Source organism: Urocitellus parryii, chromosome 4 (assembly GCF_045843805.1).
Source record: "Urocitellus parryii isolate mUroPar1 chromosome 4, mUroPar1.hap1, whole genome shotgun sequence".
Lineage (NCBI taxonomy): Eukaryota > Metazoa > Chordata > Mammalia > Rodentia > Sciuridae > Urocitellus > Urocitellus parryii.
This window is the reverse complement of record NC_135534.1, coordinates 48,757-106,169: the sequence shown is the minus strand read 5'-3', so window position 1 is coordinate 106,169 and position 57,413 is coordinate 48,757. Positions and strand designations below refer to the sequence as shown.

Genomic DNA, 57,413 nt, shown 5'->3' with positions numbered 1-57,413 from the left:
GCTCGGGGCGGGGCGGGGCCGGAGCTCCCCGGATGGCGCTCGGGGCGGGGAGGGACTTGAGCTCGCGGGGCCGGAGCTCCCCCGATGGCGCTCGGGACGGGGCGGGGCCGGAGCTCCCCGGATGGCGCTCGGGGCGGGGCGGGGCCGGAGCTCCCCCGATGGCGCTCGGGGCGGGGAGGGACTTGAGCTCGAGGGGCCGGAGCTCCCCCGATGGCGCTCGGGGCGGGGAGGGACTTGAGCTCGCGGGGCCGGAGCTCCCCCGATGGCGCTCGGGACGGGGCGGGGCCGGAGCTCCCCGGATGGCGCTCGGGGCGGGGCGGGGCCGGAGCTCCCCCGATGGTGCTCGGGGCGGGGAGGGACTTGAGCTCGCGGGGCCGGAGCTCCCCCGATGGCGCTCGGGGCGGGGCGGGGCCGGAGCTCCCCGGATGGCGCTCGGGGCGGGGAGGGACTTGAGCTCGCGGGGCCGGAGCTCACCGGATGGCGCTCGGGGCGGGGAGGGACTTGAGCTCGCGGGGCCGGAGCTCCCCCGATGGCGCTCGGGGCGGGGCGGGGCCGGAGCTCCCCCGATGGCGCTCGGGACGGGGCGGGTCTTGAGCTCGTGGGGCCGGAGCTCACCGGATGGCGCTCGGGGCGGGGCGCGGGCGGGGCGGGGCCGGAGCTCCCCCGATGGCGCTCGGGACGGGGCGGGTCTTGAGCTCGCGGGGCCGGAGCTCACCGGATGGCGCTCGGGGCGGGGCGCGGGCGGGGCGGGGCCGGAGCTCCCCCGATGGCGCTCGGGACGGGGCGGGGCCGGAGCTCCCCCGATGGCGGACGGGGCGGGGCGCGGGCACGTGACCTGCGGACGCCGGCGGAAGGAGCATCATGGCGCTGTGGGGCCGACGGTGGCTGGCCGCTCTCAGATGGTGGGGCCCGGGAGGCGGGCGGCCTGGCCCCGCGCCGGCCCCACAGTCCCGCGCCTGGCGGCCGGTGTGTGCCGGGGCGGAGAGCGTCTGTGCTCGCGGCCTGCGGGAGCCAGGCAGGTGCGCCTCCGGAGGCCCCGGGTGGCGCGCAGGGCCCTTCAGTTCCTGAGCGCGTGTCCAGTGGTGCGCTCCGCGGCAGTTCGGCCCTTCTACTGGTCTGTGAAAGTCCATTACGTGGATATTTCATGACTACTTTGATCATTCACGTGTTGAAATAGTGTCTAATCTGTAGCTTTTACAAATGACGCTGTGCCGAATTACTTTGCTTGTACCTTGTTTTTTGGATAAATTCCTAGTATTGGGACTTTAGATCTAAAAGTATATGCATTTAACGTTTTAATGGCCTTCTTTACGTAAGGTCGTGCAGTTAAAACTGCCGTGTAGGTGACTACACCCAGTAACTGCCCTTTTTGGAATGCCACTCAATCCATCCCCGGGCCCTGCACATGCTAGGCAGGCACTCTGATCCTTACATGGGGAATTGAGCTTACATATGGAAAAATCTTAAGGTCCGTAGTTGTTAGGATATAAACTTAGATGCTTTGTAATGGGGGGATATTCAAGTAAATAATGGTAAATTCATCTGATACATATTGAAAGGTTAATAAAGAGATTTTCATCAAGGATAACGTTACTGAGCTCTTGTTCTGTACAGGCCCTGTTCTGGTGCTGGGGATAGAGCAGGTACCAGGACAGACACTTGCTTCTGTAGAGCCAGTTCTTATTACAGAGATTATCTGCAAGACTGGCTGCCATTAAACCAACCTTTGCCACCATTGGTTTTAACACAGAAGCTGTAGGGCTTCCTATGAGAAGCAGACTATTTGCCCAGACTTGCAGTTGGGAATTTCTTTTGCCACTAGATTTTAGATTCTTGGTGAGATGTCTAGAAGGCTCTAGAAGCCAAGACTGTTGTCTCAGGAGGCCTCCAGGGTTTCTGCAGCTGCAGTGCCTCTTGCCCTGACCTTCAGGTGCTGCTACAGGCTCTGTGTCATTTGTATTGCTTTGTTTTCTTGTCTGCTCAGATGTAGAGTCATTTACAAAGTCCTGTGGCCTCATTGAAGCCTGTGACTTGGTTTTCTATGTGTTTTGTGCCCTTCTACTATGAAAGACCATTCCATACTCCCAATCTTGGCTCTTGGCTTCTGGAGGTGACTTAAGAACTTTCCAGAGCTTTGCAGTGAGAACCCTGAGCTGCAGTATACCTTCTGCCTTGCCTGATTGTGTAATTTTAGCTGCTAATCTGAGCTGCCCCCATCTGCAGACATTAAAGATGAACTCTGTGCAGCACCCTGAACCCCTGTCAGGGCATGGATGTTTCTTTCTGGAATAGTCTTTAGAGAGACCAGCTTTTATCCCAATAATATTTTGATGCAAAACCTGAGAATTACTTTAAACTCACTGTATTTTCATCACTTCCCATGTACCTTAAGGTGTGTAGCTCTGTGGAACATGTGCCCCAGAGCCTTCACAAAGAATACTTTTGGCCCTGGCTTGAGTTTCTATGAGGACTTCTTAGCACTGCTTTGATGGCCGCACTCACAAGTGATGCTTTCCTGATTACACAGTGCCTATTAACTGGAAGTTTTTGCTGCCAAATAGTTTTGATTTCTGATTTGTGACTGCTTTCTGTTTTAGCCAGTGGTCATCCATGGTGACAAAGTTGGTTGTTTTGGGGGGACTGAAGTGATGGGCATGACCTTTTTGACGGTGGGAAGGGTAGAGTGTGCTCGTTCTTGCTAGCGTGAAGCTGGTTGTCTTTCTATTCTGCATTTGCTCTCAGTATTACAAGTGGACGAAGGGCCATCTCACTGTCTGTGGGTGCTTCAGGCATCTTTGGAAGTGGAGGCAACAGTGAGAAAGAGAAACTGTCCCTGCAAGACATCGCTGAGCTGATCCGGGTGCGAGCCTGTCAGAAGGTGGTGGTCATGGTGGGGGCTGGCATCAGCACACCCAGCGGCATTCCAGATTTCAGGTACCACGGTAACCCTTGCTGAGGCTTCCCCACTCTCTCCTGGTGGGCTCAGAACCTCTTCCTTCTCACTCTGCAGATCTCCAGGGAGCGGCCTCTATAGCAACCTCCAGCAGTACAACATCCCATACCCCGAAGCCATTTTTGAACTGGAGTTTTTTTTCCACAACCCCAAGCCCTTTTTCACCTTAGCCAAGGAGCTGTACCCTGGAAACTATAGGCCCAATGCCACTCACTACTTTCTCCGATTGCTTCATGACAAGGGACTGCTTCTGCGTCTCTACACACAGAACATCGATGGACTTGAGAGAGGTGAGCCTCTGTCCTCTCCACGTCACATCTGTGCCTGTTTCCAGGTGGGGCTCTGGCTATTGCTAATACCTCATTTTTGGTGCTGTTTTGAGCCAACTAGACCTCTGTTGGGACCTCCCTGTGGGCCTGTCTTCCTGCAGAGTTGTGAGTTTTGGACAGAACTTAAGTTGACATTGTTTTGCTAATCTGGTATGAATATTTCTTTCATTTTTTTCTGTTTTAAGAAATACATGGAGCTGGGCATGGTGGTTAGGTCTGTAATCCCAGCAGTTCAGGAAACTTGAGACAGTATTGCAAATTCAAAGTCAGCTTCAGCAACTTAGTGAGGCCTTAAGCAACTTAGTGAAACTCTGTCTCACTAAGAGTTTCTGTTCTCAGGACTAAAAGGCTCAAGGGTCACTCCAGTTGAACTGGGCTGACTGGGCTGCGCAAAATAACTACACAAGAGACACAAATACCTTTTTCTTTGGGGTTGCTGTGACCGGGGGCAGGGAAAGAAGAAATCTATGGAACATACAGAAATAAAAAGTATAAGACATCCTCTGTCCTCCCACTCAGTTTCCATATCTGACACATGGCCCAGTCCTTGTTTGTCTGTTTCCCCACCTTCTTTCTCACCTCCAGGATGTTTTCAAGCAAATCCATCACATTGTAAATTTAATCTAGAAACAATCTAGAAGTAAATCAATGAGTATCTCTAGAAGATACAGACTGTAAAAAATAACTGGTACTCTCTCGAACCACTAATGGCCCCTCAGTGTTGTCTGGGTCAGGACAGCAGTGATTCACAAGAGGGGACAGGTCAGGCCATGCATCTCAGGGAAGCATCTGGGGGGACCTGGGTTAGGTGTAGTGGGGGCAGCTGCAGGGCAGTCAGTGAGCCAGCAGCAAGGTGCCTGATCCCAAGTGGTGTCTCCTTGCTCAGGAGCTGTTTCATGTGAGATGAAATCTCTGGCTTGGACTCACAGAGGCAGCAACGGCTACACTGTGGAGACTTTGCTACCGAGGGTCAGGAGAGCTGGCCTTGTGGGAAGGTGGGAGCCACCTGGCCATGAGTTTCAGCACTGCAGTTGGGACAGTGATGGGGATGTAGGAAGCCACCTGCAGGTGGAAGATTGAACACCTGAGAAACACTGAGGCAAAAATAAAAAGTTTTATTTAAAGGATAGAAGAGAGAGATGGGAGCTCCTCTGTAGAGAGGGTGTCCTGCCTCTTCTAAAGATTTTAGATTTCCTTTGTTTTCATGCCCCCTTCTCCCATCTTGCTTACCTGATCAAAAGGTGGAGTGATCCAGAGGCAGGTACCAAGCTGCCCAGGGGTACAGGCAGGAAGGGCAACATCCAGTGGGTATTTATTAACTGTGGGAGACCAACCTTACCCGTGACTGAGTCACACTCCCCAGTTGGGTGCTGAGGCACTCAGTTGGCTGGGTGCTGAGGCGCTTAGTTGCAGAAATGTGGCAGAGCTTTCCCTACCCTTCTTGGGTGCGAGGGTCGGTGTCTCTTGCATGGGTGTGTCTTGCCACAGCCCCATGGGTGAAACTCCACTCCGCTCACCTGTTCCTTGCCCTGTTTAGGATAGAATCTTCCATGGAAGTACCTTGTGTGTGTTCCCTTCTCTTTCTGTGCCCTTGGGTGTGGCCTACCCAGGTGTCAGTCAACCTGCTGACAGTGGACATCATGAAGATAGACTCAGCCCCTGAAACCTGACCTCTTGCCTCATTTGAATAGCTTCTCAATAAAAGGGGTCAGCGCATGCTCTTGCGCTCTCTCTTCCTGCAGACCCTTAAGGTCAGAGGAGCCGTCACAGCGACCCCAAAGGAAAAGGTATTTGTGTCTCTTGTGTGGTTATTTTGCGCAGTCCAGTTAGCCCAGTTTAACTAGAGTGACTCCTGAGCCTTTTAGTCCTGAGAACAGAAACCCGGCAATTAACAGCTCCTTGCTGGGAGGAACAGTTCCCTGGAGGCAGGTAACTTTGGCAACAGGTTGGAGGAGGGGAAGTACTCTGGAGGTATTAGCATTTTATTTCCTTTTGAATCAGCCACACCAAATCATTCATTGTCATTGTCTACACTGACTGGCCTTTTGCCTGGGCCTTGATGGCATGAACAGAGAAATTCCTAAGGCATTACTTTTTGTCTATTTTTTCACCAAGCAAATTTCTGGAAATGTATCTATACCCTCATTTTTACTTGATGTCTATAGAATAGGGTGAGTATTGCTAGATATTAGAAACAAACACACATACACACATATATATTAGTTTGTTTGTTTTGTAGAATATCAGGGATACTCTACCATTGAGCTACATCCTCAGTCCCTTTTCTTTTTTATTTTGGGATAAGGTCCTGCTAAATTTTGAGGGTCTTTCTAAGTTCCGAGGCTGGTTTTGAACTTGTGAAACTCCTGCCTCAACATCCTAAGTCATTGGGATCATAGGAATGCACCACTGTGCCCAGCAATATCAGACATAATTTTATCTGAATTTATATCCGATGGATTTTGTTCTGATTTTGTTTTGTTTTGGTATTGGGGATGGAACCCATGACCTTATGCATGCTAGCCCAGTGTTTTACCACTGAGCAATACCCCAGGCCTTTGTACTGATTTTTTTTTTTTTTTTGGTACCAGGGATTGAACTCAGGGTCACTTAATCACTGAACCACGTCCCCAGCCCTTTTTATTGCATTTTATTTAGAGACATGGTCTCACTGAGTACTTAGGGCCTTGCTAAATTGCTGAAGCTGGCTTTGAACTCATAATCCTCCTGACTCAGCCTCCGGAGCCGCTGGGATTACAGGCATGTGCCACTGTGCCCAGTGAAGGCTTTGTTTAAATGTGGCTTGGCCCCAGCTGGGAGCCCCTGTGCCTTACTCTGTTGGTGGAGAATCACTATTGGCAATATAGGGAGGGACACCAGGCTTTCCTGAGGGCTGAGATCCCTTCCAGGATGCTGCCACATCCAAAAGTCAGGGTTCTGACTTGGTACTCATGCCAGCCCAAGGCTGCAATGCTTGCTTTGGTTGGATTTCAGTGTCTGGCATCCCCACTTCGAAGCTAGTTGAAGCTCATGGGACCTTTGCTTCGGCCACCTGCACAGTCTGCCGAAGATCCTGCGCTGGGGAGGACTTCTGGGTGAGTTGTTCCACTGATAGTCTCTCTCTTCTGCAATTCGTGGGAGTGGAGGTGACCTGGAAAAGTGGTATAATAGCATGAAAATATTTTTTCTTTCTTTTTCTCTTTTTTTGGTACCAGGGATTTAGCCCAAGGGTGCTTAGTGAGAGGTCTCACTAAGATGCTTAGGGACTCGCTCATTTGCTGAGGCTGGCTTTGAATTTGTGATCTTTCTGCCTCAGCCTCCCAAGTCATTGGGATTACAGGTGTGCTCCACTTCACTTGCCCTTTTCTTTACTTTTAATTTAGAAAAATAATACATGCTTATAAACAACTAAGACAGCACAGAATGAATCTCCTTTCAACTAGTTCCTACTGCCCACCTTTAACAATTTGGTGTATGTTTTAGTTAACTTTCTTGTTATTGTAACCAAAGGACTTGACAGCAACAACACAGAAGGAAAAGTTTATTTTGGCTTTTGATTTTAAAAAAGTGGGTCCATGGTTGGCTAACTCCATGGCTCTGGGACGAGGTGAGGCAGATCATCATGGTAGAAGAGCATGGTGGAGGAAAACAGCTCAGGACTTAACAACCAGGAAGCAGAAAGGACAATATATAAACCCCTAAGGCATGACTGAAGTGATCTACCTCTTCCAGCCACACCCTACCGGCCTAGTTTACCACCCAGTTAATCCATATTAATGATTTAATCTGCAGATTAGCTCACACTTCTTATAGTAATCTAATCATTTTACCCCTGAGCATTCTTGCATTGTCTCACACATGAGCTTTTGGGGGAAAATCATAACAGTATATAATGTCCTAGGACTTAATTTTATTTTTAAATTTTGAGATAGGGTTTCACCAAGTTGCTTAGGACCTCACTAAATTGCTGGGGCTGGCTTTGAACTTGCCTTCCTCCTGCCTCAGCCTCCTGAATTGCTGGATTACAGACGTGTACCACTGTACCTAACTGTTCTAGGGCTTTAGAGAGATGTGCATACATGAGCACACGTTTTTTGTCAGTGTCTGCAGTTCTGCCTGCTCTTTTTGGTCTTCGTATTAACTGTGGAGTGTTAGGTTTAGCCACTCAACTATTACAGGATATCTTTTGATGTTCGTAATTTTCACTATTGAGCCCGAAGCAACAGTGATACCTGTGTTAGACCTCTTAGGATTCCTTAGAGAATAGGGTAGAGTGGGGAATATGAGCACAGCAGCTCAGCGAAAGTACGAAGTGCAGGTGATCCATGCACTTGAAGAGGCAGCTGTCTGTTACTGGATCTCACCTTGGCAACAGTAAATAGGTAGAAGATAAATCCCATGCTGTGTGAACACTTTCACGTGCTGTCTCGCTCAGGTTCCTGATTTTCACCCAGGAGTGCAACTGCCAAGTGCCATGTGAACTCTGGGTAACTGTTGGAGGACCTGTCATACTCTTCTCCACAGCACCTGGGCTTTTGTGGTATTTGTTGTTTTATTTTGGGTTGTAAGAGTTCTTTTTATGTTCTAGAAACTAGATCCTTATCAGATACATGATTTGCAAGTATATGGGTTGGTTGTCTTTTTCCCTTTCTTGGTAATATCTTACAATATACTAATGTTTTTTTTTTTTTCTTGGCACCAGGGATTGAACCCAAGGGTGCTTAACCACTGAGCCACATCCTCAGCCTTTTTTATTTTTTATTTTGAGACAAGGTCTCACTGAGTTGCTTAGGGTCTCACTAAATTGCTGAGGCTAGTTTTGAACTTGCCATCCTCCTGCCTCAGCCTCCCAAGCTGCTGGGATTAGAGGCATGTGCCACCATGCACAGCTATTCAAATATTCTTAATTTTAGTGAATTCTAGTTTATCTATTTTTCTTTTTTGTGCATGCTTTTGATGTTGTATCTAAAACAAATATTGCTAGTTCCAAGTTCATGAAGTTTTGCCTGCTTTCTGGTTTTTAGCTCTTACATTTAGGTCTTTGATCCATTTTGAGTTAATTTTTATAGAGAGTGTGAGGTGGTTTAGCACCATTTGTTGAAGAGACTGTCTTTCCCCATTGAATGGTTTTCACTCTTGTTGAAAACTAGTTGCCCATAAATGTGTGGATTATTTTTGAATTCTCAATTCTATTCCATTGGTATATTTGTACATCCTTAGGCCAGTACCACACTGTATTGGTTACTGTAACTTTGTGGTAAGTTTTTTTTTTTTTAATATTTTTTTAGTGGTAGATAGACACAATATCTTAATTTTATTTATTTTTATGTGGTGCTGAGGATTGAACTCAATGCCTCATGCTTATGAGACAAGCGCTCTACCACTGAACCACAGCCCCAGCCCAGTGGTAAGTTTTAAAATCAGGAAATGAGAGTCTAGCACATAGTGGAAACTGTAGGTACATGTTTAATCTTTTCATCAACATATCCATTGAATGACTGGTTTCTTCATCAGTTTAGTCTACTAAGTGCCAGACATTGTGTGGGTGCTGTGGATGCAAAAACAAACGGAGTGCCAGGTGTAGGAAGAAGCTCTCGCACAGCTATGGGAAGAGAGTGACTGGGGCCCTCAGGGATGAGTCAGTCTGGATCCCAGAGCCCTTCCTGGCACAGGAGAACTGGAGTGTGGCAGGCCAGGTGTTTTCTTTTTTGTGTGTGTGGGGGGTTACTAGGGATTGAACCCAGAGGTGCTTGATCAATGAGCCACACCCACCAGCCCTTTTTTATTTTTATTTTAAGATGGTCATGCTAAGTTGCTGAGGATGGCCTTGACCTTGCGATCCTCCTGTCTCAGCCTCTTGAGTCGCTGGGATTAAAGCATGTACATTAGCACTGGATAGATACTGAAGAATTTTAAAGCAGGAAAGGGACGTGAAAGGTTCGCATCTTAGCTTATGTGGGCAGCAGGTTGTATTTCTTGGGTCAGGAGCCTACTATGGGGAGGTGGGTGATCTGGGTAGGAGATAGAGAAGCCATGGGTCGAGCAGACACAGTGAACAGAATGAGATAGCTACAGGAGGCAGGGCTGTTTGGAGGTGGAGATGGAGGGGTCTAGGAAGATGTCCTGGGCCCGAGTCCAAGGAGGCGCAGGAAGGAGGTGTGGGTGGAAACCACAGACTGGAGAACCATCATACTGCAGGTAACAGAGACCAGATGAAGCCTTTCTGTAAGAGGGAGAGAAGCTCTGGTAGGTTTTGTAAACTTCAGACTAGCCATAGTGCTGTCAGCATCCCAACCTCCCAACCCCTGCATGTTTCTTTATGGAACCCCAGTGTATATATATATGGTGAGAAAGGCATGGAAGGGGTCCCAGGCCCTCTGGGAGGTGTCCTGGGGGGCCAGTGCAGGAAGCCTGACACCTGCAGGGCTGAGGTATGCCTTGGTCACTTCAGCTCTGACCAGGGTTAAGCATCCTACTGCCTTCCCATTGTGGGGCAGATGTCCACAGAGCACTGTCCAAGGCCTGGGGTCCACCAGGTGTGTTCTTGGCACCAGCTCAGGTGCAGAGCAGGAGTAGACATTCAGCCTGTGAGGGGATTTGTGGATGAAACCAGGTGAGGTCCAGGATTTGTATTTATTTATTTATGTACTTATTTATTTATTGTTTATATGTGACAGCGGAATGCATTACAATTCTTATTACACATATAGAGCACAATTTTTCACAATTTTTGTATACAAAATTCTTGTACACCAATTCTTGTCTTCATACATGTACTTTGGATAATAATGTCCATAACATTCCACCATTATTTTTAACCCTATGCCTCCTGCCTTCCCCTCCCACCCCTCTGCCCTATCTAGAGTTCGTCTGTTCCTCCCATGCTCCCTCTTCTTACCCCACTATGAATCAGCCTTCTTACATCAAGAGAAAGCATTTGGCATCTTTTGGGGGGGGGATTGGCTAGCTTCACTTAGCATTATCTTTTCTAACTCCATCCATTTACCTGCAAATGCCATAATTTTATTCTCTTTTTTCGCTGAGTAATATTCCATTGTGTATATATGCCACATTTTTTTTTTTTCAGGATTTGTTTTTAAGTACTCTGACCACTCCAACATTTTGGAGGATTACATAAAAACTGTTGGTAATTGCTAAAACTGGGCACTTGGGGTCTGTTGCCCTATTCTCAATTTCTGTGCTTGTTTGAAATTTCTTGAGTTTATTCCCTCCTAAAAGGCATCTTCCTTGGTCCTGCCTTCTTTCTGTGTCCCCAGGCCGACGTGATGGCCGACAGGGTGCCCTGCTGCCCAGTCTGCACTGGCATTGTGAAGCCTGATATTGTGTTCTTTGGGGAGCCACTACCCCAGAGGTTCTTGCTACATGTGGTTGATTTCCCCATGGCAGATCTGCTGCTCATCCTAGGCACCTCCCTGGAGGTTTGTGAAGGGGCTTTGGGGGCATGGGCTGGAGGATAGGGAGGAGGTCGGTGCAGAGGGGTCAGCCCAGGGTGCTAAAGGTGATGGGATCCAGCTAATGTTACAGGCCTGGGGAGTAGCTGTGTGAGAGGATGGGGAGAATGGGAAGGCATGTGGTGTGGGGATTCCAAGGGATGGAAGGGGCAGGTGGGGTGTGGCTGGTCAGGGTACAGTGAGGGATGATGCCAGTCCTGAAGACGGCAGAGTGATGGGCACCTGCAGGGTGGGAGGACTGTGGCCTGAGGTGGAGAGGCTCCTGGCTCAGCATGCATCAGGGTTTTGTTGGTTGGGGCAGTTGGGAGTGAGGATGCTGCATTGGATTCTGTATACCTGTGGTGAGGTGCCTGGGAGATGCCTGCTAGACACGTCCAAGAAACTGTCCTCCATCTCAGTTTGAATGATAAGGAATTTCTAAAAGATGTGGAGCAAGAAATGAGACTACGAACCTAAGCTAGTGCCTGACTGGGTTCACCACCAGGGGCTCCCCAGTGGCTAGAGGCCCAGTGTATGCTGTGGGCATCACTGTTGCTGCCTGCTCAACCAGGCCCTGTCCCAGCCCTGTGGACAGTCACAGCATAAATTGAGGAAATTCTGTAGCTTGTTATGTGCAATGGGAAAAATACCAGGTGAGGCAGGAAGGTGGGAGGAGTGGCCTGGTTGCTTGTGAAGGTGTCAACTGAGGGATCTGGCAGGGTTGTGGCACAGGATGATTCCTGTGGCTGCTTTGCTGTGAATTGGCACAGGGGACAGACCCAGCAGAGGCTCTTGCAGGTGGTGATTGGCTGGCACTGGCAGATAGACAGGTAAAGCCATCAGGAGCCCCTGGAGTCTGGATGTGAAGGCAGAAGGCAGGCCAGAATGGGAGTTGTGGGAGAGCCTGGACTCCCACAGGGCTTCAAGGTTATGGCTTGTATTTTTTGGTGGGCAGGCTTGAGGATCCTCAGGAGATGTATGCATGGGGGTGGAGTCTAGCAGAGACTGAGGTAGGAGCTGGGGTTTGGAGTGAATGGACAGGAGAGCCTGAGATGCAAACAGATGTGAGCTGGGATGGAGGATGGACATAGGAAAGCCACTCGGAGGTGCCAAAGACTGGGCTGTGGGAGCCATGGTAGTTGGCAGATGGGCTGAGCCAGCTATAAGGTGTGGACACTGGGGCCACTAGCCATCTTTCTATTTGAAGCCAAATGAAAATAGTTGTGTTTTCTTTTTTTTTTCCTGGTTATAAAAGCACTATCCATACATTATATAGAGGTGTAAAAAGCCAAGTGTCATCTTTAATCCCATCAACAACTGTTAGTGTTTTTTGTTTGTTTGTTTTGTGGTGCCGGGGATTGAACCCAGGGCCTTGTGCTTGCAAGGCAAGCACTCTACCAACTGAGCTATATTTCCATCCCAACTGTGTGTGTTTTGGTCTGTCCTCGTGTGCTGCTGTTCTGTACAGTGCTGTACATCCCGCTCTTTGACTGGCTATGTCCATGCTGGTGTGAGCACGTGGAGCTGTGTGGTAGGTGCTGCAGCTGCCCTGGGAGGGCAAGGTTCCAGCTGAAGCCAGCCTGCCAGTGTGTGCCAGTGTGACCTGGATCCTCCGGCGGAAGGCACAGGCTTTTCCTTGTCTGCTTTGTGAAGAAATATTGATGTGTTGGCTTATGGAGCACTGCTTTGGATCTTCTTGAGCTATGACACAATGTATGGTACATAAACCATATGATCTTTTTCCAGAATCTTAAATATTCTGAATTCTGAAACATATCCATATATAATTTTATAGTGAAAGTGCCTATAGTGAATATCCAAGTGTATACATTTTTACACTCACAGAAATACTTGTAAAGGGTAAATGTTGATGCACATTCAAGACTCAGTTTCCAGGAAGTACCAATACAGTGCCTTAACAGGGTGCAAGGGGCCATATGCACATATCCTCACCAATACTAAAATTTCCTATCTTTAATTTTTTTTCCAGTCTGATCAGTTAAAAGAGGTCTTGCACTTCTGTAATAGTGCAGTTCCTCTATCTCTTGCCCATCTTTCACTGGGTTATAAATTAGCAAAATAAATAAGTTCCTAAATTACATGTTTTTAAATTAGCAAGTAGAAGTATAAATTATCATGTTGTATATATTGCAGTTTGTTTATGATGATGAGTTTAATATTTTTCTACATAGTGGCTTTATGGAGATACCACTGTGATAGCATTTATACAGTCTGTCATTTTCATTTGTCTTATCTTACTTCAGTTACCATTCCTAAAAAGTCCTTTCCCATCCTTACCTATAGACCCTCAATTTTCTTCATGAACTGCTTTTGTTTACATTTAAATCTTTAATTCATTTGAAACCTTCCCAAGTGAAAGGCAAGAATTAAGCATTTCCCTCCTAGATACTAAACCACCCTTGTTAGCATTTATTTATTTATCTATTTTTTATGTTGCTACTCTTGAGATTGAATTCCATTTGAGAACCAGATGCAGAAGCTGGATGGCATGGTTTACGTCTCTCTAGAGTCAGATGGTGAAGACTGAGGAGGGATCGTAACTCAGCTCCAGGCCTCTCCTGCCAGATGAGATTTGCAGGACAGTGTTGCAGCAGGGCGAGTAGAGTGGTGGACAGGTGGAAGGAAGATGCCCACCGCACAGTTGGCAGGAAGGAGGAAGGTGGGGATAGCAAGAGGTGAGGGAGGCCTGGGAGGACAGGATCATCCAGATCAAGCATAGGAGGCTGCTTGAGCTTGATGCATGGTGATCTCTCCTGTCCCTCTAGGTCTCATGGCCATGGTGTGGTGACTTGATGGGCTTGTGGGATGGATACTGTGCTCCTCGTGTTTGGGTTATTTTTCAGGTGGAGCCTTTTGCCAGCTTGTCTGAGGCTGTGGGGAGCTCAGTGCCCCGGCTGCTCATCAACCGGGACTTGGTGGGACCCTTTACTTGGCGACCTTGCCGAAGGGATGTGGCTCAGCTGGGGGATGTGATTCACAGTGTAGAAAGGCTGGTGGAACTTCTGGGCTGGACAGAAGAAATGCAGGACCTTGTCCAGCGGGAGACTGGGAAGGTACAGACCACAATGCTACTGTTGGTCTTATACTGGGCACTAACCTGGGTCCACCACCTCCATTGACAGGAACAAATGATGCCAAGTACATGCTCCTGAGGCCTCAGAGCTAATGGTGGCTAAGGAGGGATGGTAGTTCTGGTCATTCTAGTCTGTTGCCTTTCCTTCCTAAAACAAAGCAGCCATATTCCCCTCTGAGGCTTGGGATGACTGAGATGACCCATGTATAAGGACTTTGAGAAGCTGAAGTTCTCTGCCCTTTCTGTGGGATGGTGCTCAAACTGGGATTTTTAAAATACTTTTTTTAGTTGTCAATGAACCTTTATTTTATTATTATTTTTTTATATACAGTGATGAGAATTGAACCCAGTGCCTCACACATGCTAGGCAGGTGCTCTACCTCTGAGCTACAACCTCAGCCCCACCTGGGATGCTTTTAAGAAGTGGTCCATGGGAGTTGTTATCCGTATAGCCTGCCAAGGATAGACAGCCAGAGTGTTGATGCTTTCTAGATGGTTCCTAGGAAAACCATGTAACTTCTAGAAGAGTCAGTAGCATTTAAAGCCCAGGTTTAAGGTTACAGACAGGTCTGACCCTGCCCAAGGGCAAGCCAAGCACCCTCTTCTTGCCTCCATTGGCAAAAGCCCCAGCCTCTGGTTGCAGTCTGAGACTTGTTAAGGATGAGACTTAGCACTTGCTGTTTCCACACACATTAGACATCATTACCACTATTATTTATGGCCTTTCATTCCAGTTTGGCTCTGAGGGCTGATGTAGGCTGGTGCCATTTCTCATCTCACTATAGATAGGAGTAAAGACCACCAATGTTATAATCATGTTGGCCACACCATTCAAGAAGCAGAGAACTCAGCAAAAAATGTCATTGAGGCAGGTGCTCCTCTGGCCATCTTGCAGGGCAGTGGAGAGCTGGTCATGTCAGCCTGACAGGCTTGTCCTGAAGCCTCTTCCTGGTTTGAGTCCCATTCCCATATAAAAGGAGACTAATAGCCCTTACTGATTTTTGGAAATGGCCCTACAAGACTTAATCTGTGTGATTTCTTGGTTTCATGGAAAGTTATGAAAAATAGGTTATGATTTCCGGGATTTATTTTTTAATTGCTACCCAAGGAATCAGATAGTAATGTTTTTGAGCATGTAAGCGTCAGTACACCTCAACTGGGAACTTTAAAATCCTCAGAACGGGTCTCCTTTTATCTGCCTTGTCCTGTCAAGCTTGCTGGGACCTTGTTTTTTTTTTTGCAGAGAAAAGCTCATTTCATGAAATATTTTGCTTGCTTTCAGCAAGGTGTTCAACCCAGGCTTGAGATGTGCTGGCCTGCCTGGGTATATACACTTAATTGATCTCCTCTCTTCTCTTCTAGCTGGATGGACGGGACAGATAGGAGGGTGATGGTTGCTGCATGCATGAGCAATGGCAACAGGAGAGACTGACACCTCATTTCTAGTGAGACCATATGCTTGCAGACAGCTTGGTAGGTTTACAAAATTTGGCCAAACCAGGACATGTGACCTGCAGACACAGTGGACATCTGAGGCTGCCCTCAGACTGTATTGCACGTAGGGTGGTGTTTATACTCAGTTAACACCCAGTCACACATGGAAAGGAACTGCATGGCCTGTTTGCTGTGTCCAGTTCTTCACCGGTAGAAGCTCTTAATACAAAAAGCTTTCTTCTGATGGTGACCTTCTTGAACTGACAGACAACTGGAATCTCAGACCTGATTTGCTTTTACAGTGCCTAGAGCTTAGCAGCCCTCCCGGGGCCCTGGTGATGTACCGGGTCTTCTAGCATGTTGGTATTTGCAGTAGGGTTATTTTTAATTAGAGAAAGTCTGGAGCATGAAATAAATTTTAGTATTTAAACAATCGCATCTTCCTTTTTTGTTTCCCTCAAAAGAACAGCAGGTGTTGATATGACCATGGAAAATAAACCTTGGGGTATGGGCATCTCCCTCTCTTGGCAGGGGACAGAACTGTTCTCACCTATTCCTGGATTCATCCTGAGGGGATCTCAGCCCCCTCTTCCACCCAGCACCTCTCTCCCTTCTGGAGGCTGTTTCCAGGGCAGTACTTCCTGTCCCTGAGCTGTACCTGCCCTGGGCTGGAGCTGACAGGGTCAGACTTAACTAAACATGTAAGGGGGGTCCCATGACCTTATTCCTTAGTGATGACAAAATATGCATGGTGATCTAGGAAAAGTATTTACTTCTGAAAAGGACAAAGGTGGTTTCTTTGATGGTCCTTTGATATTTTACACATATTCTCTTTCTCTCACACACAGTCTCACCCGAAATACTTCTTTATTCTGTGATGTTTTTGTGGCTCCTAGAAATCTTGAGATTTCAACTTACAGCCTTATGAGGGGCATCTGCCTTCACATAAGTATTTATCATCTAAGTCAGTGGATAGCATTGAGTCAGTTGTCACAACCAGTGAGAGCTCAGATGTGTGGACACTGTATCGGGTGACTGAGCCAGGGCCAAGAAGAAAGTAGAAGAGGCCATAGTGAGGACAGACAGCAGAGCTTACAGCGCTTACCTGGGTGCTCAGTGTTCCTGACACATTTACATGTTCTAGCAGACCGTTTCCCTTGATAAGGCAGCACATGCCCCACACACTAGCTTGTTCAGAATGCCAAGCCCAGACAGCTGCCTTGGTGCTCCCCTGCTGAGCCCCACCTCCCAAGGCATGCTGGCCTGTGTGTCAAGACAGGCCCTATCCTCAGCCACCACCCCTGCATCCTCAGCACTTATCAAAGACATGGTTTCATCTGTGGAAGTCAAGACTGAGTTCCCAGGTTTACAGCAGGACAAGACCACTGAGATCCTAAAGATAAGAAATCAGACCACAGGCAAAGCACTAACAGAGCTTGGGTAGAAAAGTATCTCCATGCTGGAGAGGTGGGTGTGGCTTCCCCAGGCTGAGGCCCTAAGGATGCCTCTGGAAGCAGCACCAGTTCTGAAGGGGAGAAGAGCTGTTTTCCTCAGTCAGGGTCCGAGTCGGGGTCTGAGGAGAGCTGTCCCTCCATGGTCTCACACATGGCATCTTGCAGAGATGTGAGGTGTCCCCGGGGACTCATCCCCATGGGTTGTATGACTCTGTGCCTGTTGGGGAAAGGTGAGTAGGGCTGGGGAAGAGGCCTGGTGTGCTGGAAGGCCGGGGCCACCTGGGTAGAACCCTGTGTTAACTGGGCTCAAATCTCAACTGCTGCCCTGGCTTCAAGACATTGAGCAGTCCCTTACTTTGCTGGCCTCATTTTCATCACCTGTACACAGGCACAATATCAATCTAACCTCAGCTTTGCTCAAGGATTTCCAACATCAGTCACGCAGCCTTTCAGGACCCGAAGCCCTCCTCTGGTCTCACATTGGGATGTGGGTCCATTCTTCTTCCTCCCAAGTGCAGACCCCTCCTCCCAACACACCTGGAGAGCTTGTCAAACATGTTCACCAGCTTCATGGCCTCGTGCTCCTTCTGCTCCTCTGTCATGCCCTCCATAGGATTGGGTGGCTTCTCCTCCACCCTCCCTGTCACAGGGTTGATGCTGCATCCCAGAGGGGGAATGGACCACGTGTTAGTAACTCTCCAGGACAAGAGGGGCTACATGGGTAGGTGGACGCCCACCTTCCTGCTCAGGCCTAGAGTGGCAAGACACAGGTTTACCTGGTGGAGGGAGGGGAGCATGCAACCACAGAAGAAAACACCCTCCAGGAGGAGAAGCTCCTGCCTTGCCCACTCCCGGTGCCCAAGCCCTCCCTGCATGCTCAGGACAACATCCCTTGGGAACAGGTATCAGATTCTGGAGGGTCTTTCCATTCCTCATCCTGTCCCACCAACCACAGGAGTCTAGATGGGTGGGGAGCAGGAATGGAGTCGGGGGTGAAGGGAATCCCAAGTGTGTTGGGGTACACACCTGGCCTTGGCTTCCTTGTACTCATCAGTGTCCGTATCCTCGTCCTCTGAATACTGGCCCTCAGGCCGCCCCCCTGCCATGAGGCCCCTGGCAGCCAAGAGGCCTGCGGCGTTCCCGTAGCCTGTATACTTGATGAATCGGGGCACTGGGGGCCAGGATACAGGTCAGTGGGTGAATATGGCTGGGGTAGGGCAGGCCTGGGGCTCGGGCTTCCCACACTCACCACTCTCAGAACACAGCACAAAGAGGAATTCAGCAGCTACCCTCTTCACATCCGTGTCCAGGTGTGTCATGAGGCGGACAAGCTTGTTCCGCAGTAGCTCCCCAACCTCAGGCCGGGTCCTCACGTCCCGCAGAGGTGGCAGCACCTGGGGAAGCGGCTGGCACTCAGCCTAGGCTTGGAGCAACTTGAAGTCTGTGAGCAGGGTCCCGCCATGTCCCCCCCCCCCACCCCCCAAGCTCTGGCTCCTCTGCCAAGTACCTGGGCCTTCAGGAATTTCCTGACTGGACGGTGCATGCGGGCACACTCTGTCAGCACACTCAGCACAGGAGCCACACTTTCCTTTAGCCTGTGGGTCTGCAGAGGGACCCGTCACTGGGCAGTACTCCATCTGACTTGGGGTGAAGGGTGGCAGCTACACATGCCCTGGCTAGTCCTGGAAGCAGAGGCTTGTGAGTCCCCAAGGGCCAGGAGCTGGTGGTAGGTGTCTGTCAGTTTTGAAAGGGATGGGAATAGGCCCAAACTCAGGAAGTTAGTTGAAAGCTTTATGAGTTGGAGCAAACGACTCAATGCTTTAAGTCTAACTTTACCATCTATAAACCAGGGTTGTAAGCAGAACACAAAGTATTCCAATTTGTCTACACACCACTGGCATCTTGCTCTCAGAAAATGACAGCAAAAAGAAACAACAGAACCTTTACTCTTTGTGCTTCCTGGACAGCGAGTAGGGAGCTCCTATCACTGCCGGCCTCCCTTGTTATCTCCCAGAGCATAACACCAGCAGCTGCAGCAATAAGGACAGGCAGCCACCCTCCTCACTCAGTTCACATGCATGCAAGCATACTCCACCCCAGCAACATGGCTCCCAGAGATCTGGCAATCTTGGTCTGTGGCTTTTTTGCTGGCTTAATGTCTGTAAGCTCTGGTAGGACTAGAGTTCCAGCTGTCTGGATGTCCTGTGGGCTCACCAGGAAGTCCCTGGTGAATCTCCTTAAGAGGGACAGCTATGCTTATGACCAAGGGGGCTGCCCAAGCACAGGGATATGAGGAGGCTGAGGGTCACAAGCAGGGGCTTCTCAAGATTACTAAAGAGGGAACCACAAAGGGACTGCTAGCATCTTGCTAGAACAACAACAAAAAAAACTCGACTCCTTATAGCAGTGGGCAGAAATGAAACCTTGAATGAATAAGGTTGTCCACATGTAGAAACAATGACCACAGCTGTGCAAACAGCCAAGGTCAGAGCCACTGCAGAAGACTGCCCAGCAGGTACCCTGCCTACCTGGTGCAAACGCTTCTCTAGGAAGGTGAGGAGGACACCAATCACATCCATGTTCACTCCCATGAACTCCAAGGAGCCTTCATGCAGCTCTAGGGCGAGGAGGACGTCCAAACACTTGACAGGCAAGTTCCCCAGGAGATTCACTGTGTGGCTGGGGATAGAAGGAGAGAGGCCTTGACAGGGCTAATCCTAAGTGCAGTTACAATCCCTGGAGAGGCCACAGATGTGAGCCATAGTCCGGGAGCCTGAAGAACAGTTCTAGGGATCACAGCCAAGGGTAGGGACTGATCTCAGGAATATGCCCAAGTGTATGGTGGTCCCCAGAGTGGCAATCTGCCCCAACATTTGTGTGCTGAAGTACTGACTGATCTCTGGAAACACAGGCCAATCCAGGCACAGTTCACCAAGAACAGGAGCAAGGGACTATACTGCCCTAATACCATGCCAACCTTGGCCACTGCCCAACACCCTGGCCCTAAATTCATGGCTCTTATCCTACTCACACAACAGAAGCACCTGAGGATCCATGTAAACACAAAGATACCATCCTGCCCATATAGACTCTAAGGTAGGGTCTGGGCTCCCAGGTGGCTCTGGTCCAGTGCCATGGTGGGGGATCGCAATCCAGACATCAGAGCATGTCCCTCCTACCAGGATTGGCCCTGTCCTCACCCGTGGAACTCCTCTGTGCGGTCTCCAGCAGCAGCAACCATCACACAGTGCCGCAGAAGGGTTCCCAGGTACTGGTAAAGGGCAGTGTCTTCCTGACAAAGACAGAAAGTGGCTTCTGTGAGAGAAAGCTCCACTTGTCCCAACTGCTGCACTCCAGGACTACGGCACTAACCATTGTACCTTCTCAGCTGCACACCTGGTCCACACCATGCCTGACACCCAGGAACTTGAAGGTACTGTGGAAGGCAGGTCCACAAAATGTCCCAGCTGAGTTAGCAACCACCCATGGGTTCAGGCCACCACTCACCTCGTCCACTTCCCTCTTGATGGAGTCAAAGGTGATATTAAATAGCACCTTGAGGATCTCCATAGCCCGCTCAGTCTCTTGGGGAGGAAGGAGATCAGGTGGGCTCTCTTTTGGGGTCATCCCCAGTGTCAGTTCCAGTGTGTGGGTCAGCAGGTGCACGCCATGCAGCTCCTGAAACAGCTGCTGGCGCACATCAGTGCGGAGTGCTGTTAGTAGGAAGAGGAGCCTTAAATCAAAGAACTGGACTTCATGTGGGAAGCTCTTCTTACTGTACATCCCCACACGCTCTGCTAGCCGCACCACCAGATGGGCCTCTGCTGCCAGTGTCTGTGCCACTGGACTGCTGAGCACAAGGTTGCAGAGACACTTCAGGGACTCTAGTATGACGTCCATATCTGGGGATTCTGGGACAGACCCCTCAGAGGCAGAGATGCCAGCATAGCAAGCTAGTGCATGTAAGCTCTGGCGACTGGTGAATGGGTCCAGGCAGCTGCGGTCCCGGGACAGGATACGGACAGTCTGTAGCCAGGTGACACGGTGTGAGGGTGGCAACCCCTGCTCCAGGACTGTGACCAACAACTCTGCAAGTCTCTGTGGGCAGGAAGAAGAGCGACTCCACTAGGCCCTCTTCCTGGGCAGCCCATCCCTGCACCGTTTCCCCTTGGGCCGGCACCCACCTTCCTGTCCTCCTGTTGGGCCTCGTCAAAGGTGAAGCTCTGGGAGTGCTGCAGAGAGACCCAGTGAAGTCAGATCCACACGCAGGTAGGGCCTGTGTTTCTAGGGTTGGCCTCCCTGCCTCTAATTCTGAGGCAGCAAACACCACTCTGAACAGACGGCAGGGTCTACACTCGGCGTCCACCCCCACGCCCCTCGGCCACAGCACCCCAGACCGGGCTCCCACTCCTCCGCTGCACGGCCCAGGGTTCCCTTCCGCACCTAGCACTCCCTGCCCACCGCGCCAAGGCCACGGGATCCCTTCCCGGAACGCCCCTCGGCCGCCGCCGGCCGCTCACCTCCCGGTTGTACGTCCGTAGAGCTTCCGTGATCACGTCTTCCTTTCCCGTCTCTAGGGCATCCGCCACCGCCCGGGGCTCCATGGTCCCCAGAACCTGCCCCGCCGAGCGCGGGCCAGGCCGAGGCCAGCAGCCGAACCCGCCGGCCCCACCCTAGCCCGGAAGCTCAGCGTCCGCGCGCGACGGACGCCGGGACCGGCTGCGTGGGGCGGGGCCTGCGGCGGCGCGGCTGAAGGTGGCTGGGCCCCGCCGGTGCGGCCCGAGGCACCGGAGACCGCAAGGTTTGGCCTCCAACGCCACCCGGCCCGGTGACCGCCGACCTAGGTCCGCGCCGCCCCGGAGCCGAACAGCGACCCCTCCTCTGCGCCCCGGGGTCTGGGTGCGAGTGTCCGGACGGAGAGGCCCTCAGACCCCGCACAGCGGGCTGTCGAGCGAGGCGTCGGCGGGACTCGGCCGTCCGGGGCCGCTCCCCGCTCAGACTGGAGTCTGCAGTGCGCCTCCCGCGTCAGAGACGCCCGGGAAGCAGGAGGGCGGGGCCCGTGGGTCCCTGCCGCCGGGGAGCTCGCGTTCCCCAGGGGAAGACGGGGAAACGAACCGGACGGCGTGGGCGCTCAGAGGACTCCGGTTGTTTTAAGAGGGTGTCCGGTGGGCGGCAGAGGGCCCGAGGAAGTGCCAGTTCTGAGGAGCCAGGGCGGCCAGGAAAGGTCGGAGGAAGGCCCAGCCGAGCAGAAGGAGCGGCAGGTGCACCGTGCGATGGCCTCGGCAGGCCGCGAGCCGGTGGGGGCGGGAGGGCGGTCAGGGCGGCACCCAGACACGCTGGAGAAAGGGCCCGGGTTAGGGCGGCTCTGAGCATTAAGTGACACAGCCCACTCACTCTTGGCGAGAGGCCACCGAGCACCTGCTTTGTGCCGGCTCTCGCGAGGGCTGCTTCAAAGGCTCCGACGGCCCCGCATCGGTCCTTCCTTCACTTCTTTCTGCAGTTCTCACCGCTGCGCATTAGGCCGTGTCTTCGGCACCCATCTCCACTCTACAGAGACGGTACCGTGCTCGGGGGCGCCACGCTCGCGCCTGAGTCCCTCTCTCACCCACCTGCTAGAACGGGGGCCCGGGCCGTCCCTCCGTCCAGTTCCTACCTGTGAGCTTCTGGCCGGAAGGACCCCCTGACAGACCTCATCCGAGCACTAACAGCATCAACCCACAGGCGGTCGTGAGAGCGGACGCCCCCCTTCGTCATTTCCGTTCCCACGCGATACCACCCATAAACCGGAAGAGCTTGAGCCAAAGGGGCGTGGCCTGCGAGGGGCGGAGCCGGAAGCCTCTTTAGGTGTCGGAGCCACGTCTTTGGCACGGGTGGTCGTCTTGGGGACTAGCTTCGAGACTGGAGCGGGGCGCCATGGCGGACTGGACTCGAGGTGAGCGCACGAGAGCGGGCCGGGGGCCGAGTCTCTGTCTGCCTCCCTCGGTGGAAGGACTCTGCGCGGGGACTTGGAGGCTGGGCCTTTCAGGCGGCTGGGGGACGGAAGCCGGAGGTGCTTGGTGTCATGTGGGTGAGCTGGAGTCTGGAGGGGTCTTGGCGGGGCCAGTCCTTAGGGGTAGAAGCTGTGGCGGGAAAGGGCCAGGCAAGCTTCCGTGGACTAGGGGCCTAGGGCACCTCCTGTGGTCCCCTCTCAGAGCTCTTATTCTCGTCTCCCAAAGGAGATGGTGATGCCTGGGCTGTTGTGTCAACTAAAGGGAGTAATGAACATGAAGTGCTTGGCCGGGCCATGACAGCCCTTTGTTTGGAGTCTGTACACCCCAGTGATTCCTGGGGCTGCGATTCATGTCGGTTCTTCTTGTCCATTGGACCAGCGGGGATTTGTACTCTGTTTGGGGGAAGGCGGTTCTCACCCTTTTGCATCATCTGGTCCTACTCATCACAGTCAGGTTCCTGCACCCACTGTGCTTTGGGTTTGCAGGAGGCCCTGTGTGGGACGCAAGGTGGGCTCACATCTGCTCACATTTTGGAACTAGGGGCTTCATTCATTTTCTCAGGGGTAAAGGTCCTTCCTGATATTCTGGTCTGGTTACTTGTCATTTCCTCTGAGTGTAGTTTGGAGCTCATCCCTGCAGGGTCTTCCTGTCACCTTTCTGGGCGCTCTTTCTTTCTTTTCTGTGCTTCTACCAGATTTTTCTTTGAGAACCAGTCTGACATTCAAAGATGGCGATATCCATGGAGGCAAGTGTTGCATCTTCCTAGCATTTCTGGGATTAACTCAGGTTCCTACTCAATATCAGCAAAAGACCGTTGGACCAAGTGTGTTGGGGGTGCCTGCCCACCCTTACCTGGGTGTCATGCGGGATGTGTGCTTTTGTGACATGTGCTTAACAGCCAGTCTCACACATACATGGTTCAACTACTGGAACTTGGGTTAGGGTTGGACTTTCTCAGCAGACTAAGTTGTCCTAGTCCCTCAAGTGTCTGATTAGGCCAGCATCAATTATAGTAGAGGGATCAGAGACTACACTCATGAGTGGATACAGATCCTCAGCCTTTCTCTTCTTTCAGCTCAGAACCCTGGTGCTGTGGAGGAGATTCTAGACCGGGAGAACAAGCGGATGGCTGACAGCCTGGCCTCCAAGGTTACCAGACTCAAATCGGTCAGTGGTGGCCCTTTTCCCCTCCACCTGGTGGAAGAGTAGGCCTCAGAGGGTGGATAGATGAGCCCAGAGGGATTTGGGGCAGTCATCCACACTCTTTGTTCCATCTGTCCCTGGCTGTTCCATCTGTCACCTGAGTGAGGCTCAAGGTGATACCTGGACTTTTCCAATCTTTGTTGGTGGTACCTTATCTAGCAGTGTGTGGGCAGAGTTCTGGCTGGTTTTAAGGGAGGGTGAGTGCTACATTCTGTGTCTGCCTTGGCCTGATCCTTCCCTTTGTGTTCTTTGACCAGCTGGCCCTAGACATCGATAGGGATGCAGAAGACCAGAACCGGTATCTGGACGGCATGGTAAGGGTCTACAGTATGCACGAGTCACAGCCAGCTCTGTTTCCACATCGTGTTCTACACAATCTCTGTTCTCCAGTGCTGGTGTGGGTGGGTGGTCAAGGTACCGCCTCTATGTGATCCTGCTGGATCCCCTTCCCCAGGACTCGGATTTCACAAGCATGACTGGTCTGCTCACTGGAAGCATGAAGCGCTTTTCCACGATGGCACGGTCTGGGCGAGACAACCGGAAGCTTCTGTGTGGTATGGCTCTGGGTCTGATCGTGGCCTTCTTCATCCTCTCCTACCTCTTGTCAAGGGCAAGGACGTGAACCAGTGGGAGCCAAGGGCAGCCAGGGTTTTCTTCAACCTGGTATCCTGGGCTCTTCAGGACTTAAATCTACAAAATATTCCTTTGAAATTATCATCACGATCAGGAATCTTCTTCCTTTGTGGTGGGAACTGTGACTGCCTCTGACCTGATGAACTCGTTTTGCCTGGTTCCATTTGTGAAGGGGACCCTTTCCTTGCCTAGGGGAAGCCAAGGCCCAGCCCCCATCCCTCCTCCTGGATGCCAGAGACACCCATTCTGAGCAGAGCAGCTCTGAGTCCTGAATGAGTCTACTCATGGCCAGCCGCTCTTTTCTGAGCCTCCCAGTCCTCAGGGGTCTGATATCTTAAGGCTTTTCTGCCCTGTGTTGGCTATGCCTGGATGAGGCTGTGTCTGTGATCTGAAAAGCCCGAGGCTGACACAGGGAGCGGGTATGACTGAGAACCCCATTTGAGCTGTCTCCTCCAATGAAGGGTCCTAAGCCTGGATATAGGACTTATTTGGGTGGACCAGTGTGGGCCAAGAGCCCTGTTCTAAGGACTTTGCTCTCAAGTTCCTGGATGAGATCAGTTCCCCATGAAGATCAGGGGCTGTGGAGGCAGGAGTGCATCATAACCTTACCAGGAGGCACTGGGCTGGGAGCCTTCTGGGTCACATAGTTGTATGTCTAGGAGCATAAATGACGTCTTCAGGATTTAGGAGCTCCCTAGTGCCTAAGATGTATCCCCTGGAAAATAATCAAGAAACAGGCCAGTGTGGCTTTACAAAGTCAGGCAGTTCCTTGGGGAGGTCTTCCCTGTAAGCATCCTCCTTATAGGGGTGGAGATCACCTGTTGAGAGACCTTGTGCTACTTGTAGTGAGAACTTTACACCTCCACCTGCTCTGCCCCACCTTGCCTCCCACAGCTAGTCGCCCTCCCTCCCATAACTTGCTGTGGGGCTGCTCTGAGCTATCATCTTTGTCCCTGACTCTGTAGACTGCCCTTTCCACCTGTTTCCTTGACCCTCACCACTCACTTGTCCAGCTCTAGGCCAATACAGACTGAATTATGGGGCTGGCCAAGCCAGCAGCTGCTGAGGGTCCTCACCTTTGTCTTCACAAGAAAAGTATCTTTAAGGAATTAGCCCTGCAGCTCAGTGTCCTTTTTTGTCTTCATTCTAGTTTGTCTCCCAGTCATTCCCTCTCTTCCCCAGGACTGTTGGCTCACTGTTCCCCACTAGTGTGCCACATCGTGAGGCCTGTCCATCCAGCCATCTCTGAGCTCCATGTTGACACAGAACAGCTGTAGCCTGTCCTCTCAGTGTCCTGGCCACAGTCCCAGGCACCTATCACTTCCTCCTCCTCTATTTAGCAGGTCCTTTTGTCTACACACCCTCACCACAATCCCCTTTTTTCATCTCCTGGCCCTTCCATTGCACCTGCTGAGCCCCTAAGCCTCTAGAGGGGGAGGATCTGCTGCCTTTTGTTTTTTCTCTTCCAGCATGAAGTCAATTCTCACCGCCTCCTTTCTCTGTGTCTTTGTTAATTCCCTGACACTCTCCCAGCTGGGCTGTTCTGGCTTTTGCTTCCTTCTTGGGCATCTCTTCATAGGCCCTGTCACCCTTGTCACCCTCCACAACTTTGGTTTAGCCCTTGGTTCATCACCAAACATGGTAGCAGTTACCTGTGTTGTGTCGCCAGCTGGTCACTACAGGCACTGTAGAGGGCACATCCATATTCCAACTCTACATCCCCGTCATCCTGGGTCATGCACTGCTGAGGACATGGCTGAACTATGGGAACCACCAGATGCCAGGACACACTTGCCAGGGTCAGAGCCCACTTATCTTGCCTGTGATACTAAGGATTTAGACCTGTATTTCATGATGACCTTCCCCTGGAGAAGTGCTTTTGCTGTCTCTGAGACCCCCGAGTTGGGTTTCTTCCTCAGGTCTTCATCTCTGTCCTCAGCACTCTATCTCCACAGCTCTTACAGTTCTTCCAGTAGTTTTCAGGTCTGTTTTGTAGTTCCTTTCTAGTTTACTTGTTTGCTCCTTGTTCTTCTCCTTGCATTCTATGAATTTTATGAAATGGGATGGCAGCCCTACTGCCACTGGGTCAGGCCAATTTCCTGAAGGGTTCTAACCATGGTCCTCCAGCTCAGCCCTGTGTACCTGGCTCCTGACCCTATGGGTAAGTGGGTTTTGCTGACTTGGTCTCCAATACCAGTATTCCAGAAACAGTCTTGGGGGTCCAATGTGAGGGTTGAGAGCCCAGTATGGGGGCCCAGTGTGAGAACAAGCTGCCAGGCTATGCCACAATTCAAGCACATCTCTACAATAAAAATGTGGAATAAATAGCTTTGTGGAGAAGGAAGCACATATTCTTTGTTGTTGTTATTTCCTGCGGATCCAAGAGAGTCTTCGAGTTTACCCTGGTTCACAGGCTCTCCCTTCCCTGTCTTCTGGGAACCCCTTGTCCTCCTAATTTGCTCCTGCAGGACCACCTGCGGCAGTACAGACATAGACCTACCACTTCCTACACTGTATCCCTTCTCTGTCCAAGATTCTGCCTTTCCAGTAGGGAAGATGTTAGTGTTACCTTTTAAGGGATAAGGGGATGAGCATGAAATGCTTGTAATATGCAGCCTGGCATGGACTCAGCTGAGTGAGGGTCAGCAACTATATTGTGCTTCATGTTGTACAGGTGGTGATATCACAGGTGCATTGGGTAGGGCCACTTGCCCAGCACTGACCTTCCCCAAAGCCCAAGGGAATTCTAGACCTTGCTTCCTGAGGCCTGGCCTCAGGCTGCTGGAAGCCTCTGCAGATCCCTCTCCTGGAACCCAGCTGAGATGCCAGTGATCTGTTCACATTCTCCTCATGTTAGCTGTTAATGCCTAAGATGCCCTGAGACTTAGCATCTTAAAATTGCAATAATAGTCTACATTTCTCACTGCCACTGTGGTCAGAATTTGTGGCATCACGGCATGGCTTTCTCCATTCTGCCATGATAAGGCCTCAGCTGGTAGATATGGGGCTGGGGCTGTATCCCCTGAATGTTCTCTCACATGCTGGGAAGTTAGTGCTGGTGTGAACTGAGGACCTGGTTGGGCTGCTTGCCCTAGATGCTGCATGTGGCATTGAATACATTAAGCTTCCTCTCAAGACCCATGAGGGGTAGTCAGGCAATACCACTTCTGCTGTGCCTTTTTTATAATTCAGGGTAGTCCAGATTCAAAGGTAGGGGCTCAGACCCCACTTCTCAGAGGGAGGGCTGTACTGAGGGAGAAAGCTCATGGGAGGGTAGCACAGGTGTTGGGCAAGGTTTAAGGCTCCTGGGCCTTCCTATTTCCCTGGGAAGACTACTGGTCAGGAAGCCAGATGGGCCCTGTGTGGGCCAGCAATGATAGCCCCTAGTTGCCCCTTTCTGGATGAGCTTGATCCTTCTCCAAGGTAGAACCTTACAAGTGGAATCCGTGATTTATTAAATAATTCAGGCACAGCAGGAAACAAGATTAGCAAATGGGAAGTTAGCATAGAAAAATATCACTGTCGCAACTGTCCAAACAAGCATGCTCTGCCCCACAGGTCCAGGCCAGCCATGGCCCAACTGATGGAGCTTTCAGTTCACTGTCAGCCCTGCAGATCTCTTGTGGGATGTGATATGTACAGGCTGACAGGGGTGGCTGGGGCTATTCCACGTCAACAACCAGGGGTGTCATGTAGTCAGAGTGTTTGATGCCGAAGGTGACAATCGGGGCACAAGGCTTGGTCAGGATCACCTAAGAGAAGAAAGGCTGTGAGGAGGATCCTAAACCCTGACTGGGGCTGGGCTGCTGTTCTTCCTGAACCTGGGGCCAAGATGGCCAGGCTCAAGGCCACATTGTCTATAAACACAGTGCTCAGCATTGACTGGCACAGCATTGGGACGCAGAGCCAGCCAGCTAGAGGAAATGGCTAGGGCATGGGGTCTTTGTACCTGGAGGTTTGCTTTTGGGTGAATACTGGAAATTTACAGGGTCCTGAGGGTACATGGCCTCAGCAGCCCCTGCAAGGTACAGGCCCTTCCCTCCCCCCCCCCCCCGCCTCCACTCTGGACTGGGTCCCCTGACCCTCACCCAACCCCCTCTAGTCTGCTTGTCCAGGACCTTCTCAGGGCTGTGGGCTCCAGGTCCTGGCTTGAGGGTCTTGTCCCCTGGGGGTTCCACCCGGGCAGCCATGGTGTACTGTGGAGCCTTGAACTTGGTCACCTGCACGTCAGTCTGGCGGTATGCCGCAGGACCTGGGGTCTGGGAGAAGAAGAGGGCTTAGACAGGTTTGGCTGGCCCTAGGCACATGGCCCCAGAGGGCAGGGACAGGTGTCAGGCCCTGAGTCACCAGGGACAGCTCCTAGCTGTCTATCACTATTGGAACAACACCCTACTGCTCATGGAACACCACTGTATGATGTCACCCCCTCAATTTTAGCTTCACTATGGTAATCTCCCACTGTGTGCCAACCTTGGGCACACCACCTTCGTGTGTATGAGGCACCTTCTCAGGTGGCATGCTGTCCTCTTGAGCATGAGAGCAGTGGCCTTGGCCTGGTGTGTGCTGATGCTGCTTCACAGGCCCACCCTGCCAGCTATTTCCACAGCTGGAACCTCTTCCCCCAGATAGCTCATGCTTGTTTTCCTCCTTCCTTCCTCTGGGCAACATCCCAGATGGGATGTGTTCAATGGTGCCACCACCTCCCATGCTGGGGCCCTGGTCCCTCCTCACTACTAAGTGTAGCCCCAGCATGTGACCAGCCATAGAGGGCAAAGGGGGCATGGGGCCTCAGCAGAGCTCCACTGGTGGGCCCTGGGTGTTGAGAGGAAGGACCAGGCAGTTCACAGGGTCAGTGTTCTGCCCTCGGCTGGTGTGACCCTTGCCTTGTGCAGATCGTCGCTGAAGCTGCCCAGCTTGCTCCGGCCCTTGATGGAATAGGAGGGCTGGGAGACCTTGCCCACCGTGCGTGGCCCCATCACCACAGGCAGCATGTATGCAGCAGGGCCTGTGGGATGGATGAGGAGAAGCCTCAGACCAGAATGTGGCCTACTAGCTCCTTTCTGGGCCTTCTCCACCCTAAGAGAGCAGCTCTCGGGCTGTTCGTTTGCCCCCTCTGGGACCCAACTCCAGTCAGACAGGTTATTGTGGGGGCTGCTGCAGACCTGGGGTGCTGTCCACTCGGAAGGTCTTGGTTCGGGCAGAGATGGAGTGGCTGGGTGCTGAGTCGAACACATGCTTGGTAGATTTCTCTGGAAAGTAGTCACCTGGGGGGCAGTGGAAGGAGGTACACGAACAAAAAGGATGTGGATACCCCCAGCTGTGGCACTCAAGGAGTGTGCCCCAACATTCCAGGCATGAGGTCTTTGGGCCCCCATGTGGGTGATGAATGAGGTTGGTCAGGAGTGTCCAGGATGAAAATACTGACTTTGGGGTTGTTTTTTGAGCTGGGGGAGTAAGGTCTGATGTGGACCTGGCCCCAAGACTCCAAATGAGGGCAAAACTGGAGGGGTTTTTTTCTTTACACCAGATGGTGCCTGGCCCACTGCAGAAAGGGCACAGGAAAGGTGAGGCCCACTGAGTTAGTGCATACCCTGGCCTCAACACGAGCTACCAACATTGGCCACCCAGCAGGGAAGGAAGGGCTCAGGTTAGGAGTCCAAGGTGGGGTCACTCACCTGGGCCAGGTGTTAGCATTGTTTTGGTGTGGTAGCGCCCCAGGATGGAGTAGGCAGGGCCAAGGTCCTTGCCAGTCCTCAGTATCTTAGGGTTCACACTGTAGCGGGGCCCTGGGGAACAGTTCTCTGCCAGGAGCATGGGGGCCCCACGGAAGCTGTAGGCCGGAGCGCGCTGCTTGGTGGGTGTGTGCTTCATGAAGCCTGTGGGCACAGTGGCTCTGAACAGCCTGGAGCCACAAACCCCTCCTCCCCACTGGGAGTCAGGGACTAAGCCCTGGGCGACTGAAGTCACCCAAGCCCACCCCAGGCCATCCCAGGCCTTGCTCCTGGCTCTTCCCCCTGCCCCCCCCCCCCCCAAAGCTCTCAGATTCTTACCCGTGGTGGGTGGAATCAGGTACTTGGGTCCAGGGCTGCTGTAGAGGGCCATGATGGGCCCCCTGGGGCGATGGGGTCTCCAGGTGCCTACCCATACCTCCTCTGTCATAGCTGCCTCTGTCCATGGATAAGAGGGTGACCAGGTGCTGGGGAGGCCCTGGCCCATCTCATCCTAGCTTCCTATGTCCCCACTTCTGGTCTTGCTGTCACTAATGGGACAGAACCACAGGCCTCCTCTGTAGGGTTTTGAGCTATTATGGGCAGTGGGAGCTTTCTGCTTGGTGTAGTGTAGTGAGCTCACACCTCCAAGGTAAGGAGTTTTGGACTCTGGTGCAAGCCCAGAGGAGCTATCTATTCTGTCCCATGATGGACTCTAAGGGGGCCTGGGCAAGTTCTTCCTACTCAGAGGATCCTGGGTGGGACACAACAATGAGCTGTGGACACTGGTGGGCAGCTTTCTGGCTGACGCTGTGCAATGGGCAGGGAGGGGCCTGCTTGGAGAACCTCACCTCTTTGCAGGAGCAGGCTCAGAGCAACCTTTGACCCAGCCTCCTCACAGGTAGTCCTGTCCCCCTGGCCTCAATGCCAGGCAGTTCCCAAAAAAGGAGCATGGAGAGAAAGACCTCCCTCTCTTCCACAGGGCTTCAAGAATTGGGGAAGGGTCCGAGCTCTTGAGCTCTGGAATGTGGCTCTGTGGGATGGGGTGTTCTAGATCACAATGTATGTGATGGAGACAATGGCCTTTACCCGGGCCCCTTGTTAGGCCCCTGCCTCCCCAGGAACCCCACCCTCCCCAGGCCCCATCCTTACCAGGGACCCCATCCTTACCAGGGACCCTCAACCTTCAAAAGGCCCCATCCTCACCCTGGATTCCCCAACCAGGCCCAAACCTCACCTGGAACCCCATGGTCCTACCTTTGCCAGACCCCACCTTTCCCTCCGTGGGATCCCAGCACCTACATAAGACCCTACCTTTGCCAGGCTCCACCCTTGCTAGGGACCGCACCCTCTCCAGGCCTGACCTCCGGTATCTGGGACAGGTGCATAGGGGTGGAACAGAGCAAGTGAGATCACATGGTCCACAGCCTGGGTGGCCAAGGAGCCAGCTTGATGATCCCACTCAGCATTGCCCCCACTAGAATCCACTGAGCTATGGAAAAGGTGCTGGAAGGTTCTGGCTGTTGGGAGTCCTGGATCTCAGCTTAGGATCTGTGTTGATCATGGTGGGCAAGAGCTAGCACACTGCTGTTCTGCAGGCTGACCTTCAGACCCTGCTGGCCTGTAGCCCTTGTTGCATTCCACTAGTGAGCATGTGGCTGCCATCCAGGTCTCAAGCTCAGAGTAGCCCTGAGTGCTCTTTCTGTTCCTGCCCTGGCCTTCCACTGCAGAGCATCTCCCTTCTGGAGGCCGCTTGTGTCCACATGACTGCCTGCCTGTGTTCTGTGCTCTGTTTCCTGCCTGGGTGGTGTCTACCTGGGCCAAGTCTCAGCCCTGTTCACTTGCTCTCGTGCATCCCTCTGGATGGGGTTCCTTTCATGTCTGTGCTCCTGTGGTGACCGCTCTTGTCTATGTGGGCCAGGTCCCCAAGTGTACATTCTTATTTTGTTACTGGGAATTGAACCCAGGGGCACTCTACCACTGAGCTACATCTACAGCCCTTTTTATTTTTCACTTTGAGATAGGATCTTGCTAAGTTGCCTAGGGCCTTGAACTTGTGATTATACTACCTCAGGTTCCCAAATCTCAGGGATTACAGGCATGTGCCACTGTGCCTGGCCCGAGTATACTCTTGATGTGCCCTTTCGTATGTCCCTGAGTTGGGGGAGAGACGAGGAACCAGATCTTGGGCTGCAGGAGGCTTTATTGATTTAGTGGTTCAAGGGTAAATTTATTCATGGTAAAGAAGCAGTGAGGCAGCATGCATGTGGCTACTTTTGTGGCTGGTCCTGTGGCTGTCAGGAGCCCTGTCTGAGGTCCACTTAGGCGTCATCCTGGCTGCCCAGCACTTGCACCTGGAAGGCAGATGAGTATGGACCGGAAAGCCAGTGACTAGTGACTGCAGAGCCAGAGCTCTCTGCAGCAGACAGACCCATCTCTGGGGGAGAAGGGCTCTGGCACATTGCAGCCCACCCCTCCCTGTAGCTGGGAGGTGTTGTGTGCATGCAGGTTGTGCGTGTGCATTGTGTGTGTGCACCTGTGTGTCTGAGCATATATATGCACAAGCCATTGTGGGGCTTATCCCACAGGCTGTGAGAGAGCAGATCTAAGGGACCTAGGGGTTTCTCTGTGGGCTGGGGAGTATGGGACGTCCACCTCAGCTGAGGCAGGTTAGGGTATCTGTGGGGGTGGCCTGCAGGGTACTGTGTTGGGCTGGCAATCACAGGCCATGCCTTGGGTGGGTTTTGGAACTGCAGATGTTTAGAGAATGGGATACCCCCGGCCCCAGTACCAGTAGCTTGACCAGCTCCGCCTTGTGCATGGGCTGTAGGTTGTCAATGCAGGACTTGAGCTCTGTCAGTGCTTCTTTGGCATCCTCGTTGACATTGTACTTGCCCAGGGGCCCCTCATAGAGCTCCTCTGCGGTTCCCACCAGCAGGGTTTGCAGGAAGTCCATGAAAAACTCATTGTTGTCCTCCCCTGTCGTCAGTCCTGTGTTGTGAAGGGAGACGGTGCCAGGACAGAGCCTACAAGTTCTGTGTCTTCTGCCCTTCCGTATATCTTCCTCCATGATGCCCCCAGCCCCACTGCCACAGATGCGCCCCCCCATCTCAGCTTCTCCTATTTCCACTTCTGGGAAGGAAAGTCAACACCCGACATAGGGGTCGCCTGATGTACAGCTAGTCTGAACTGGTGCTCAGCACGTCAGGGTCAGGTTGGATTGGGCTGCAGGGGGTGACATTGGGCAGGATGGTGACATGAGCTGGGGTGGTCTGAATGGAGGCTTGGTTTCAGCAGGAAACTTCTGTGGGTGGTCTGTGCTGGAGGCAGGCACTATCCATGGTGAGGGACCTGATGTTCGGATTTTAGCTTCCCAGGCACCCCGCCCCCCAAAAGTGCTGGAAGTGTGGCCACACTCACCGCAGATGAAGGACAAGGTGAGGACCACCAGCAGGAGTGTGCTGCTCCCCTTCATGGCAACAGTCTCTGGAGCTGCCTTGGTAGATTCCAGGTTTTTATGCCTTAGCTGGTGGCACCTTGCCCAGGGGTGGGCCGACCTGTCCATCAGGACCTGGCAGGTAAGCTTGGGCCAGGCATGTCCTCATCCTCCACCAGGTGCTAAGCAGCACCAGCCTGGGTAATTGGTGAAGGGCTGTTGGCAAATAGTGCAGTGAGGGGGTGAGCCTAGGTGAGGGAGGCCCTGTGTGTGGGTCAGTGAGGAGGGGCAGTGGAGCCGGATACCCAAGTGGTCCTGAGGATGCTGGTGTGGGGCCCAGACCTTTCTTGAAAGTTGTAATTCCCTTTACCCCTCTACTCAATGTGCTGTGTGGCCCCTTTCGTACTTGGGGAAGGGCAGGGGCCGGGACCTCCCTACTGTTCAAATGGAGTGGCAGGCAGGAGAAAGTCCTGGCATGTGAGGACACAGGGTTGGGGGGCTTCCTGCAATGAGGGGACCTGGCCATAGAGTCCAGGGAAAGGAAGGTGACCTGAGAAGTGACAAGGAGCCACCAGTAGGGGCTGGTCAGAGCAGGAAATGAAGAAGAGCTGAGGTCTGGTAACATATCTTCTCTCTATGGCCAGGTCAGCCAGGGCAGATAGTCCCAGCACCTGCCACTGTGGGAAGGGGCTGAGCTCCCGGGGCCAGGAGCTGAACTGTCCAGGGCAGTCATTCTTCAGATGAGACTCCAGACACTCCCACTGTGGCCTGGCGCCTCTCCTCCTGTCCCCTGCTGCCACCTGGTGGTTCATGGCCCTTCTGGAACCCTGCACACTCCCCTGCAGGAGCGCTGGTTTCAAAGCCTGCCCAGCCCCTGCAGACCCCTCTTTCAGAACCTAACTCCACGCCCCACCCACACACATTGTATTGTCAGAGCAAAGCCCATTGTGCCCACGTCCTTGTTTGGGCCTGTCACTGTGGCATCCTTCATCATCCTGCTCTTCATTATAAACGGGTCAAAGCGAGTGAGAACTTTAACATCAAGATGGAGCCTCCAGAGATACTGAGCAAGATTCTGGTGCCTTTGCCTGGCTAGGAGATCCTCAGGGCCAAGGGGAGGGAATAGCTACCTGTAGCTCCTGGAGAGCTCATCTGCAAGGCCAAGTAGAGGCAGTAGATAGCTACCTGTCGCTCCTGGAGAGCTCATTCCTCTGTGCAGATGTGGCTGCTGCCCTCCAGCTTGTGGGAAGGGGGCACAAGGAAGCCGAGCTGTGCTGAGTGCCAGATCCGTCACTGCCTCCCAGGCCCAGAGGCATCCTCACTGAGGGAAGTGAGTTAGCACATGTGAGGATTCCCAGAACCATGTTATTCTGTGTATGTTTAATGAGTCTGGAAGGGAAGGAAACCAGCAGCAGCAGCACAGGGTTTATTGAGCTGGACTTTTCCCAGGTGTGAGGAATAGGATTGGCTTCAAGAGAGTGGATTCTTTCTGTCTGATTCTGGATCTTCTACAACTTTTGTATTTTATTTAGAGATAGGGTCTCACTGAGTTGCTTACCCCTCACTTTTGCTGAGGCTGGCTTAGAACTCATGATCATCCTGCCTTAGTCTCCCAAGCTACTAGGATTATAGGCATGTGCCACTGCACCTAGCTCTAGGAATCTGTGGTTTTCTAATCAAGTCCTGTCATCTGAGGATGGATGGCCACACAGGCGATGGTTAACACCCCCTGGATCTGCTGACAGTAAGTCTTGGGAGTCCCAGTGCAGGCATAGATCAGCCATGCCTGTCACTTGCAAAGGAAGACCAGCAGTGGCCCATGTACTGAGTATGTCACCCATAGCCAGGTGTGGTGGTGTACACCTGTAATTCCAGTGACTCGGGAGGCTGAAGCAGGAGGATCACAAGTTCAAGGCCAGCCTCAGCAACTTAGTAAGACTCTTGGCAATCTAGCAAAAACTCTCTAAAAAAATATAAAGGACTGAGGATGAGGCTTACTGGTAGGCACCCCTTGGTTCAATCCTCATTCCAAAAAAAGAAAAAGAAAAAAGGGTGAATGTGTCATCATAGGAAAAGCTTCACATAAGCCCATCCTGTTTTTGGAGCTTGTTTGTTTGCACAGCCTTTGTTCTCCATGATGGGAGTTCTTGGATTTTTCACCTATTTTTATAGCCACAGAGCATTTGTTCTTCCTCTGCCTAGATGCTGTGTGTGCTGCTGCCTTTCAGATATTGAGGCCAAGTGTGACAAGACGATGAAGACAGGCTTGACCTGCAGAGAAAGACTGACATTCACAAGGTGGAAGACAGGAAGAACAACCACATTGGTACATGGTGCAGCATTACAGCGAGCCCTTCACTGACATCAGAAATGACTGCAGTGACATGCTCAGAAATCTGGCCCTCATCAACTCCCTCAAGACACTGACCTCAGTGTGGGGCTGCAGACCCCAGCTCTTATTGTCCCCCAGACCTAACATCTCTTTCTATAATCCTTAACAATGCCCCTCTGCTACTCGCCACTGAAATCCAAAAGTAATATAATCTGAATCCATAATTAAAAACAGTCAGGACACTTTCCAAACTGCTGTGAAGGGAAGTAGTAACAGAGGGTGTTCTGACATGCAAACACCCAGGCAGAGCTGCAGTGTGTACTGCACCATGGCCACAGTGTGGCCACAGTGGGTGGTTGTCATTGTCTCTCAGATAATGGCACTGGCAGGGTTTCCAGGGTGGAGAGCAGCCCTGGTGGTATCCTGAACAAAATACGCACCTCTCAGTTTGCACGAAAGCTGCATTCCTAGACAGTCCAGAATAAGTTAGGATTGCAGATTTGCTGTTTATACATAAAATGAGCCGAAGTCCTCAGCATAGATGAAGCTGGCAAGATCAGTTTGTGGTCACAACACCCAACCTGTGCCGCAGCCATACAGGCCTAGCCCTGCTGAACTCTGAGTCTGTGCCCACAGGAGCACTTGAGGACATGGGGAGGAAGAAAGAGCACTGACTGGGGAGGTGGCAGCAGTGTCTGTGCGAAACAGACACCTGGCAAGACTCTCCACAGATGGTGCAGGAGATGAGCAAGATGCAGGCGAAGTTTGGAAACTGCAAAAAGGAAAAACGAGTCCTGTTGTGAGTTCCTGTTGAGTTCCTCTTTCCTCCCAAGTGGGGCTCAGCCCTTAGGGCAGGCAAAGAGGTGTGGGGAGGCTGGAGTCTCTTTCCTTTTACTATTCTGAGGCTGTGGGTGGGTTCTGAGGAAGATGAGGCCCTCGTCTTCCATGTATCCCGTCGACTGGCCTGGGTGGGCCCAGCTGCTGGAGTCTTCAAGCCAGTTGTTTCTGGCCAAGGGTCCTGTGATACGTGGGTGCATGTGTTCTGTCTCCCACTCTCTGTGCTCTCTTTAGGGCACAACAGCACATTTCAAGGTTACCAGAGAGAGCTGTGAGGCCTGCCAGTGGGCACATGAGGTGCTGAAGCAGTGCTTCATCAAGGTGAGCGAGGATTGAGGCCCTGGCTAGCCTCTGGGTTTGGAATCCGAGGTCCTCCTGTCCCTCAGTCCATGCAGCTTTTATAAGGAGAAACCTGTGGTGCATTATTTAGGAGGCCCAGGGCTTTGTGGGGAGCAGGCTCTTTGATGGGGAGTGGAACCTGTAGGCCTGACTCTGTCACTTGGTGACAGACCCAGACACAGGCCTGGGGGGTGGTTGCAGTACTTGGAGGCCCCCTATGTGTGGTTTAGGGCTGGACAGTCAGTGATGGGGAACATGAAGGACTGTGGATGCCAGGGGCATGTCTGGCCTTTGTGGGTGTCACAGGATTGAGATTTGAATAGAGCTCTGTTTTAGTCAGCTTTTTTGCTGCTATGACTAAAGGACCCTACCAGCACAAGTGTAAAGAAAGAAAGATTTATTTGGAAGCATATGGTTTCAGAGGCCTTAGTCCATAGAAGGCCAGTTCCTCGGGGCTTGAAGTGAAGCTGAACAACATGGTGGGAGAGGGTGGCGGAGGGAAATAGCTCACATCATGGTGATCAGGAAGCAGAGAGAGACTGCACTCTCCAGATACAAAATATATATACCCCATAGCCATGCCCCCAATAAACCACTTCCTCTAGCCATACTCCAACTCCCTCCAGTGACCACTTAGTTTAATCCCATTGGGGATTAATCCACTGATTAGATTAAGGCTATAACCCAATCATTTCTTCTCCAAACCTTGCATTGTTTCACGTGTGTGCTTTTTTTTTTTTTTTTTTAAGAGGAGAGGGGGAGGGAGAGAGAGAGAGAGAGAGAATTTTTTTTTAAATATTTATTTTTCAGTTCTCGACAGACACAACATCTTTGTTTGTATGTGTTGCTGAGGATCGAACCTGGGCAGCACGCATGCAAGGCGAGCGCGCTACCGCTTGAGCCACATCCCCAGCCCCACGTGTGTGCTTTTTAAAAAATGTTTATTTGTTAGTTGTAATTGGACATAATATCTTTATTTTAATATTTATTTATTTAGTTGTAATTGGACATAATATCTTTATTTTTGTATGTGGTGCTGAGGATCGAACCCAGGGCCTCACATGTGCTAGGCTAGCGCTCTACCGCTGAGCGCTCTACCCCAGCCTACCCCATAACAAGCTTGAAACGTCCACTCATTCATGTAGCAGTGCTCTGCTAGGACTGTCTCGGATGTGGATGGAGACAGTAGTAAATAAAGTAAATGAGTCCTTGGTACCCATGGGCCAACTGGGAAGCAGAAGACAGTGAGTCAGCTGAAGAATCAGGAGGCTAGAGCCTGCAACAGAACCTCCTGGCTCCTCTGTCACTTGCCTATAAGGCTTCTGGCACTGGGCAGGTCCCTCTGCCTCCTCCACCTGGCTGGTGGAATCAGTAACGGCTGATACAGGACAAGCGGTGTTTGGCTAACGCAGGAATCCTGGCCAGCCAGGGTGACTGGTGACTTCTAGGCCCATGGCTGGACCCCAGCAGCCCAGGTGTGGCTGCCCTGGGGCCCTTGAAGATAGACACAGCGTTGCCTCCCAGACATGAATACTGTTCCTGAAGTCCATGGCAGGACCAGCAAGGGGAGGCCACTTCATCCAGGGAAATACCCTTCCAGTACAGGGGCTCCTGGCTCTACTGCTGATGCCCAGCTGACTAAAGAGGCAGACATGGGGCAGAGGCTGTCTGTGGTACTTCATCCTGGGAAGTACCGCAGCTTTTCTAAGTTTGACTGAATATTAATACCTTCTACCTACCACAAAAACTTTAGGCGCAAAGGATTAGCTTTGTGTCAAGGCACCTAATCTCTATTTAAAACATTCCAGCCTGGTTTGCTTCACCACCTATCCTGACCTGAGGCTAAAGCTCTGAGCATTGTAGGGGCCCCCCTGAACTGCTTGGGAAGCACCCAGGTGTTGGAGTTGCAGGCCTGAGTGCAGCAGGCACTGAAGCCTGGTGTGTTATAGGGATGGTTGGAACCATGAAGGGATGCTGGCATGGAGGACCAGATCGGAGAGAGCTCAGATGCCACAGGTGAAGAAAGGCCAGAGAGAGCTAGAAGGGTTGGTGCAGAATACGAGGAGCAGAGGGTGCATGAGCTAGGTCCAAGTATAGTCGGTCCAAGAGGCCAACTCTACAGGACACATACCCAATTGAGGAGGGGCTAGGAGGGTCCAACATGACCTGTGCACACTACTGGCCAATTAGAACAGGTGTTCACTCACTGGGGAGTAGTGGGCTGTGGTACCTGTGGGACTGGGTCACCTGGGATAGGCCTGATCTCGCACCTGGGATGGTGCAGCCACACAGGAGGGGACTTGTCAGGGCTGGCAGTAGCATGGCTCTGGGATGGAGGCTCATCTGTGTCCACTCACAGGACCTCAGAGGGAGCCTCAGACCACCTCCACCCCTGTCACCTCAGCCAAAAGACCTGTCACAAACTCGGCCTGTTCCCTCAGGATGTTCTGGAATTGACAAGTAGTACCATCAAGGACCTACAGTATGAGCTGGCCTGGTTCTGCAAGGTATGGACCCTGCCTCCCTGTCTGCTCGCTCAGGGCTGTCACCCCCTGTGACAAGGTTACGTGGGAGACCAGCCTGTCGTCTCCGAGGCACCAGCTGTCGGGACCGCCCTCTGACAGAGCTGGTGAAGCACATTAGACCAGCTAGTGTCTCCAGGGCTGAGCGAGAGGGTAAGTATCGCCACCTCACCTGCCACCCAACCTGGCCCACAATCACACTGAGTCGGGAGATGAGTCAACCATGAAGGTGCAACAATCCCAACTTTATTGTGTCAGGGTCAAGGTTATGTAGTGATAGAAGGAGTAAGAGACAGTAGCAAAAACCAATAAGGAGCAGTTACGTCACTGTCACTAAGGGGCCTAGGCAGATTTCAGATTAAACCATTAGGCGGGACTAAAGTCAAAAGACAGCGCCCGCCAATCCAGCCAGGTCACACATATGGAAACGCTGACCCATGAGGCCGCCTCAGCCAACACCCAATAATGGCTGTGGTTCCAAGGGAGGTAAAAGGTCCCAACACAGGCCACACCCTGGCATCTGGCTTCAGCCTGTAGGCAGCCTAACTGACAGCTGTCTCTGAGGACCCACTAGTTTCCTATTCATACCCCATCAAATGAGGCAGGTAGACTGACCCATGTGAGGAGGCAGATATGGCATAAGGGAATCTGCACCTGCCCAGGATTGCTTGTCCTGGCATGTGCTCTGGGGCACCTTGCTGGCCACTGCCCTGGAATCCTTTGTAGGGTTCCTGGGGCTCTGCCCCTGCTGTTTCCTCGTCTGTCTCTCACTCTCATCCCAAGGTGCTGACCTGGCCTCTCAGGCAGTCGGAGGGGCCTCTCTGCTCTCCCAGATTAATGGCCCTTGCCCTTGGCATGGGACGTCAGGGGTCTCCTCTTTACTGACTTCTTTGAACTTGATGAAAGGTGCATGTTCCATGCTGAACGTCCCATCAGCAGACTCTGATACCTGCACCCTGGGCCATAGTGAGGGTAGCTGCCCTTTTGAGCATTTGCTGAGTCAGGCAAGGTCTGAAGCGTGTCACACACATCAATTCATTGAGCTTTTGTAACCACCCAGTGAGATATGAACCTTTTAAAAATGTGCATTTTGTAGAGCGGGAAGCAGAGACCCCTGGCATGGGTGCTGGGAGGTACTTGTTTGTGTTGGCCCCACCAGCACTGTCTGCTGGACTTTGTCTCTTGGGACAGAGCAAGGGTGACCAGGACCCTTTCTCAGACAGGCTCTTCCCCTGATGAAGATATAGAGTTCCTGGGAGTTGCAGGATGCAGTGCCCATTGGGAGCAGCTCTGCAGATGGACTACTAATGATATTGACTGTGTGAGTTGCAGTTGAGTAAACGTGAGGTCCAAAGGTTCAGGGTCTGAGTGGGGGGCTATTCCTTCCCTGTTCAGCCCTTCATAGAAGCTGGGGAATGAGGGGCCCAGTCCTATATGAGTGAACACAGTGCTGCTCTGGCCAGCATTCCTCTGGTGGGTTATATAGCACCATTTTCACCCCACAATTAGGTGTAGGCACTTCCCTGCCCAATTGCTGTGGGATGCACTTTAGGTCTATCTGGTATGAAGAATGCAAGTGTTTTGAGGTGATGAGGCAAAACTTCAGGAAGCTTGATGAAGGATTGGCTCACTCCTGTGGTCCTTCTATCTGGTTGGAAATAGGCTACCATGTAGAAATACAGCTATTGACCCAGAAAGCCACGTGCAGTGTAATGTATGAAAAACACAAATTAGAAGAAAGCATGAGTAGTATTGTCTATTTTACATTTTGTATAAAAGAAGCTTGTGAATAAACATTTAAGCATAGAGAAAATCTAGAAAAATATGTCAAATACAAAGTGATTATCAGTGAACCATGGGAGATTTCCCCTTTTTATTTTTGTATTGATTTTCTAAATAGGCAGTGCAGCAGTGTCTCTGCCTCAAGATCTGCTCAGCCACATATGCATCAGGCTGTGTCTGAGGCCATGAGGGTCAGACCCAGGAGGGCTGGGGAAGGGGGGCTGTGCCTCGGATCTCGGCAACCCATCTTCTCCTCAGCTACACAGACCCGGGTGGCCACTGCCCTGGGCTCTTGAGGCCAGCCTGGTGAAACCAGGTACCTATAAGCTGTCCTTTGACACCAAGGGCTACTGGAAGAAGAGGAGGCAGGAAAGCTACCCATATGTAGAGGTGAGTGCTGTGGCTGTTGGAGAGTGTGAAGCCCCTGACTCACTGACCTGCAGGCCAGGTCCTTGACCAGGCCTCAACAGCAGACTGGTCCCACGTCTCAGGGAGGTGGCAGGCATATGAGCTCTCCTGCTTTGAGCTCCCACAAGAAAGGGGTCCTAGGACCTGAGGCATCGTGAGACTGCGTAGCTGCCTCAGGTCAGGGCTTGGGGGAGGTGGGCTGGGCCTGACTCATCCCCTTTTTATAGACTGGTTTTCATATGCCCAGATTCCAGCTCACTGGGCCTTTCCTTCCTGTCCCCCATTCGCCTGGAGCTAGTTAAGGCACCTCACCTTCATATCCAGCATGCCAGGGAAGCATTCGTCCCCATCCTCAGCCCTCAGGAAGGTTGCAGTGTCACATTTCTCACGAGTAAACCACTCAGGGTCACTCCAGGGGAACTGGGCTGCACAAAACAATCACATAAGAGACAGAGACACCTTTTTCTTTGGCTCCTGTGATGGCTTCTCTGACCTTAAGGGTGAGAGAGAGAGAGAGAGAGAGAGAGAGAGAGAGAGAGAGAGAGAGAGAGACAGACCACGTGCTGAACCCTTTAATTGAGGAGAAGCCATTTAAATGAGGAAGGGGTCAGGTTTCAGGGGGCTGAGTCTAGCTTCCTGATGTCTGCTGTCAGCTTGACTGACATCAAGGAAGGCCACACCCAAAGGCAGAGCCAGAGAAGGGGACACACAAAGGGAATTCCATGGAACATTCTATCCCAAACAGGGAAAGGGTAGGATTACAAAAGAAGAGATGAGTGTAGCTCAACCCCACAGGTGACGTGCCTACGCCTGAAGACACTTCTACTTCCTGGGCTGGGACAACACCCAAGTCACCGCAAAATGTAGTGATTGGTCACAGCCTCTTGCTTCAGGACTGGAAGGCGTGGGTCATTTAGAGTGGCTCCCCAAAATGCAGTCCACCACTGGGCTCCGGCAGACCCTGCTCCACTGTCCGAGCTGCTTTCCCAGGGAGCCCTAGGGCCAGGCAGCTCCTGTGCGGACCCTCACTCCCTTCTGGTGCCTTCGCTGCTTCTCAGGTTGTTTTCACCCTCACAAAGGAGACCCAGAAGTTCCATGTGCCTCTGCTGCTGAGCCTGTGGTACTACGCCACCTACTGAGGGTCCAGCCTGGCTGGAGGGGTAATATGGTTCCTGCCCACACGAGGTATGGATGAAAAGAGCAGAAATTCAGTGCTCACTGTGCTGCCAGAGCCGGCTAGACCATGAGCCTTTAGATGCCCCATCAGGTCTTCCCTCAGCAGCCCTCTCAGGCCAGGGCATGGCAGCAAGGAGAAACCTGCTCCTGCCCCCACAGGCCTCAGCACACTCTGACCTGACACATTCCAAGGCACTATCTTGGGATGCTCACAGCTGCCGAGACAGGTACTTTGACTGTCCTGTGTTTTCACATGAGGAAACTGAGGCTCAGAGTCAGCAGGGTGGGGCCAGGCTGGAATCTGTGGGCCTCTGAGGCTGAGGGGCTGGTGAGTGCAGGTGGACAGCAGTCAGCTCTGCCCTCCAGCTCAGTGTCTGCACTCCTTGGCTGCAGGGATCTTCCTCAGAGTGGAACTCAGCCAGGACTGGTGCTGCCTCCTACCTTTTCCTCAGCTCTGTCTACTGCTGGCTGATGTTTTCAAGCTGCGAAGAATGGAGGCAGAGGCTGTGTGCTAGGAGCCCAAAGGCAGTGTCTAGCATGTGTATGGCCCATGGACTGCCCTCAGGCTCCAGACCACTGCTCTGGATGTAAGAGGGGCAGGGTAAGCTCACAAAGACTTGTGCAGTCAGGCCCAACCCTGTATCCGCACCTCTGTGAGGAGGGTAAACAGCCCAACTGCACTGAGGTAAGGCTGAGTACAAGGGTCATTAGAATTGCTAAATTGCAGGACAGGGGGCCAGGTTGTAAACCAGGCTGGCCTGTGTCCCCCACATTGTGGACCCCCACTTTCCCTTCCCTGGCTTCTCAGTTCCAGTCTATCAGTGGCCTTGTTCTCCCAGAACCAAGCTCTCCATTTGCATCCCTGGTTTATTGTAAGGGGTGGGGGGCTCAGAGTTTAGACCACTGGGCAGGTGAAGGAGCAAGAACCCTAGAGGGTACAGGGCTGTTCTCCTTACCCCAGGGGAGTTTGGGTGTACTGCTAGAGGGCAACACCCATCTGGGTGTACTGCTGGAGTGGAGTAGTAGCTCTCGACTCCTGGACAGTGGGATGCCCCTGGGCCACCAGGGCCATGAGGGTGGAGATCACCCTATATGGCTTCAACAGGCCCCTCAAGTCAGCCTGGTACTCTATCCTACCGGCATCTCCCTATGCAGTCCACCCCAGTGTCCACTAGGAGCAGCTGGGCAGTGACCCAAGGCACAGAGCTTCTGAGGCTGCAGAGTGCCTGGCTCCTGGTGGGTGGGTACCCACAGGGCTGGGGCTGCAGGTATGCAAGGGGGTGGGGCCTGTGGGCAGGATGGTGGGTGCCCACATGTGGGGGTGGGGGTGAGAGAGAATAGGGAGGGGTGTCAGGTGCTGGGAGGGGGTGTGCTTTAATTGAAAGTTTACCTTGGAGTGTGCCCTGCTGGAGGGTCTGCAGAATCAACAGGCAGCCACCACAGGACTGGGTCAACACTCCAAAAGGAGCCTTGGAGTCCAGTGTCTGGAAAGCCATGTCGCTGCTCACCTATAACCCATCACACCTCTGACAGTCCTCAGACCTGGAAAAAGACGAGGGCACTTCAAGGTCAGGATTGTGTTTCACTTTGGGGTCAAGTTCACGTTCAAGGTCAGGTTCAGGCCAGAGTTTAAGACAAAAGTCAAAACTTGAGTTCAAAGTCAAGTTCAAGCTTAGTTTAAGGCCAAGTTAAACATTAAGCTTAGGCTCCAATTCAAGGTCAAAAGTCAAGGAGAATCTGTGTCAAGTCCATGGTGAAGTTCAAGGGGAAGGTAAAGTTCAAACTCAGATTTGAATTAAGATTAGGGTCAGTTTTGGGGTTCAAGTTTGGATTCTGCTATCTAGAGTCCTCAGGATCCTGCAGCTCCCTGAGGCCTATTTGAGGAGGGTTGGGTGGATATAAAATAGGAATTTGGGGATACAGAAAAAGAAAGATATGCTGAATCTCAATAGAAAAGCACCCATTACCTTGGAAATGCAGGAGATGCCCATGAGCCTTTAGAATGCAAAACAAGCAACTCCTGCAGCCCAGACCAGGGCCTCAGCCCTTGTCCTTGCCTGCCAAAAAGTAATTCTAGTCCAATCCCCAATTGCTGCTAACCCCAATCCAAGGGGTTGCTGTCTTTCTCTGGGGATGTCCTGAACTCCCTCTCAAATGTGTATTCCTTGCTTTACCCCAAAGCTTTCCCCTCTCAAGATGGCCTGTATTCTCCCTTGAATGTGCGTCTGCTTTCCTAAATAAATCTCTGTGTCTCTGACTAGTGTCGGCTAAAATTCTTTCACTTCAGGTACACCAAGGACCCCACTTGTTCTCAGTGGTGAGGGTTGGTTGGGCAGAATGCCAAACTATGTACCCATGATCCTTGGGGACCTGCCACTCCAAAGCCCTTGTGATATGGACTGTTCGGGCAGGATGCCAGATTCCACTGCCCAGAATCTTCAGGAGTGCCCTGCAGTTCCCATGGTCCTCTACTACGAGGGCTGTGTGGCAAAAGACTGGACTGCTTTACTCAGAATCCACAGGGGCCAGCAACTCCCATGAGCCTCTGCAGCAAGGGCTGCATTGGTAGAATGACAGAATAAGACTACTCAGAATCCCCAGTGCATTCCCTGCACCCCGGGCCTCTGGGGTGGGGACTGTGTGGACAGAACATCAAACTGCACTATCCAGAATCCTTGAGGTCCGAGATCCCAGGGGTGCCTGCAATATGAGAGGCACTGGTAGGATGGACTGCATTACCAGAATCCCCCTGTGCAATGTTGGGAAAGGTGGCCTGCAGCCTGCAGTTTCTACTGGGGTTGTCACTTCTGCACTGCAGGTTCTCCTCACTTTGATGGTGGCCACTTCAACTTCATCTCTTCCTCCCCCCAATACTTGGGATTGAACCCAGGGTGCTTTATTACTGAGCTACATCCATGGCCCTTTTAATTTTTTATTTTGAGACAGGGTTTTGCTAAATTGCCCAAATTGGCCTCCTATCTCAGACTCCTATGTAGCTGGGATTATAGGTGTTGATACCATGCACAGTTTGACTTTTTATTTTTTTTTAAAGATGGACACAATATCTTTATTTTATTCATTTTATGTGGTGCTGAGGATCAAACCCAGTGCTTCACATGTGTGAGGCAAGCGCTGTACTGCTATAACCCCAGCCCCTTGACTTGTTTTTTTAAACAGAGCCAGTTCCTGGCAAATCACTTTGCCTCAAAGACTATGCTTCCCAGAATCTTCTGCAGTTGCCTCCATTTCCGGCCTGTGTCCCATCCCCTAGGCATATAGGTGACAGGTCAGGTGTGATGTGTGGAGTGTGGGGGGACATATGGCCATCAGAGACTGGAGTGTTCATAGATCCTCCACGCCTGGTTCCTGGGCTGCCGCAGTGCTGGCTTAGATGAATGTAGGTTTTGTAATCTTTGGAAAGTGGTTTCCTTGACTCCTTTTTCTTTTTTCCTGAATTTCCACTTCTGGTGATGTCAAAGATAAATTCAGCTGACATCAGTTAAAGGGGTGGGAACGGATTTTATTCACTAATATAATAGCAACCCTGTGACCTTAAATACTAAGATGATGTTAATACTAGAGCATCCAAAACTAGTATAATACTTGCACTGTGGTCTTTAATACTACTGTGATATCCATGCTATAGCAACTAAAGCTAATATAATAGGTGTTCTGCATGTTTAATATTAATATAATATTAATAATGTGGCTTCTGATACAGAAATAACAGCTGTCTTATGGCCTTTTATTCTAATATAATATTTTACCATATATTGTAAAACTAAAATAATAGCTGCTCTGTAGGCCTTGAATACTAATATGATATTTATACTATACATTGTAAAATGGATATAATAGTTGTCCTATAATCATTTGTCAATAATATGATCTCCATATTATAGCATTTAAAACTAGTATAATAGCTAAAATATGGAATTTAATATTAAATTATATCCATATTGTGGCAAATGTATCTAATATCATAGCTCCCCTATGGCATTTTATATTAATCCCTTATCTATATTATACCATTGAAAACTAATGTAATAGCTACTGTGTAGCCTTTAGTACTGATATGGTATTCATAATATAACATTTAAAATTAATATCATAGCTGTCCTATGTCTTTTCCTAATATAATATCCACAGTATAGCATCTAAAACTGTGGCCTTTAATATTATTATGACATCCATAACATAACACATAAAACTAATATTGTAGGTGATAAATAATCATATAATGACCATGCTGTGACGTCTAAAACTAATGTAATAACTATCCTGTGGCCTTTAATAATATAGGATATTTGTATCATAACATCAAAAATTAGCTTATTAGCTGTCTTCTTGCCTTTAATACTAAATAATATCCACATAGTAGCATCTAAAAATAATATAATAGCTGCCCTATGATCTTTGACACTAATAAAATATGAATAATATAAAATCTAAAATTAATATAACACATTCCCTGTGGCTTTTAACTCGAAATAATATTGATACTATAGCATCTGAAACTAATATACTAGCCACCCTGTGGTGATTAATATTAATACCACATCCATATTATATCATCTGAAACTAATATAATATCTACTTGTGACATTTAATACTATATCACATCAATATTCTAGCATCTAAAAGTATACAATATCTGCAATTTGGCCTTTACTATTGATGTAATAATACCCATACTATAGCATCTTATATTAGTTCAGTGGCTGCCCTGTGGTCGTAATATTAAAAAGATATCTATACTCCAGCATCTAAAACTAGATATATAGATATATATATTAGATATATATATATAAAACTGTATATATATGTATATAATAATAGCTGCCCTTAATGTAAATATTATCTCCATAGTATAATATGTAAAACTAATACAATAGCTGAACTCTGGTCTTTAATACTAATATGAATTTCACAGTGAAGCATCTATTATTAAAACTGTATCTGCCCTGTGGCTTTAATACTTATATAATATCCACAGTATAGTATCTTAAACTAATGTAATAGCGTCCCTATGGCCTTCCATACTAATATAATATAATATCCATACTGTTGCATCTGAAACTGATGCCATAGCTGACTTCTGGATTTTATTACTAATGTAATATCCACATTATAGCATGTGAAACTAATAAAATAGCTGCATATGGCCTTTATTACTAATAGGATATCCATATGATAGCATATAAAACTGACATAATAGCTGCCCTGTGGACTTTAATACTAATATAGTATCTATACTACAGCATCCATAACTAATACAATAGTTGTAATGTGGCCTTTGGTGCTAATATCAACAGTGTAGTACCTAATACTAATATAATAGCTGCCCTGTGGCCTTCATACTTATATATTCTTATCATATTATCTAAAACTAATATGACATTGTCCTTGAGATATTTTTTTAAAAATTATTTTTATTTGTTGATAGACCTTTATTTTATTATGGATATGATATTAGTATTGGCAAGCACTCCTACCACTGTAGTACAACCCCATTCCCCCATTTTGCCTTTAATATTAACATAACATCCATAATGTGGCCTCCTCAACTAGTACAATAGTTGCCCTGTGGCCTTTAATTGCAACATGATATCTGTACTATAGCATCTAAAGCTAATATAATAGCTGTATTATGACATTTAATATTCATGTAATAGTCATACTATAGCACCTTAAACTGAAACAATACCTTTTCCATTGCCTTTGATATTAATAAAAAAAATTGATACTGTAGGTCTGCCCTCTGGCCTTAAAAATAATATAATATACATATTCTAGCATCTTAAAGTAATAAAATAACTTCCCTATGGCCTTTAACACTATTGTGATATCCAAACTATAGCATCTAAAATGAATTTTATGCTGCCATTTGGCCTATAATTTTCTCTTAATACCCATACTGTGGCCTCTAAAATGGATATAATAGTTTCCCCAAGGCTTTTAATATTAATATAACTCTATAACATAAAACTGTTATAATGGTTGTTTCCTAGCCTTTACTATGATAGCCATATTATAGCATCAAAAACTGATATAATATCTGTCTTATGGCTTTTAATATTAATGTTATGTCTATATATGACATCTAAAACTATAATAGCTGTGGTATGACCTTTAAATAATTTGTGCCCATACTATAGTATCTTATACTAATAAAATTGATTCTTATGGCCCTTAATACTAATATAATATCAATACTATACCATCTCAAAGTAATATAATAGCTGCCTGTGGGCTTTGTTATTAATATAATATCCATACTATAGCATCCAAAACTAATCCAAAGTGGCTGTTTGTCCCTTAATATTAACATCATATTCAGAGTGTGTCCTCTAGAAAGGATGTAATAGTTTTCCTTTTGCCTTTAATATTAATATGACATCTATATTTTAGCAAGTAAAACTAGTAGCTCCCCTGTGGGATTATTACTAATAATATATTCATACTATTGCAGCTGAAACTGATATAAAACTGCCCAATGGCCTGTAATATAACATAATATCCATACCATAGCACCCAAAACTAATAGAGTAGCTGCCCTATAGACTTTAATCTTCATTTTATATCCATATTATAGCATTTAATATAACAACTTCCCTGTGGCCTTTAACACTAATATAATATACATAATATTGCATCTAAAATCAAATAAATAGGTTCTGTGTATTAATATGATATTAGTATGTAATATCTGATACTAATAGCTTCCCTGTGGCTTTTAATAATGATATGAAATTCATATACTTTTATCTAAAACTAATTTTATAGTTGCCATTTGACCTTCATTTTAGATGTAATATTCATACTGTGGCTTCCAGAACTAATAAAATATTTGTCTTATGGTTTTTAATGTGATTTTTAATTAATATGATATCCAATCTTTGGCTTCCAAACCTGATATAATAGCTGCCCTGTGGCCTTTATTAATAATAAAATATCATAATAATGTCTAGAACTCATATGATAGGTGACTTGTAGCCTTTAATGCTCTTATAACATCTGTTTTATTGTGTCTGAAACTAATAAGTGTCCTTTTGCCTTCAATATTAATTTTATATCAATATTATAGCAGATAAATCTAACACCATAGCTGCCTTGTATGCTTTAATATTAATTTGTGACCCACAACAGCATCTAAAATTAATATCATAGTTTCCTGTTCCTTTAATATTAATGTAATTTCCATAATACCACATATAAAACTAATAAATAATTGCCTTTCTGAGTTGGGGTTGTGGTTCAGTGGTAGAGTACACTCCTAGCATCTGCAAGGCCCTGGGTTTGATCCTCAGCACCACATAAAAATAAATAAAATAAAGGTATTGTGTCCAACTACAGCTAAAAAATAAATATTAAAAAATTGCCTTTTGGACTTTAATATCCATGGGATATCAATAGTATAGAATGAATATATATATATATATATATAATGTACACTGTGGTCTTTAATATTAATATTATATTATTAATATTTAATATTAATATTATGGGTGGTCGACGGTGAAACCAGCAATTCCAGAAGGTGGGACCAGGGAGTGCATTAAGGCAGGTGTAGAAACCTAGCTCGGGGAACACAGCCATGAGTTGAAGAGAAAAAGAAAGGCTGAAAATAATGGAAAGTCATGAAAGAAACCATGAATGAAAAGTCAAGTGTCTCTCTTATTCTGCCTTTCTTTCTGGAATCTTTAAATTGTTGGGGAACATGGAGCCTCCTCTACCTTGAGGTGGTAACTCCCATGGCTGGGTATTAAACTCAGTGTAGAGCCGTTCTCTGGGATGCCTAGAAATGGATTCTCAGGACTGCAGTATAAATTAGTGAATGCATGGATAATGATCAGAAAAAAAATATAAAGCAAAGGAAAAAAACATTTATGGGATGCTAGTAACCTATACAATTTTTTGCTAGTGGAGAATTGAGCTAGAGTTGGTACTGGAAGAAAGGTTCTGTGTGACAGCCTGTGATACCAGCAACAGATGTGGCAACCTGTGGTACCTGCAGCAGGAGTGGTGGCCTGTGGTTCCAGCTTTGCCAGAAGCTGAGGCTGAGAGTCATGTGAGTGCAGGTGTAAAGGCCTATGATCAGCCAACCCAGTGGAGAAACTGGAAGAAAAAGAAGGGGAGAGTCAAGTTTCTCTCTTTCATGCTGCCTTTCAAGAAAGATAAATAATGAAAGAGTAAAAGAAGGACAAAGAGCACAAGATATTTTTTTTTTTTGTGGACATGAGGATGGAAACCAAGGGCATGCTACCTCACAGCACCAGTCTCCTTTTGCTTTTTTTGAAGTTGAATATTTTGTTTTTTATTTTACTACAAAACTGTGGCTTCAGTTCATAAAAGCAACACCAGCAAATGCAGCATATTATAAAACCAAGACAGTATTATTTTTCTAACACTGTACAAAGAACGCTTTTCTCCATTCCCAGTTTTTTATAATGGGAAGACCTTTAAGTATATTGACCCAAATCCAGTGATGGATGTAAGCAAGTTACAATACTATATAGGCTTATAACAAGATTGTCCTTGAATTACATAATTTTATAAGTAGTTTTCACCATGATGATTTTATGAATTCTGAATACCAAAGCCTAAAGCCTACTCTAAAAATCATAAGGAATTGTAGAAGGTGCATATTGTGTTTATCTGCAATTACTGAGAAGTTAAGAGTATCTTCCTCCAGTAGCAGTGTTGAGATCATTCCTCTTTAAGTCTTTTCTCCCCCACTAACTTAAGACAAATATGCTGAAGCGATTCCACACTAGTTTACTTATAGTGCCTCAATCCTCCCCAAACTTGTGGGAGGGCACAAGTGCCATTCAAGAGGAAAATGAGAGCCCAACTGCCAGCCTTCTTTTTCCTGTCTCAACTCACTCTGGTCACCTGCATCTTCCCCTAAATCTATCAGCTGGCTCCTGGAGCACCAGGGGTACACGTCACACCTGCAGAAAGCAGGCATTGCCTGTCCTTGCTGAGGGTGTGTCCTTCCACTGGCTTCTCATGGACCCTTGTGCTCTACAGGCTGGGGCCCTGCAGAACCACTGCTAAATCTTGAGAATGGCTGCAGCATGGCAGCTGCAGGTACATGTAGGTAGTAGCTTGAGGTCTGAAATTCAGGTTCAGAAGAATAACAGGCCAGGAGGATGGAGGGAGGACCACAGTCACTGCCCAGGATCCTGCTTCCAGAGATCTCTGAGGCACTCCTCCACTCTGTGTACCTTCAGGAAGGTACCTCAGTCCACTGAATTGGAGGGCAGTGCTACTGTGAGCATGGACCAACTTATAGCAAGTAATGACTGCTTCAGGCTTGTGGGTCCAGAAACTTCACTGTACCAAGGCCTGCGTCAAGGACTGTCAGAGTGAATGATCTCCATGCAGCCCTGTGTCTAGGATTCTGTGATAGTGGGCAGTGTCCTATTGATTCTGTGTTCAGGACTTAGTGAAAAGTGTGCACCTGTTCCTGTGTTCAGAACCCAGTCACAGTGGACATTGTGCACCCCTCCCAAAGTGTATAAGATTCTCAGTCATCATGGACTGGTCCAGTGCTCAGGATTCTCATCCACAGTGCACAGTATGCACCAGCCCTGTATGTCCAGGGCTCTCAGTCACAGAGGACCATGTGCACCCAGATTTGTGTTCAGGAATCTCCATCATGTTAAACATGGGCATCCTGTGTGTTCAGGATTGTCAGTCACAGTGAAGAGTGAGCACTCAGTCCTATCTGGCTAAGACTCTCAGTTATAGTGGACTATGGGCACCTGACCCCATATGTCCAGTACAGTGGTCAGGTGTTCAGGATTCTCAGACATTGCAAATAGTGTGCATGCTGCCTTTCATGCCTAGGTTTCTCAGGCCCAGTGAGTAGTGTGCACCCAGCCTTTTGTGTCCAGGACTGTAAGTCACAGGTTTGTGTGCACCCAGATCCATGAGTCCAGGACCCTTAGTCAAACTGTGAATCCTGCCCCATGTGTCTGAGATTCTTAGACACAGCAGGCAGTGTGTACTGTGTCCTTTGTGTCCAGGATTTCAGTCACAATGGACAGTATGTGCCTAGTCCTTTATGTTCTGGACTTTCACTCACAATGGGGGGCTCCACCCAATCCTATATCCAGGACTCTGCTGCAGTGGACAACATTATCCCATTCCTGTGTCCAGGACTCTTAGTCACAGTAGACAGTGTGTACCCAGCCAGGTATGTCCAGGATTCTCCAGTATTCTGTCATCATACCCACAGGATATCCCCATTGGGGTGGACAGCAGAGTCTATCTCCTCTGGGAGAACTGTTGAGTGGAAGTCCAGTCACCCTGATATCTGACTACTCTCCCTGGTGATGTCAGATCATTTTGGTGGTGCCAGCCCTGTGTGCACACTGGCTGTTGTGAGAGTAAACAGGCCAATTGTCCAAGGTGCTGGCTGATTGCAAGCTTGTCTGGAATTTCTGAGCCAGTGCAATGAGATTCCTCATTCAAAAACAATGTGGACCTGTGTATTCCATTGACCCCACTGGAGACCTACGCTCTCCCCTCAGCCCCTGAGCTCCAGTTAGTGACCTTGTTTTTACAGCACTCAGCTTCCCCTCTACAATTCTGGTTTGTAGGTTTCCTCAGAACTTAGCCCCTAAGCAGATGAGGGGCAAGATCCCTGAGGGTTTAGGCTTGTCTCCCTTACCTCCAGGGACCACAGAAGTCACTGGAACCTTAATAGCCCTGACCTATATCTTGTGTCCTGCCCTGAAGCTCTTACTCTGGAAAGCATGATGGCCTTTGGCTGGCCAGGGGCCATCCCACCAGGCCACAATAGACCCCTTGAGACAGCACAGCCCCTGATCTGGTCCACGGTGTGATCAAAGCTGGTAGGCTGCCTCCTAGTCCCAACTGGTGTCCCTGTAGTGGGTGCAGCTTCCCTCAGTTCCTTCCAGGAGGAGCTGGGTGGATGGTTGGGGCACAGAGCTGTTGGGGCTTCAGATTCTCTGCTGTGAAAAGGCAGAATGCGGGCTGAGGATATAGCTCAGTTGGTAGAGTGCTTGCTTTGCATGCACAACGCCTTGGGTTCAATCCCCAGCGCAAAAAAAAAAAAAAAAAATTAGCATTACAGGGGCTGGGGATGTGGCTCAAGTGGTAGTGCGCTCACCTGGCATGCGTGTGGCCCGGGTTCGATCCTCAGCACCACATACAAAACAAAGATGTTGTGTCCACCGAAAACTATAAAATAAATATATATATATATATAAAAAGAAAAGGCTGAATGCTAGATTACACTACCCAGAATCCTTGGGGGCATGAATCTTCCAGAGGCCATTGGTGAGGGCTGCATGGGCAGAACACTGTCCAGGTGAATATGCCTCGTGTGTTTCCTAGGGGCCTCTGTGGTAAGGGTTATGTTGATAGAGCACTGAAGTATACTACCCAGGAGCCTTCGGGTGAGAATGAAGGAGGGATTAATGGGCAGAATGACAGAATACACTCCCCAGAATCCCTGGGGGGTGGTTGTAGATGACGTTAGGATTGCCTTGGTAGAATATCAGAATATACTACCCAGAATCCCCAGGGGTCAGCAGCTTCTGGAGGCCATCATGGTGAGGACTTCATGGGCAGAACACTGGACTACAACTGCTACTGTCCAGAATCTGTGGGGGTGCCCAGGTGAATTTGCCCCTGTAACTCCTAGAGGCCTCTACAGTGAGTGCTATATTGTTAGAGCACTGAGTCATACAACCCAGCTTCCTTAGGGGTGCACAGCTCCTAGGAGCCTTTGGCATGGGGGTGAAAGGAGGTATTGGTGGGTAGAACATAATACATTCCCCACATCCCCTGGGGAGGGCAGAGTCCAGGTGAATGTGGTGAGGGCTGCATTGGTAGAACAACAAACTGCACTACCTAGAATCTCCAGGGACCCACAGCTCCCCAGAGCCTCTGCAGTGAAGGGGGCAGTGAGAGGAGAACTGCATTACCCAGAAACCTCAGGAGCCCACAGATCCCAGGAGTCTTTGCAGTGAGGTGGAAGTCGGTCACAGGCAGGATGGACTGTATTACCCAGAATCCCTGGGGCATGGGGAGGGAAGACTTGCAGCCTGCAGCTCTCAGAGGATTCTAGGAGTTTCACTTCTGAAGGTAGATTCTCTTCACCTTGAGAGTGGCCACTGTTGACTGGCTATAATCCTAAAATGGAGACAGTTCTTGGCCAAGTAACTGTCCCAAAGACTACACTTCCCAGAGGCTTCTGTGGCATATTCCATTTCCTGCCTACAGCCCAGTCCTTGAGTACACAGATGGCAAGTCCACTGCACCCTGTGGACTAGGCTCTCAGCCGTGTGCACCTGCTGAATGTGGTTCCTCTGCCTTCCTGCTCCATGGGCTGCTGCTGTGCTTGGAGGGGCTGAGTGCAGAGAGTGGACTTAGTTGGTCTCCTTGACTCCTTTTCCTCCTCTCCTGAATGTCCACTTGCAGTGATGTCACAGATAAGTACAAGACATCAGGTAAAGCAGTAGGAACAGATTTTATTAGGTAACTAATCATGGTAGAGGAAAGACCTGAGCTCCATTACAGTCTGTGCAGAGGCAATTTGGGTATTTTAAAAGAGAAAGAAGGGATAGGGACGAGTATGAGCTTAGGAGTCAGTGAAGTAAAAAGTAGAGTTGGTCATTGTAAATGCAATTAGGCCAGCTGTGTTTGTGACAATTGTCTAAGAATTCTGTCTTTCCACAGAGATGGAGAGAGAACTTATCCCGCTAGATGATTACATTTCAAGGGAATGGCTCTCAGGTTCTGAGAGAGTCCCTTCTGAGTTGCAAGAGATGTATGTTGTCAATTGTCAGTCATTTCTATTAAATGATTGGAGAAAGGGAGGTTGAGGGCCTGTCATCGGGTGACGGTTAGGACATAGGAAGTTTTCCTGGAGCCTTGAGCTTTCCTCAGACAGTTGTTTTAATGGGGGTGATGGAGATGGTATAGGTGAGAGTTTTGCACATAAGGCACAAAATATACTGAGACCCTGAGCTCAGGGGATTTGCTCCCAGCAGGGTGTGTGGACTTGGGGAATAGCCATATGCCTGCCTTCCTCAGGAAGAGTGGGCTCATGCATCCCCAACCAGGAAGGACCCCGACTCAAGACGGCAGAGGCAGTGGCTGCTTTGCCCTGGGCTGCTATAGGGAGTGCAGTGATCTCAGTGATCCCCGGAAACATGCAGCTGCATGTTGGCCTGTGGCATTTTCTGCAGCCAGAGGGCCTGGAGTCCCAGCAAGGAGATGTCTGCAAGGGAAACACAGCTGGAGTCATGGGCTGTGGGAGGGCATTTTCTTCCTCCTATGCTGAACAGGCAGTGTGCCAGTCCTGAAAGTCAAAATCCTCACTCGGCAAGCTGCATCAAGCCCATTTGGGGAAAATAGACTAAAGTTTCTGGAGCTGACACTTGACTGGGTCTGGGCCTCCTGAGGAGGGGTGCCTATGCAATTATCAGAGGCCCTGCATGGAAGCAGGATGTCCCTCTTCAGCCCTGTGGGGAGAGAGACCCACCTTTAGTGTCCTGATAACTAGTCCCTCCCTTCCCCTCTCCCCTTTCTGGGTTTGTCCAGGCTTCCTGAGAGGAGGGGTTTGGCCCCCAGCCAAATTACTCTCACTCCCTTAAAGGGCCAGCATGGGCCCAGTGGACACAGGTGAGATGGCTTGACCAAGTGGAACATCCTCTCCTATGTCTTCCCGAGGGACACTCCCTGCTGATAGTAACAGGGATATCTTGGCTGGATGGCTGATAGGGGGACTGGAGGAGCTGTGAGAGGTGGTTTGTCCAGCCCTGGACTTTCTGGACTCCAGGACTTTGGGAAATTAAAAAGTGGAGATCAAACATTCAAGCTGTAGCACCATCCTTTCAGATCATGGCATGGGATGGTGGGTTCTGTTTCAGCTTAAATGTGCAAAATTATGTTGTAGAAAATAACCAGAACAGTGAATTCCAGAGGTTATGCATCAGGACTAGGCAGTGGCCCAGCTCTCTCTGCAACACCAAACACATAGAATCCAAATTCAGGCAGGATGCAGTTGCTGTCTGTGGAGAGAGAGAAAAAGGTGCAGTACAAGGTCCTCCAAGCTGATCAGACATGGATCTTAGGAGCTGCCTCCAGGTTCTCCCTGGCATGTGTGGCCCTGTTGGGCTCCTGAAGTTGCCTCTAGTCTGGCTGTCCTTCCCCAGGAAGTTCCTGTGGGCAAAGATTCAGACCTGGGTCTTTGTCTCTGCATTCTCCTGAGTTTATCATCTGCATCTACAGTGTTTCCATACACTTTACCCTACTGTGGGCACAGTGCTAAAGGGAAGCTAGGTGGCCC

General features: G+C 49.9%; 5 protein-coding genes across 9 annotated transcripts; 2 read left to right on the top strand and 3 right to left on the bottom strand.

Moving 5' to 3' along the window:
• Positions 1-822: 822 nt before the first annotated feature.
• On the top strand, positions 823-15,699 carry Sirt3 (sirtuin 3). Of its 3 annotated transcripts, none has more exons than XM_026381904.2 (7): positions 823-1,019; positions 2,743-2,934; positions 3,011-3,243; positions 6,277-6,377; positions 10,560-10,721; positions 13,598-13,807; positions 15,190-15,699. In XM_026381904.2, the coding sequence occupies exons 1-7, from the start codon at positions 862-864 to the stop codon at positions 15,208-15,210; spliced, it is 1,077 nt and encodes a 358-aa protein (XP_026237689.2). In that variant the 5' UTR covers positions 823-861; the 3' UTR covers positions 15,211-15,699. The 3 variants fall into 3 exon arrangements, with proteins under 3 accessions (XP_026237689.2, XP_026237690.1, XP_026237691.2); XM_026381906.2 differs by lacking the exon at positions 823-1,019 and adding an exon at positions 1,033-1,114; XM_026381905.2 differs by lacking the exon at positions 13,598-13,807.
• A 94-nt stretch (positions 15,700-15,793) lies between these two features.
• Positions 15,794-21,422, bottom strand: Ric8a (RIC8 guanine nucleotide exchange factor A). The gene is made up of 10 exons (XM_026381903.2): positions 21,236-21,422; positions 20,900-20,947; positions 20,223-20,813; positions 19,916-20,007; positions 19,244-19,394; positions 18,223-18,318; positions 17,965-18,109; positions 17,742-17,886; positions 17,253-17,372; positions 15,794-16,932 (listed from the first exon to the last, which is right to left on the bottom strand). The coding sequence occupies exons 1-10, from the start codon at positions 21,317-21,319 to the stop codon at positions 16,812-16,814; spliced, it is 1,593 nt and encodes a 530-aa protein (XP_026237688.2). The 5' UTR covers positions 21,320-21,422; the 3' UTR covers positions 15,794-16,811.
• A 1,143-nt stretch (positions 21,423-22,565) lies between these two features.
• Positions 22,566-26,880, top strand: Bet1l (Bet1 golgi vesicular membrane trafficking protein like). Of its 2 annotated transcripts, XM_026381907.2 has the most exons (5): positions 22,568-22,647; positions 23,400-23,450; positions 23,781-23,872; positions 24,166-24,222; positions 24,363-26,880. In XM_026381907.2, the coding sequence occupies exons 1-5, from the start codon at positions 22,629-22,631 to the stop codon at positions 24,528-24,530; spliced, it is 387 nt and encodes a 128-aa protein (XP_026237692.1). In that variant the 5' UTR covers positions 22,568-22,628; the 3' UTR covers positions 24,531-26,880. The 2 variants fall into 2 exon arrangements, with proteins under 2 accessions (XP_026237693.1, XP_026237692.1); XM_026381908.2 differs by lacking the exon at positions 23,400-23,450 and having other exon boundaries at positions 22,566-22,647.
• A 1,323-nt stretch (positions 26,881-28,203) lies between these two features.
• Cimap1a (ciliary microtubule associated protein 1A) lies at positions 28,204-30,700 on the bottom strand. 2 transcript variants are annotated; one of them, XM_026381915.2, is made up of 6 exons: positions 30,592-30,700; positions 30,217-30,417; positions 29,704-29,805; positions 29,425-29,546; positions 28,660-28,800; positions 28,204-28,293 (listed from the first exon to the last, which is right to left on the bottom strand). In XM_026381915.2, the coding sequence occupies exons 1-6, from the start codon at positions 30,698-30,700 to the stop codon at positions 28,204-28,206; spliced, it is 765 nt and encodes a 254-aa protein (XP_026237700.1). The 2 variants fall into 2 exon arrangements, with proteins under 2 accessions (XP_026237700.1, XP_026237701.1); XM_026381916.2 differs by lacking the exon at positions 28,660-28,800.
• Positions 30,701-32,570: 1,870 nt separating this feature from the next.
• Scgb1c1 (secretoglobin family 1C member 1) lies at positions 32,571-33,724 on the bottom strand. Its single transcript, XM_026381917.2, has 3 exons — positions 33,670-33,724; positions 33,041-33,240; positions 32,571-32,603 (listed from the first exon to the last, which is right to left on the bottom strand). Exons 1-3 carry the CDS (start codon positions 33,722-33,724, stop codon positions 32,571-32,573), a joined length of 288 nt encoding a protein of 95 aa, XP_026237702.1.
• Positions 33,725-57,413: the final 23,689 nt, after the last annotated feature.

Bases quoted from the DNA above. Each gene is read 5' to 3' on its own strand.
- Sirt3 (XM_026381904.2), top strand. From the start codon at position 862: ATGGCGCTGTGGGGCCGACGGTGGCTGGCCGCTCTCAGATGGTGGGGC. The intron at 1,020-2,742 runs GTGCGCCTCCGG...ATTTGCTCTCAG, and splicing joins GGCCTGCGGGAGCCAGGCAG to TATTACAAGTGGACGAAGGG. The intron at 10,722-13,597 runs GTTTGTGAAGGG...GTTATTTTTCAG, and splicing joins TCCTAGGCACCTCCCTGGAG to GTGGAGCCTTTTGCCAGCTT.
- Ric8a (XM_026381903.2), bottom strand. From the start codon at position 21,319: ATGGAGCCCCGGGCGGTGGCGGATGCCCTAGAGACGGGAAAGGAAGAC. The intron at 20,814-20,899 runs GTGGGTGCCGGC...TCCTGCCCACAG, and splicing joins CCCAACAGGAGGACAGGAAG to AGACTTGCAGAGTTGTTGGT. The intron at 20,008-20,222 runs GTGAGTGGTGGC...TGTCTTTGTCAG, and splicing joins TCAAGAGGGAAGTGGACGAG to GAAGACACTGCCCTTTACCA.
- Bet1l (XM_026381907.2), top strand. The intron at 23,873-24,165 runs GTCAGTGGTGGC...TTCTTTGACCAG, and splicing joins AGGTTACCAGACTCAAATCG to CTGGCCCTAGACATCGATAG. The intron at 24,223-24,362 runs GTAAGGGTCTAC...CCCCTTCCCCAG, and splicing joins ACCGGTATCTGGACGGCATG to GACTCGGATTTCACAAGCAT.
- Cimap1a (XM_026381915.2), bottom strand. From the start codon at position 30,700: ATGACAGAGGAGGTATGGGTAGGCACCTGGAGACCCCATCGCCCCAGG. The intron at 28,801-29,424 runs GCAAGGGTCACA...TTCTTCTCCCAG, and splicing joins TCAGCGACGATCTGCACAAG to ACCCCAGGTCCTGCGGCATA. The intron at 28,294-28,659 runs GTCCTGGACAAG...TTCTTCTCTTAG, and splicing joins GAGCCCACAGCCCTGAGAAG to GTGATCCTGACCAAGCCTTG.
- Scgb1c1 (XM_026381917.2), bottom strand. From the start codon at position 33,724: ATGAAGGGGAGCAGCACACTCCTGCTGGTGGTCCTCACCTTGTCCTTC. The intron at 33,241-33,669 runs GTGAGTGTGGCC...TTCACAACACAG, and splicing joins CACCTTGTCCTTCATCTGCG to GACTGACGACAGGGGAGGAC. The intron at 32,604-33,040 runs GTACTGGGGCCG...TCTGCCTTCCAG, and splicing joins CGGAGCTGGTCAAGCTACTG to GTGCAAGTGCTGGGCAGCCA.